General features: G+C 30.1%; 2 pseudogenes across 2 annotated transcripts; both read right to left on the reverse strand.

Annotated features, from left to right (window-relative positions):
- Positions 1-35,182: 35,182 nt before the first annotated feature.
- Positions 35,183-38,185, reverse strand: LOC124361816 (annotated as a pseudogene). The gene has a single exon (XR_006922396.1). The product of XR_006922396.1 is annotated as a cytochrome b-like (transcript).
- Positions 38,186-42,443: 4,258 nt separating this feature from the next.
- On the reverse strand, positions 42,444-44,825 carry LOC124361817 (annotated as a pseudogene). Its single transcript, XR_006922397.1, has one exon. The product of XR_006922397.1 is annotated as a cytochrome c oxidase subunit 2-like (transcript).
- Positions 44,826-72,089: the final 27,264 nt, after the last annotated feature.

A 72,089-nucleotide genomic window follows, 5' to 3' on the forward strand; every position in this document is an offset into this window, starting at 1 on the left:
TAGGAAATTAAAATGCCTCAAAGTTATCAAAAACTCTATGTAACGTTTATGTATTACAATAAACACAAGTGAAAAAATTAACCTTCAATTTGATCAATGTGACAGATATACATGGAATTTTATTCCCAAAACATTAATAATTGCTACGTCGAATATTGCACATATCAATAGCGCTGTCACAACTCGCGGCCTCTCTGGGTTTGATTAATGCCGCTTTGAATCAGCTGTGTTCATTGAGCTGTTACATTCAGCATCATAAATTGCAAGACTTTATGAATAAATTTTACCTTTACACAATCCTTTGCTAAATATTTATTCTTATAAAATAACATTTCCATAAAAGCAAGATTTATTTTACCCATTTACAGTAGTTAGAGTTGTAGTTTAATTATTTTTGTCGTTTTACAAACAATAATGAGAAATAATCAAGACAAATATAAATATACTCTTTCTAAGAACATTAAGGCCGAAACGAAAAAAAAAGAAAAAGGCTAAACATTTTAAACTACACACTCTATTTTTTTATCCCCGCAATTGGTTTATTACTGATAAATAAAACATTTTACATAGCATTTAACAAGATTACTTATTATTGTAGTATCACTAGATAAAGAAATACGACGTTTTTCCCAATATATAATTTTTTTATTTTGTGCAAGGCCTTTCTGAATCAAAGATTCCATCATCAGGCACTTCACAAATTATCATATGTTTACATTTTTGTAATAATAATTAATTTTATAATAACATATGGTAAACAATTTGGATGTATGGTTAGCCCAGTATCAAATATTTAATCAGAATTTAATTTTAATTTTTTTTTTTTTTTTTTTTTTTAAACTCTATGTTCCAATTAGAGATACAATGGAAATAATATTGAATTTGGTTGTCTTCCATAAATTTACAAAAAGAAATAGTTGATGAATATTCCATGTTAATAAACCTGTGTATGAATCATAATACTTTTCAATTTAAAGAATCATACTACACTCAAATTGATGGTACAGCAATGGGAAATCCTCTTTCATGCTTCATTGCAAATATATTTATGAGTTATTTTGAAACTACGGCTAAAACAAAAATGAAATATTTTCCCAAGAAAAGTGGATAAGATATGCTGATGATATCTTCGCAATATTTTAATAAAAATGAAAACCTACAAACTTTATCTCTACCCTAAATTCGTTTTACCCTACCATTAAATTTACATACGAAATTGAGCAAAACAATAGTATACCATTTTTAGATGTGTTAGTTAATTAGAAACCAAATCAAAATTTGAATTTGACATTTACAGGAAACCGACGCATATAAATAGATTTATTGTCAACGAATCTAACCATCCCACCTCAACAAAAAAGAGCTAGTTTCAACTCAATGATTTACAGACTTTTGAATACTCCACATCTATCGATAACTACAACAAAGAGTTAAACTACATCAAAGATATTGCTATTATTAACGGTTTACACCACCACAACTTATTGACAAACATACTTCACAAATCAATCAAGAGAAAATTAAGAAAATCTAGAACAACATTACTACCACTTCAAGATAATAAACAAGAATTCATCTGTACAACATACAGTAACATTTCAAATCAATTGCAGAAAATTTTTAAAAAACAATACTAACAAATCTATCACTTATAAAACAAACAACAAATTATCACAAATATTAGGAAATCCCAAGGACAAAACCACAATTCGAAAACAAATCAGTGAATTATATATGTAAATTAAATCTTGCAACGAACTGTAGGATAAAATTCTTGTTACATTGGCGCCAAACTAAAAAGGAACATTAAACACATACGCATTCAAAGAAACACTTTTTGCACACCACATAAAAAATATGGGAAAGAAAATGACTAAAATCTGCTGTCGGCTGAATCACTGCACTGGTATTGGAACATCTGGACACCAACAATCTTCCTAATAAAAATTTATCGATTATTAAAAGAAGTTACGAAACAACAACACACTTAATATGCTTGGGAAACACATTTTACATTAGTCCATAAAACCCAAGACAAAAAATTATCAAATAATGAAGACAAGGACCCAATTCACAATAATTCACAGTTTTTATTAAACTCTCAGTCTCAATTTATTAAAAAAATTAAGAACATTAAATTCTGATTAAATATTTGATACTGGCTAAACCATCACATCCCCAAATTGTTTACTCATACATGTTACCTTACTAAAATCTAATTATTATTATAAATATAAAAACTACAAAAAATGTTACAACATTTGAGAATAATTTGTGAAGTGCCTAGATGATGGAATCTTTGATTCAGAAAGGCCTTCTGCTACAAAATAAAAATAATTATATATTTAGGAAAAACGACGGTCGTGAGTATTTTTTCCTTTATTCTAGTGATACTAACAAATAACTTAGTTTTTTCCAATGCTCCAAGAATTCTCTACATACATAGATTAACTTAACATGGTTATGAGGGTTTAATAAACATAAATCCTCCAATCATGATCATCTAACCGCAGATGGTATCGCATCAATAATATTGACAACCCCATAAATAAAAACCGTATGTAGATTACTCAATTTTATACTCCATTATAAAAATTTTTAAATAATTATGGAAAATCTATCTTTACCCGGGGAAAGGGGGGGGCGAACTTTCCTTTTGCTTTTTTTTCCCTAAAAACTTTTTCTTGACGCAATTTTTTGGGTTTGAGGGATTATTTTATGGACCTAAGGGAAACACATGAGGTTAATTAAAAATTCCCTTTTCTAACTAAACTATTTTTAAAATATACTTTTTATGACTAATTAAAAATAAAAATAGTTAATCAAGTGTATGGCGTTAGGGATTTTAAAAGCATATTAAATACTTGCCAGTCCCTCAAACCAATCATACGCACAAAGTATGAAAACTGAATAGTGCTAATAAAATATAATAACTATACTGTAACCCCGTAAGGCTGAATAAGGTATTTTAGCCAAATCCCCCGTGTTCCTTCCCATTTTAATTTGGTGTCTAAAATTTTAAAATATTTTTTAACAATATTCTGAAATTTTGTTCTTTAGACAGAGTAAGGAACTTTCTTTGCATTTGCCCTAAAATATTTTTGGGGGCAACTACGGATTGATGGGATATTAGGTTTGGGAAAGGTTTATTTTTATGACCCTTTCCCCCATTGCTTGAAAACCTTTTTGTAACAAGAAGGGAAAAAATTTTTTTCGTAAATTTTTTCCCCTAAAATTTCCCTTTTTCGTGTTCCCGGGAAATTGTTAAAATGTTCAGGATGGGCGAGGCTGGTGGTATGAGAGCTTTCTGCCCAAGATTCCTGTGAGAAGTGATAGCGTTTTGTGTATCTCTGTCATATCATCTTGAAGAACTGAAGGATAGCTTTTTCCCAGCTTCTTTCCAGTCAAATCGGAAAAGGGAAAGTCCCTCCTTTTTTTTAAAGGGGATAGCAAAAAAAATAAAACCCACACTGGAATTTTATTAAAGTTGGATTAGTATTAAGGGGTTTTAAATTAGAGTTATTTTTAAAAATTAAATTTAAACAACTAATTTCCCTAATTTTTTTTTAAAGTGTTACTAGATAAAATTTCCAATATTATGTAAATTCAATAAGTTTTTAAAACCCTCTATATTAAATTTAAACTTTTAGATAAAAGTTTTTAGCTGAGCGTAATTAAAACTCTTAACTGAAAAATTGCGCCCCTTGTTTTTGGATTTCCCCCACTTATCTTGAATATCGGGTTTAAAGTGATAAGCTTTAATTTAAAACTGATAAGAATTTAAAATTTTTACTGTACAAAGGGACTTCCACGGTTTAGTGGCATTCTCATGAAAAAGGGGACGATGTTTTGTTAAACTAGATTTTTACACAACATAAAATTAAAGGTTACTACATATCCATAAAAAATTTAAAATCTTTTTAAATGGGATAATAAAATATTATGCTGAGGGTTTTTTATGCTCTTATAGTCCCGAAAGATGTCGATTCATAATTTTATTGGGAATGCTTCACGATCGTTTATTATAAATTAAAATTTTTTTAAAAAAGGAAAAAATTTTGCAAAAACTTCCAAAAACAATTTGCAATTTTAAATTTTTCGTAATACATTTTTGATAAAATGGGCTTTCTTAGTCTATTTCATTGTCTTATGAAAAATATTAAAATCCTTAAGAATGTTCGTTTGATATTTATTTGAAAACTTGCAAATATTCCAGTGAATAATTTTAAAATCGATTAAGAATAGTAATAATGTCATTATAAAACGAAACTTTACTAGAAGAGCTGCTTGTTAGGTTAATGCTTGGATGCATTTTTGGAATTCCTAAATGAAACAATAAGAAGCACATTCCTGTAACAGCTGTGATATTCATTTTAATACACAATAGGAAATTAAAATGCCTCAAAGTTATCAAAAACTCTATGTAACGTTTATGTATTACAATAAACACAAGTGAAAAATTAACCTTCAATTTGATCAATTGTGACAGATATACATGGAATTTTATTTCCCAAAAATATAATAATTGCTACGTCGAATATTGCACATATCAATAGCGCTGTCACAAACTCGCGGCCTCTCTGGGTTGATTAATGCCGCTTTGAATCAGCTGTGTTTATTGAGCTGTTACATTCAGCATCATAAATTGCAAGACTTTATGAATAAATTTTACCTTTACACAATCCTTGCTAAATATTTATTCTATAAAATAACATTTCCAGAAAAGCAAGATTTATTTTACCCATTTACAGTAGTTAGAGTTGTAGTTTAATATATTTTGTCGTTTTACAAACAATAATGAGAAATAATCAAGACAAATATAAATATACTCTTTCTAAGAACATTAAGGCCGAAACGAAAAAAAAGAAAAAGGCTAAACATTTTAAACTACACACTCTATTTTTTATCCCCGCAATTGGTTTATTATGATAAATAAAACATTTTACATAGCATTTAACAAGATTACTTATGGTTAGTTTATAAACATAAATGCTCCAATATGATCATCTAAGCAGATGGTATCTCATAATATTGACAACATAAATAAACCGTATGTAATACTCAATTTTATACATTATAATTTTAACTAATTATGGAAAACGAATTATTTTTTCAAGGTAATTAGTGATTCGTCGAAATTTAACACAGTCCTTTCGGGTCAGCCATTTGTACAAAAGCTAGTATTCTATAATTAATTTTCTCTAATAGAGTTGTGTTAAATATGATGAAACCTCAATTAGTAAGCATTCTAACATTGTATGTGTTTTGTAATAATAGATAATTTATAGAAGCTGGGAATTAAAATATTTTTACATGGTCCCTGTAAAAGGGTCCCACTTTTGTTTTAACACTAAGCAATCGATGTTAAGGATTGAAATTTAACACAGTCCTTTCGGATGAGCCATTTTTTACAAAAGCTATTGTTGTAAAATTAATTTTCTACAGCTACCTGATAGTTGAGTTGTGATAAATATTATTCAACCTCAATTAGTGAACATTCTAAAGTGTGTTTTGTAATAATAGGTAATTTGATAGAAGCTGACAATTCAAATATTTTTTCAAACTACCTTAAGGCCCCCTTTCATTTCAACACTAAGTATGGAAAATGGACAAAGTAATCGATGGGGGCTCCAGAGATCGTGTCGAAAAACAAAACTTGGTTTTTTTTTTTTTTTTTAAACCCCCCCCCCCCCCCACCCCCCCCCCCCCCCACCCCCCCCCCCCCCCACCCCCCCCCCCCCCCACCCCCCCCCCCCCCCACCCCCCCCCCCCCCCACCCCAATGCTACAGACAACCTTAAAGGTAGATAACTAGATTAACAAACGGTAACCTTCTATTAATAAGAAATCCAAAAGTCTTTTAGCTAGAAGAGCGGGTGAATATTCAGTTAAAGTTAAATTCGTTAAGAAGCTGAAGCATTTATAAAGACTTAACAAAGTTTTTAACAGTAAACTGAGTTAAACTGTTTTTAGCATCTTTGCAAGTTGTAATCTGCGCATTAAAAGTTTTAAAGCTTTAGTTTTATACGATATTATGAGCCCAACTACTATGAACGTTTAATAATTGAGTTCCTTACTAACTCGTTCCTCTTAATATGAAAGTTTTATATAGAAATGATCTAAACAAATAAACTAGAATGAAGAATCAAGATTAATCATAAATTAGATACCATATTATTTTATTACTTAATATGCATAGGAATAAAGATTTCAATAATTAACTGCAATTTACAATTAATACTACGTACAGTATTGCCAACGTTTACTTAACTAGCACAATAAATTGTCTATCAGAATCGCAAGTCAGCTACTCCACGACTCTCAATCTACTCCCTCGCGGGTTTAGGGCTTCTGTAATATTGATCAGAGTTTTAATCCATCGTTTAAATCGGCTAAAGTCGTTTAATTGCTCTATGCTCTCAGTAAGCCTGTTCATCAGCTTGAGTTTCACTAACTGTTAATCTGTTTTCGTGCTCTTCGTTATTATAGTCCTGCCTATAACACAGTACAACACTTACACACTACAGTAACTAGTATTCGCATTTCTGCACTTACTGCAACGCGTCAGACCAAAGTACAATATGACTAAAACAGAAGATACTTTAAGAACATAAACTGTGTGTTTTCTGCGTTGTTTACTTGACAGCACTGTTATACGCTCAGTATTGAAAACATTTGTATTACTTCCATAAAAATTTGTTTATATATTTTTTCAAAAGCTTTTTCGCCAGTTAGAGGCCCATCATCGGTTGGTACAAACAGGAAAAATGTGTATAAAAATAAAACAATATACCAAAGAGTAGGCCAATAAAATAGCCTATACCGAAAATTAATAAAATAAAGTAAACAGGAGCCATTTTGAGCATTTACTTTGAGAATAAAAAAGGTTGAGGTAGATTTTTCAACAGTAAGTTTAATTACTTTAAGTTTTAATTTAGCACTACTTAGTATTAGAAATACGTCTGAAACAGTTGAGTTAAGTAAAATAGTGTTTTTAGCGTAACTTTTCAAAATTTTGACAAGCCGTTATTTTGTACTGGATTTAGATAGAGACCTCTAGCCTGTGGCATTGTTCTTCTATTATAAAGACCTTTAAAAATAAAGTGTCATTTGGTGGGGGTTTGCATTTTTAAATTTTTGACTTGACCCCCCGACCCTCCCATTTTGTGTTGAGGGCTTATTTCTCATGTAGCGCAACAATCATCATTTGTCATTATATAACTACCCCCCAAAGGGTATTGGTTTGTTTAATTCCGTTCAAAATTTAGAAGGGGGGGGGTGTGGGAATTTTGGAACACCTGGTATATACTGTTTTTTATTCAAACCTATGATTAGGTATAAATTATTGATTTATTAATGAATATAAATAGTCATATAACTGTAAGGGATAGAAGAAATTATAAATTATTTTCTTCTTATTATTATTATTACTGATTTATTTTTTTATTTGCGCCCGTATTTGTAAAATACCATATGCACATCCGCAGCGTAGAGATTTTACCTACAAAAAAGAATACGCCATGCGGCGCAGAGCTAAACTTTGTAATCCTGTAAATATGCATTGCAATCTCTTCATCTGTTGCCATCAAGCCCCATTAGAATGAATATTTTTAAAAGATAATTCTTAAGGATACAATGAAATATCTTTCTGAAAAGAGTTCATCACAAGTATAGAAAACTTTGTTAATACAGTAAGCTCCCGCTCGACCTGGATTAAGTGTTTTATTCCACAGAACGGGTTCCTCTGTTTATGGAAGTAATTGTTTCTTTTCTAAACATCACTGTTTGGAAATTGGTTTTTATGTATGGTTTTTTATGTATACATTTAATCCTTAGTAAAACTAAAAGGGATAATGGATTGTTTTACTTTCTATCGCATCCAACCTTATAATTCATTTGTACCAATGTTTATAAATTTATTATGTAACTTTATTGTTTTATATTCCTTTATTATCTCATGTTAATCTGTTATTTTGTTAAAACACGTTAAAATATGTATTACTCATGTAAAGATAATTGCTAACGCTCAGCAGGCCTCATATTCGAAATCGACGTTGTCTGTTTTTGAAAGAAGGGTCATGGAATATTTCAGTTATATTAGTTACCTTGTTCTCGATATGACATCAATCCTATTCTGTCCAAAATAGTGTAATATGAAATAAATACAGTTTTTTTCGCTTTGGATTTCATCACACTACTTAAATATAAATATTTCAAAGTAACTGTCACAAATCCTTTCCTATTTATATACATGAACAATACAACATTTTTTACAAATACATTGGATCTACCTGTAATCAATTTTTACATGATGCACATGCAAAACGATGATATATTGCCGCGAAATACAACATTTAAATTCTCATATGTAAATTATTTCTTGAGTAAATTTTAGGTTCGGGTGTCAAAATGGTTGTATTTAAATTTAAAAACTTCTTTTTAAAAACCTCCAAAATCTTTGGTGTTTTTACCGTATAAAGCTTTGAAACGTTCAACCATCTACTATCTCAAAATGAGACGTGACTATAATATGATAGTAAAATTTATTTTCATTTAAGAATGCAATACAATTATGTTAGCTAAATTTGCTTTTATTCTTTTACTGGTTTATGAAATAAAAAAGTTAATATACAAATACAGAAAAAAGCTGTTAATTAAGAACTTACGGTCCGTTTCGAATAATATATCCCCAAATAAGTGTTAACGATTTCGTAATGTTCCTTGTAAACTATGTGCATTTATATACTTAATTTGCTTATAATCTAAACCCCCAGTGGTCCAAATATCAATAGAGTACAATTACGTAGATAACTGACTTATAAGCTATAGTCAACTATAAAAAATACTTAAAATAACATCTTTCCGTCCTAACTGTATCCTCTTGGTCGTAGTGTATATGGAAGAGAATCAAATATGTAATGCGATAACCGTTAATCTTTATTGATGGAAAAGATTGTGTGGGTTTGCAAATATTTATGGAAATTTAAATTCGTGAGTTTATAAATATATAACTGAAAACATAGCAATTAGCTATTTTGAAATAGGTCTTTCAAAAATAGTTCAACCCCTATTAAAAAAACATGGTAATGCAAAACGAGCAACAGACAAACTTATATCTGTTTTATTGTATAAAAAGTATTTAAATTTACATTGTTTACGTAAAGCAAACCTAGACTCCGAGCACTGGTAGCTCTCCAGACAAGAGGTTCCAGATCCAGGAATCCAGTACTCCAGTATTCATGAGGCTCCTATCAATTGGTTTGTACGCTGCTCACTTGCTAAAACCTCCCAAGGCAATAAGACTTTGTCTCCCAATGTTGTTATACTGGTTTTCATACCTCTTTCAGTTGGAATTATTAATCAAACTTCTCTCCAAAGTTTTTTCCTGTAAACCAATATTTATTATATTACACTTGATTGTACTAAAAGACTTTACTATTTAAATTACGAAAATATAATAATCACCAATACTTATCATCGCAGTATAACATTGCAATTACAATTTCTAAAAATTTATTAAATTATGGCAGTAATAGTAAAACTATTGCAATGAGAAAATAATGTTCAGAGGAATATATAGATTGGTCTTAAGAATAAGGAATGAATAATTGATACCATGGGTTCCCATTTTATTACCTGATATTATAATATGTACATTTAATTTAATAAACAGAATTTTTTAATTTGATTAATGGTAAGATTAATATATCTTCTTATAGAAACAAAATTTTTATATTTGATAAACGAAAATTATTGCACATGAATCAAGTACTGTAGTACCTCTATGAGCTAAACAAAACGTAATGCTTCCATAGCTTGCTTGCCTTACCCGTTTTCATTTTTATAACTCTTGACTTAAACAATAAAAAAGAGAGCATTAAGTTACTAGCAGATTAAATATACGATTTGGTTAGATGACATAATAGAAAGCAGAAACCTTACAAAAAGAAAATTTAAAAGTTAACCAAGTTATGTTGTTTCGACAGGATCTCTGGAGCACGATCGCATACATAGTACAATTTTCTTATACTTAGTGTGGAAATAAAAGAAAGCCTTAAGGACCTTGAAAAAAATATTTGAATTCTCAGCTTCTATCAAATTACCTATTACTACAAAACAAATTTAATGTTAGAATGCCCACTATTTGAGGTTACATCATATTTAAAACAACTCAATTACCAGGTAGCTGTAGAAAATTAGTTTTAGAACAATAGCTTTTGTACAAATGGCTGAGCCGGAATTACTATTTTAAATTTCGAATAATCACTAATTACCTTGAAAACTTAAGCTGTTTTAAAAACCAGTTAAAATTTATAATGCATAAAATTGAATATTAAATATGCTTTATTTATGTTGTCGCTATTATGAGATATTGATATATGATATATATATATATATATATATATATATATATATATATATATGTATATTATTTTTATAACTAAACCATAAGTGATCTTGCTAAATGCTTCATTTATCAATAATAAACCATTGCACGGATTAAAAAGTTTGTGTGTGGTTTGAAATGCGTCGTCTTTTCTCTTTTTCATTTTGGTCTATATGTTCTTATAAGGAGTATATCTGTCTTAATTAGTTTTCATACAAACCATAAGTTTGTAAAACGACTAAAATAATGAAACTACAACTCTAACTACAGTAAATGGGTAAAAATAATTCTTGCTTGTCTGCAAATTTTATTTCACACAATAAATATTAAGTAAGGGTTGTGTGAAGGTAAAAAAAAGTTGTCCATAAAGTCTTGCTTACAATTTATGATGCTGAATGTAACAGTACAATGAACACAGCTGATTCAAAGAGGCATCAATCAACCCAGAGAGACCGTGAGTTGTGACAGCGCTATTGATATGTGCAATATTCGACGTAGCAATAATTAATATTTTGGGAATCACATGCCTCTCACGGTTATTGTATCACTTGTGTTTATTGTAATACATAAACGTTACGTAAAGTTTTTTAAAACTTTGAGGCATTTTAATTTTATATTGTGTATTAAGAGGAATATTACAGCCATACAGAAATGTGCTGCATATTGTATTATTTAGAAATCATGCAAATGCATCCAATCATTAAACCTAACAGGCAGCTCTTCTACTAAAATGTGGTTTTTATAGTGAAATTATTTCCATTCATAATCTATCCTACGATACCTTTTTCAGAGTAAACATAGCTTGGAGATGGCGTAAACGAATTGTAATCTTGATAACTCATCCGCCAATAGAACATTTACCAAACTTACCAATTATTATCACGCTATTTTCTAATCAACACCTGCAACTCAAGCTGGTTCAATTCTATCTGGCTTATACCTTCCAGTCGAACCTATACTGGGCACAGCAAAACTCAATTTGTCATTTACATCTGGGCATCCCAAGAATATCAAGGAGTGGCGTATACCTAACCGCAAATGTCGGTATATAAGTATAAGTCGTCATGTCTAGTCCACTGTGGGGGATGACTGATGGAGAGAGGAAGCTTACAGAGTGTTAATTATTTTTGCTACCCTTAAATAAATTATCACTTTCCCTTATTGATTTGACTGGAAGAAGCTGGGGAAAAGCTATCCTTCCGTTCTTCATGGTGATATGAAAGAGATACAGTATTTGACATCCCTTTCTAACAGGAATCTCGACAGAACGCGTCTCATACCACCAGCGTCGCCCATCCAGAACATCCTTTCAATCCGGAAGGACGCGAAAAGTTAATTTTAGGGCAAACTTCACGAAACGTTTTCTCAGTTTTTTGTGCTTGAAGAATAAATATGTTCTTTTTGTTCCCTAAAAAAGGTATTTTTAGGGATAAATACATGAGAAGTTTCCTGAGCTTCTTAAAGAACAAAATTTCACAATATGTACATATTAGTTATTTCATACACCAAATTTATAAGTGTAAGGGACACGGAGGATTTGGCTAAAATATCTGATTCATCCTTACGGGATTAGAGCACAACTATTATATTCTTATCAGCACTATTCAGTTTAAATACTTAGCGCGTATGATTCGTGTAAGCACTGGCAAGTATTTAAATATGCTTTAAAACCGTAACGCCGCACACTTAATAACCTATTTTCATTTTTATTTAGTTGCAAATGTATAATTTAATACTAGTTTATTTCAAAATGAATTTCAATTAACCTCATGTGTACCGTTAAATACATACAATAATCCACCTGACAAAGATTGCGCCAAGATATGTTTTCAGTGGAAGAAAAGCAATAGGGATGTTCGTCTTTTCTTTCTCGGATAAAGATAGTATTTTGTTCAGTAGAATGTTCAATGCCACTTCACAACCAAAAGTTTACTCTGCCGAGACAGCTCTTTTAAGTTTGTTTCTTGGCTTGAACTTTCTCAAGGATTGTTGAATGTTTTTAAACGAATGTGTTTTATTTTAGATAGAAAGGCGAGGTCTATAAGTACAACATAAAATATGGACTACTTCGTAACAGTGTGTATCTTATTATAATTCAAATAGATCTCAATATTAAATAAGAAGATATTTCAATACAAAATGTATAACAGTAGCTAAAATAAACATTTCTTGAATTGTTGGAAACCAGTAATATCATACGTGCGACACCGAAGGATGGTAAACTAGGTAAGACAGGACGCTATGTAATGTACTCGTATAATGATATCGCTTACATATTCTGACCTGGCAAATCAAATGGCGCACGTTGATAGAGTAATATAAACACTCTGTATAGAATTTGTAGTAAGACATTTGATTACATGTAAATTATTAATCTGATTATATCTAAAATATTTTTCAATATAAAAAACTGGTTAATTTATATATTCGAATGATTAAATTTATAAATATAACTGTAGTGTGGTAAAAATATCATCGCTCTAAAAGTGCTAAAGAATGCTGATGAAGCCAATTAGTTAATCTAACTAGCTAGGATTTGTAAGAATCAAAAAAGTTAGAAAAGTCAGGAGTTATCAGAGACTATATTGCTATTGCTGAAAAATTGAAAGGTTTATTGCTCAAAGGTTTATTTCTTACCACAATTTTATCTATATTTTTATGTGTGTTTATAATAAAGGTTTGTATTGTACATTTTTTCAATACGAAAATAGGTTTTATATTATTTTCGTTAACGCACAGTAACATATTGATGTTAAGAAAATACAAGAGCAGACGCTACTACCATCTTGTCCAGATTGATTGCAGGACCTACACAGATATACTGTAGGAAAAGGTGCACTTTTTGTAACAGCTTGTGTCTTACAAGAAATGTATTCTCTTGCTGAAAAGCTTTTATAATATTTAATATCGTACTTTAATAAAAGGTAAACAAGCATCTTCTTTAATAATTGTAAAATTTTTTATAAGAATTGTGGAAATTTTACTTGGATATGTAGGTGTTACATTATACAGAGCCTTTATTGATTATACATCACCATAGTTCTCTTTTGAATCATAATTTATCTGTAAACAATATTAATTTGTTTTATCGTTAAAAACTTTAAAGATTTCTTGTAAATAACTTAGTTTTATTAATGTGTTTTTCTTCTTTGAAATAATTGTATATTGTCTGTATTATGATGTATAATTTAGTATACATTTAAAGTAATTTTGAATGTCACTATTATTCCTTTTGCTTTACATTAAATACAATCAGCAAAGCAATAAAAACTAGTGGAAGTCATAAAAAAACTCATCACAATAAAGGCAAGTTATACAATAAGCGTCCATTTTACAAATGTGAGAGTTATATACCAAAATTGATTTCCAAGATATTAATTATTGTAACGTCAAATATGACACATATCACACATCAATAGCGCTGTCAAAACTCGCGGTCTCTCTGGGTTGATTAATATCTCTGAATCTGCTGTGTATATTGAAGTTATACTCATGGCTACAAATTGTGAGAATGTCCTTATGAATAATTATTTTGCCCGTGGACAATGCATTTTTGTCAATTATATTTAGACAAACAAAATAAAAATATTACTTTACGATCTGCTCTTATGAATATAATGTCACGATAGAAAATAGACCTAAATCAAATCAAGATAAATATTATCTTCATAAACAAACAATAAACATAATCAATACAGTCCCAAAAACACACACTATCCATACATCTAGCTTATTTAATGCGAAAGAAACGATAAAATGTAAGAAATCTTTCAAGCAATTAGGCATGGATATTAAGATATGAATAATAACCTGATTATAGTTAAAACACAGTTAAAATAATAATAATGATTTATAATACTATCAATTTGCATGCAATTCCCCATCGAACCAATAAGGACGTCACAGAAATATTGGTAAATAATGTACAAGACGATCTAGTTGTAAACTAATGTCGACTGACAAATATACCTATTTACAAACCATAGTCGCATCGTTGGAGTTTGGAAAGTAGTGCTTTGGGTTCAATGAATGACTTGAGGGAAAAAGACTTTATAGACAGCCTAAAAACGTAATACGTAATGGATATTTCTGAAATCCAAGTATTTAATTTAACAGCCAATTTAAAAAACCAATTTAATAGTTTAAACCAATTTGGAGGAATCCTAAATTTTAATTCTGTGGCTTCTTTATAAACTCACTTGTGATGTAATTGCTGTGTTTTTTACGTTCAGGTGACGTTTCTCTTAGTGCAACATCTGGAATCTGACAAGGTCACAAACTTTACTCCTGAAATCTGGAATCATGTTTGTCTAAAGAAACAATAATCTCTTTACATCTTTTCGACATCGGAGACACGTAGACAGCAAAAAATACTGTAAACTAAGTGAAGGGGTATTCTCACATTCTCGCAATTTAGTTTACCACGAGTTTTAGACTCGATGTCTGAACAGATGAAGGAACCGAGTTTTTTTACACATAATAGAGCTATGGTGGGAAGGGTTGATATGTACGATAAATAAATAATACTTTTTTGTCATTACTATACGACAATGCATCACACGATGACAATTGTTCATGCAAAAATGCATGCAAATAAAAGTAACAGGGCATTGCGTGTCCGTGACTCTATAAGCTGTCAAAAATACTGCCTGTTATATATTAGGTACATGTTCTAATTACTTTTGTAAGTAATGTAAGTGAGTGGTATTTTAGATATAAATATCTTTATGTTTTATTTCCACATCTAACGATACACATCTAATATATAAAGGATAACATTTAATTGGTTATAAAAAACCTGTTGACTCAGAGTAGTTCGTGATTCGTAGCGACTTAAATTATTCCTTACGGCTTTTTCTTCTTTCAGCGCAAACTATTATAAAACATAGATTATACTACGGAGATCATATCGATAAAATAAAACTTGGTTAGTGTTTTATACTTTATTCTTGAAAGGTTGTGATTTTCTATTATTTCAGCCAAAAATCGTATGTTTCACTTAGAATTTGATAACATTATCGATTATTAACATATTACAGCATTTGATTTATCTGAAACAATTTTGTTTATTAAATTAAGTGTTTTTAAATTTCTAAGTCGTGTACTAGACCACTTAGCCATTGATTTTAGCAGTATAATAAAAATGTGTATAATTTTTAAAAGTCGAAATTTATTGGGAACTGAACTTTCTTATTTATTTTATGGAAGGGTTAGTCCTCAGCTATTTTTTTTTAACTTGAGGTTTTATAAGTTGTTCATTAAATGTAAAAATAAAAGCCCTTGTTAAAGCTGTATTTTTTTATTTTTAACAACCTGTAAATTTATAGCAAGATAAATATAAAATATTGTTTTAAGGCTCTAAAAATTGTCCACATAAAACAGCTCTACATAATTTATAACTAGTTAAAAATCTATTACAACACGTCTAGTCCTGGTTACGTTGTTTAAGTGGCTTATTCTGTAAAAAGATTCGGCTCAAATTTATAATAAGCATATGATAAATAGGTAATAAGCCTTCTCATAGCCAACATGAGTACATGAGGGTTTTAGATCCTCAGCACAAACCTTGTTTCGCTGCTGAGATCGAACTGGATTTTACAAAGGCTATTGATAGACTTTCTGAACGCTTACTTATTCAAAATCTTAACGCTTACGACTTGCGTAGTCAAATTCTTTAGTGGTTTCGCTCATATCGTAGAGCCTCACTTTCATGGTGAGATTTAAATTTGTTCTCTAGAGGGAATTTCTTTCGATATCAGGTGTGCCGCATGGTTTTCATTTGGGATCAGTGTTATTCAACCTTTTCATTAACGATATCATATTAAAATCTTCCTTTTCAGTGCCTAATCTTCTATCCACGATGCTTTGCTCTTGCGAGATTTTCGAGTGGTTTAATGATGCGGCACAAATACATGTGTGCTCTACAACCTGAAAAAGTACCTACGTGTCCTTTCATCACATAAAATTCCCAATTATGTTCGATTATTCATTTGGTGTAATGGAACTTCCTATAATTAGAAAGGTATTGAACTTTGGTGTGATTGCTGACTCATACCTTGCTTGTAGTTCTCAAGTTTTCATATCCTGCAATAAGGCTTCTTGTAAATTCCGCCTCATCTGGACACATTCCAAACCGCTCAATAACGTTTTGAAGCCTAAAATTTCTTCCTGATGGAACACTGCACCGCCATCTATATTCTCATTAACAATACCTCAAATTGGAGTTGGAGAAGGTGCAAAAACAATTTCTTCGTCCGTCTTGGATACAGGTACCTGGATGTACTAATGGAAAATTGAACTGTCATTTCATGAATATTTTTCATATCTGGTGAGTTATGAATTGTGCTAATCTATTGTATAATTTTGAACTCTTTTAAAGACCCACTATTTCTAGGCGTTTGGTCTTCAAGTCCTATGCTGCCAACAGTACAATGGTAAGAAGTCAATGGCACAATAGTATTATTAATAGATTAGCCTAGGTATATGTTAAAGCACAAACTGGACACTGAAGATATATTCCATTAGATGTATTTGCATATATGATCTATTTCCTGGAGAGACTACCAACAGTCAGGCAGAAACAGTTTTAAGGTTTGTTTGAGCAGTTTTCTTAAGACAACTAAAAAACCGTAAAATTTGATCGAAAATATTTCACGTAGACCTACTTAAAATTTTAATCAACATTTATGCCTTATCCCCTTGTGCAATAATCAAGCAATACATTTAAATTGGTATATAGACAGTACAGGTATGTCAAATTCCAAAAGGAATTTATTCAACCAACTTATTACTCATCTACAATAAGGATTGCTGATTAAAGGTTTGTAAACACCTATTTAAATACTTAGCGATGTATTATTCTTTCAGTATTATTAGTAAACTATGATAATATAAGTAGTATGAATAGTATACAAGACGTATGAATGAAATAAAAATCAGTAGGCACATGGAAGGACACGCTTAATCTTGTTCAGTCAGTCGGCAGTTTTAAACCCAAAATTATCTCACAAATCTTGAAGCTTCTACGGTAAGGTCATTAAAATATCATCAATTATGTCTCTACCTCCTAGAACTAAATGTTTATTAATTGCTTAAAGATTAACATATTGGAAGATATATTACGAAAGAATACCCCTGAACCTAACGAAACGAATCAAAATAAAAACATATTAAAAAAGGTCAATAAAAATTGTGTTAAAGTCAATACGAGGCTGGGACATATAAAATACGCAGATTTGTACCCTACTCGTCTTTAAAGACGGTTTATACAAAGATAAGTGTAATCATTCGCATAATTCGTGTCAAATAAAGGGTAGATGATACATGAAGGTGACAGTATCGCCCATTTAGAGGGTAATCATCCGCTTTAAAACAGGTCATTAATTTGCAATGCCAAATACAATCGCCATCTTGGCCTTCCTCTTTTATGTTTGAACGAGAAATGTTGATACTTTGCAAATGTGTAATTTGTTCGAAACTTCTTTTGATCTAAATATTCTGCATGAGTTGTTCATTCAAAATGTGTGAATTTAGGTCATTGCATTACATTACTTGTATTTCATTAAATTTATTTTTAATTAGATATTTTTACACAGCTCATAAAACATTACTCGTAAAATAATGACTATAATACTAAAATGGGACAGGGCGTTACCAAATGTTCTGACTAAGACGAATGTGGCGTCAATTTCAGCTTACGACCAATCAGAGATCAGAGCATATTAAAACATTAATAATCAATTACGTTTAAGCTGGTATTACCAATTCATTAAATAGTAATTCGTTTAGCTGCAGTAACACGTTCAGTTTTACATATTCACTGAAAACCTGAGAAATAATGACCACCATTAATGAACCTAGTCTGAGTTTACTGTGCAGCACTATACTCTATGATTGTGCTGCTCTATTATACAACAACGCTATAAATGTAACACGTTTCAGTTTACATGTTCACTAAAAAACCTGAGAAATAATGACCACCATTAAAAAACCTAGTCTTAGTTTACTGTGCAGCACTATACTCTATAATTGTGCTACTCTATTATACAATAAATCTGTAACCGTAACACGTTCAGTTTACATATTCACTGAAAACCTGAGAAATAATGACCACCATTAAAAAACCTAGTCTGAGTACAATGTGCAACACTACACTGTATGATTTTGCTACGCTATTATACAATAACGCTGTAATTATTTTATATATATATAGTTTTATATCATATATAGTTATATATAATTTACTCGCCTTCGGCTCGCTGGGGGCTACGCCCCCAGGCCCCCAAAGTAAGTGCCTTAAATTCGGGGATAAGATTGATTTGGTGATTGGTAAAATTCGGACATGATGTCATGCCAGGATATTCCCAGGAGGGGGGGGGGTTAACGTTGCCTGGGGATAAGACGTCAGGGGGTTATCTGGTCTTACCAGGAACTTCCCAGGGGGGGTTAAGAGATTTGGTTATTGGTAAAATTCGGACATGAGGTCATGCCAGGAAATTGCCTAGGAGGGGGTTAACGTTACCGGGGGATAAGACACCAGGGGGTTGTCTGGTCTTACCAGGAACTTGCCAGGGGGGGGGTTAAGAGATTTGGTTATTGGTAAAATTCGGACATGAGGTCATGCCAGGAAATTCCCTAGGGGGGGTTAACGTTACCGGGGGATAAGACACCAGGGGTTGTCTGGTCTTACCAGGAACTTCCCAGGGGGGGGGGTTAAGAGATTTGGTTATTGGTAAATTTCGGACATGAAGTCATGCCAGGAAATTCCCGGGGGGGTTAACACAGGGGGTTTTAATGTACTCAGGAGGTTATCTGGTCATACTAGGAAATCCCGGGGGGGTTAATGTTAGCGGGGGTTAATGACACACCCCAGGCCCCCTTTTGGGGTGTTGGTCAAATTCGGGGATAAGCGGAATTCGAAATAGTATTAGACCTATTTTTTTGAATTTTCCAGTTTTTATCAAAGTTTTGAATCTAAGGCCATTTTGTGGCTTAACCGTTAGAGATACGACAAAAAGTGACTGAACCTTTCTTGTCGGAAATTTAATTTTTTGTTTCGATTGTGCCGTCAGATTTGATCTACGACCTATGGTTTAGTCGGTACAAACGCTTGGCATAAAAGTCTGCACTGGTCAGCTATGGTGTAAACAGATTTAGTGTAAATAAATTAATAACTACCTTTATCAGATTATTAAGTTAAACAGGGGGTTTAATTTAATCAGGAGTTCATCAACCAGGAAATTCCCGGGAGAGGGATTAATGTTCTCGGGAATTATAAGAACGCGTGGTACTTTTCTTGGAAATGTGTGTCTGGGCCACGAGGATATGTGTACAGTATTTTTGATCAAAATAAAACGTTGATCAGGGGGTTTTAAATTACTTCGGAAATCATAATTCCATACCTGATTGTTGATAAGGAATCACTATTTCATTAAATTAATTAAAAATCACTCTGTCCCTATCTACTTTTGAAGCTTCACTAACGCTCAGCCAACTTCCGATGTGGAGGGGGGGATATAGTCACTCGTTACCGTAGTAATACAAGGTCAATCTGGAACCAGCATGAATAGTACTAATTATAGTTGCAAAATTTAAAACACCTAAAATTGACGACAAAGAATTAGCCATTTATAGCATTTATGAGGCTTACGGAAAGATAAACGACAGAAAGCTGCTGAACCTTTTCTTTAGATCCTATGAATAGCTAATTATAAAACATTATATATTTAAGCTAGGGCCAACGGTTCGCCCAATATCGAGCCCGAAAGGTAAGTTCTTAAGTGAAATTTTTAACATAATCAGGTTTTACGGCTACACCATGGAAGATAGAGTCAAACGTCACTGGACCTTTTTTGTAGACCGCATTATTTAGTATTAAAATAAAATTTTGAATTTGGCCTAAAACAAAGGTTCTGTCTGCAACCTAGCCCAGAAAACAAAATCTCACGGAAAACTTAAAAAATCAATATTTTAAAACACGTGTTGTGGCCAAACCATTGGGTATAGGGCAAAATGTCACTGGACCTTTTTTGTAGACCGCGCTGTTTTCTAAATCCTAGTGAAAATTTGTTTTGAGCAACGACCAACCGTTTAGGTGCCGCTATTGAGCCCGAAAGGTAATTTTTTAGGCGAAAATTTCAAAATATTTTAACTTAGTCGCATTTTGCGGCCAAACTAATGGATATAGAGTAAAAAGTTACTGAAGGTTTTTTGTAGATCACTTCATTCCCTATATCTATCTTTTGATTTATTTTGCCCTCCGACCAATGGTTTCGCCGCTATCGACCTCAAAAACAAACTTTTCACGTAAATATTACAAAAAAATTGTACATAATCACGTTTCTCGGCCAAACCAATGGAGATAGGGCAAAAAGTCACTTGACCTTTTCTGTAGATCGCGCGATTTGCTAATTTGATGGGTCAATCAGATTTGAGCTACGACCAACGGTTCGGCCGCTATCAGGCTCGAAACATTATTTTTACCGAAAAAATCTCTGGAATGTCAAATATTCGAGCGTTTTGTCGCTTAACCATGGAAGATACAGCAAAAAATCACTGGACCTTTTTTGTAGTTCACTTCATTCCTGACCATGAATTTTTCGTCAGATCCGAGCTAGCTTCAACGGTTCGCCCGCTATCGGGCTTACAAAAAAAGCCTGCAAGGGTAAAAAATGCGTGTTTTTTGGGGAATTTTTTTGAGGGGCTTAAAACTCAAAATTCCCGGTTTTCAGACTTTTCCTGTTGGTTACACGGCAAAAGGTACCTGCGTGCCAAATTTCAAGTTTCTAGCACTTCTAGAAGTAGGTTAGAATTTGTATACATCCATCAGTGAGTGAGTTACACATGCGGCTGTATAGTATATTAGACTCGCCTTCGGCTCGCTGGGGGCTACGCCCCCAGGCCCCCATTTGGGTGTTGGCTAAATTCGGGGATAAGCGTAGTTCTGTGATTGGTTAAATTCAGACGTAAAGTTTCCAAATTTTATGTATCCGTTCTCGAGAATCTTACGGATCGTAATGCTTCGCTAACGATCAGCCAAAAGATGTGTGGTGTATAATATTAATCAATTGATGTGGTAGAAGAGTTAAGTTATGTGTTCGTGAAATTTGGAGACAAGAAGAATTTGGTTTTAACCAAAGTCAGAGGACGTATGTATACCATAGTTTAATTTTCCGGATTTACCCAAACTTATGACTTTGAGGGCGTTTTGCGGCTTAACCGTTAGAGATACGTGAAAAAGTGACTGGACCTTTCTTGTCGTAAATTTAATTTTATCTTTCGATTCCGTCGTCAGATTTTAGCTGCGACCTTTGGTTTAGCCAGGAATGAGCTCGGGAGAAAAGTCTGCACTGGTCAGCTATCGTGAAGTGTTTAGTACAAACATAATAAAAACCGACCTTAAGGCAGTATTTTAAGTTGAACAGTTGGTTTAATATCATCAGGAGATTATCTAGTCAAGCCAGGAAATTCCCTGGGGGGGGGGGGGGTTAACACATCAGGGGGTTTAATTTATTCAGGAGGTTATCTGGTCATACCAGGAAATCCCCCGGGGGGGGGGTTAATGTTACCGGGGGTTAATTACACAGTTCGGCCTATTTTTTGAGGGTGTTGTGTCTGTGAACATAATAAAAAACACTCTGTCCCTATCTACTATTGAAGCTTCACTAACGCTCAGCCAACTCCCGACGTGGAGGGGGGTTTTAGTCACTCGGTAACGTAGTAATACAAGGTCAATCTGGAACCAGCACGAATCGCACTAATTATAGTTGCAAGATTTAAAACCCCTAAAATTGACGACAAAGAATTTGCCTTTTAGAGCATTTACCAGGCTTACGGAAAGATAAACGACAGAAAGCTACTGGACCTTTTTTGTTGATTTTATCAATAGCTAGTTATAAAAAGTTTTACATTTAGGCTACGGCCAACGGTTCGGCCACTATCGAGCCCGAAATGTAAGTTTTTAAGTGAAATTTTCGACATAATCACGTTTTACGGCTAAACCATGGAAGATAGAGTAAAAAGTCACTGAAAAATTTGTGTAAATCGCATTATTTTGTATTAAAATCAAATTTTTATTCTCGCCTAGAACTAAGATTTTGTCTGAAATAGAGCCCAGAAAACAATATTTCACGTAAAACTAAAAAAATCTATACTTTAAAACGCGTAATGCGGCCAAACCGTTGATGATAGGGCAAAATGTTATTTACCCTTTTTTGTAGATCACGCAATTTGCTAAATCCCATTGAAAATTTGTTTTGAGCTACGACGAACCGTTTAGCCGCTATCGAGCCCGAAAGGAAAATTTTTGGGCGAAAATTTCTAAATATTTTAATCCAATCTCGTTTTGCGGCCAAACCGATGGAGATATAGCAAAAAGTCACTGGACCTTTTTTGTAGATCACTTCATTCCTGACCATGAATTTTCCGTCAGATTGAAGCTAGCTCAAACGGTTCACCCGCTATCGGGCTTCAAAGGGAAGCCTGCAAGGGCAAAACATGGGTCCATTCGGGAATTTTTTTGAGGGGTTCAAAAGTAAAAAAAATCCGGTTTTCAGACTTTTCCCGGTGGTTTGAAGATACTTGCGACGTGCGTGCAAAATTTCACGTTTCCAGCACTTCTGGAACTATGTTAGAATTAGTATGATTATATGTCAGTGAGTGAGTGAGTTACACATGCGGCTGTATATATATAGGACTCGCCTTCGGCTCGCTGGGGGCTACGCCCCCAGGCCCCCATTTGGGTGTTGGCTAAATTCGGGGATAAGCGTAGTTCGGTGATTGGTTAAATTCAGACGTGAAGTTTCCAAATTTTATGTATCCGTTCTCGAGAATCTTACGGGTCGTAATGCTTCGCTAACGCTCAGCCAAAAGATGTGTGGTGTATAATATTAATCAATTGATGTGGTAGAAGAGTTAAGTTATGTGTTCGTGAAATTTGGAGACAAGAAGAATTTGATTTTAACCAAAGTCAGAGGACGTATGTATACCATAGTTTAATTTTCCGGATTTACCCAAACTTTTGACTTTGAGGGCGTTTTGCGGCTTAACCGTTAGAGATACGTGAAAAAGTGACTGGACCTTTCTTGTCGGAAATTTAATTCTGTTTTTCGATTGTGCCCTCAGATTTGATCTACGACCTATGGTTTAGCCAGGAATGAGCTCGGGAGAAAAGTCTGCACGGGTCAGCTATCTTGAATTGTTTAGTATAAACATAATAAAAACCGACCTTAAGGCAGTATTTTAAGTGGAACAGGGGGTTTAATGTCACCAGGAGACTATCTAGTCAAGGCGAGAAATTCCCGGGGGGGGGTGATTAATGTTAAGGGAGTTAGACATCAGGGGGTTTAAATTCGTCAGGATATTGTCTGGTCATTTGAACAAATTCCCAGGGGGGTTAACGTTACCGGGGAATAAGACTCCGGGGGGTTATCTGGTCATACCAGGAACTTCCCAGGGGGGTTAAGAGATTTGGTGACTGGTCAAATTCGGACATGAGGTCATGCCAGGAAATTCCCTGGAGGGGTTTAATGTTACCAGGGGGGTTAACACATCAGGGGGTTGAATGTACTCAGGAGGTTATCAGGTCATACCAGGAAATCCCCGGGGGGGGGTTAATATTACCGGGGGTTAATGACACACTTGGGCCTATTTTAGAGTTTGTTGTGGCTGTGAACATAATAAAATCTTTTCTCTGTCCCTATCTACTATTGACGCTTAACTAACGCTCAGCCAGTTTCTAATGTGGAGTTGTATTCACTCGTTAACGTAGCAAAGCAAGTGCAAACTGAATCTGGAATGAATTACACAAATATTAGTCACATAATAATTTAAAAACTCCAAAAATTGCCAATCTACGACAAATATTTAGCTATTTATAGCGTTTTTCTGGCTTATTAAAGGACATACAACAAATAGTTACATTACCTTTTTTGTAGATCCCATCAATTTATAGCCATAAAAGTTTTTAGATTTAAGGTAGAACTAACCGTTTGGCCGCTATCGACTCTAGAAACAAAGTTATTAAAAAGAAATTACGAAATATTTACATTTATTAGCCGAACCAATGGAGATAGAGCAAAATGTCACTGGACCATTTTTGTAGATCGCATTAATTAGTAATAAAATCGAATTTTTATTCTGTGATACAATAAGTAGTTTGGCCGGAATAAAACCCAGAAAACAATATTTCACGTAAAACTAAAAAAATCGATACTTTAAAACGCGTAATGCGGCCAAACCGTTGATGATAGGGCAAAATGTTATTTAATCTTTTTTGTAGATCACGCAATTTGCTAAATCCTGTTGAAAATTTGTTTTGAGCTACGACCAACCGTTTAGCCGCTATCGAGCCCGAAAGGTAAATTTTTGGGCGAAAATTTCTAAATATTTTAATCCAATCTCGTTTTGGCGGCCAAACCGATGGAGATATAGCAAAAAGTCACTGGACCTTTTTTGTAGTTCACTTCATTCCTGATTATGAATTTTTCGTCAGATCGAAGCTAGCTCCAACGGTTCGCCCGCTATCGGGTTTTAAAGAAAAGCCTGCAAGGGCAAAAAGGGGTCACTTCGCGAATTTTTTTGAGGGGTTCAAAATTAAAAAATTCCGGTTTTCAGACTTTTCCCGGTGGTTTGAAGACTCCAGCTAGGTGTGTGCAAAATTCGGTGTTTCCAGCACTTCTAGAAGTGGGTTAGAATTTGTATACCCTATCAGTGAGTCAGTCAGTCAGTTACATATGCGGCTGTATAATATATGGGACTCGCCTTCGGCTCGCTGGGGGCTACGCCCCCAGGCCCCCAAAGTAAGTGCCCTAAAATTCGGGGATAAGCGGTATTCGGGGGAAAGGTTATGTCCGAGCTTAAGATTAGGGATTTGGGAGTTAAAAGTTGACCCATTTTATCGAATTTTCCAGATTAATTTAAAGTTTTGACTTCAAAGGCCTTTTGTGGCTTAACCGTTAGAGATACGAGAAAAAGTGACTGCACATTTCTTGTCGAAAATTTAATTTTCTCTTTCGATTGTGCCCTCAGATTTGATCTACGACCTATGGTTTAGCCAGGAATGAGCTCGGGAGAAAAGTCTGCACGGGTCAGCTATCTTGAATTGTTTAGTATAAACATAATAAAAACCGACCTTAAGGCAGTATTTTAAGTGGAACAGGGGGTTTAATGTCACCAGGAGACTATCTAGTCAAGGCGAGAAATTCCCGGGGGGGGGGTGATTAATGTTAAGGGAGTTAGACATCAGGGGGTTTAAATTCGTCAGGATATTGTCTGGTCATTTGAACAAATTCCCAGGGGGGGTTAACGTTACCGGGGAATAAGACTCCGGGGGTTATCTGGTCATACCAGGAACTTCCCAGGGGGGGTTAAGAGATTTGGTGACTGGTCAAATTCGGACATGAGGTCATGCCAGGAAATTCCCTGGAGGGGTTTAATGTTACCAGGGGGTTAACACATCAGGGGGTTGAATGTACTCAGGAGGTTATCAGGTCATACCAGGAAATCCCCGGGGGGGGGTTAATATTACCGGGGGTTAATGACACACTTGGGCCTATTTTAGAGTTTGTTGTGGCTGTGAACATAATAAAAATCTTTCTCTGTCCCTATCTACTATTGACGCTTAACTAACGCTCAGCCAGTTTCTAATGTGGAGTTGTATTCACTCGTTAACGTAGCAAAGCAAGTGCAAACTGAATCTGGAATGAATTACACAAATATTAGTCACATAATAATTTAAAAACTCCAAAAATTGCCAATCTACGACAAATATTTAGCTATTTATAGCGTTTTTTCTGGCTTATTAAAGGACATACAACAAATAGTTACATTACCTTTTTTTGTAGATCCCTATATAGCAATTTATAGCCATAAAAGTTTTTAGATTTAAGGTAGAACTAACCGTTTGGCCGCTATCGACTCTAGAAACAAAGTTATTAAAAAGAAATTACGAAATATTTACATTTATTAGCCGAACCAATGGAGATAGAGCAAAATGTCACTGGACCATTTTTGTAGATCGCATTAATTAGTAATAAAATCGAATTTTTATTCTGTGATACAATAAGTAGTTTGGCCGGAATAAAACCCAGAAAACAATATTTCACGTAAAACTAAAAAAATCGATACTTTAAAACGCGTAATGCGGCCAAACCGTTGATGATAGGGCAAAATGTTATTTAATCTTTTTTGTAGATCACGCAATTTGCTAAATCCTGTTGAAAATTTGTTTTGAGCTACGACCAACCGTTTAGCCGCTATCGAGCCCGAAAGGTAAATTTTTGGGCGAAAATTTCTAAATATTTTAATCCAATCTCGTTTTGCGGCCAAACCGATGGAGATATAGCAAAAAGTCACTGGACCTTTTTTGTAGTTCACTTCATTCCTGATTATGAATTTTTCGTCAGATCGAAGCTAGCTCCAACGGTTCGCCCGCTATCGGGTTTTAAAGAAAAGCCTGCAAGGGCAAAAAGGGGTCACTTCGCGAATTTTTTTGAGGGGTTCAAAATTAAAAAATTCCGGTTTTCAGACTTTTCCCGGTGGTTTGAAGACTCCAGCTAGGTGTGTGCAAAATTCGGTGTTTCCAGCACTTCTAGAAGTGGGTTAGAATTTGTATACCCTATCAGTGAGTCAGTCAGTCAGTTACATATGCGGCTGTATATATATGGGACTCGCCTTCGGCTCGCTGGGGGCTACGCCCCCAGGCCCCCAAAGTAAGTGCCCTAAAATTTCGGGGATAAGCGGTATTCGGGGAAAGGTTATGTCCGAGCTTAAGATTAGGGATTTGGGAGTTAAAAGTTGACCCATTTTATCGAATTTTCCAGATTAATTTAAAGTTTTGACTTCAAAGGCCTTTTGTGGCTTAACCGTTAGAGATACGAGAAAAAGTGACTGCACATTTCTTGTCGAAAATTTAATTTTCTCTTTCGATTATGCCATCAGATTTAAGCTACGACCTATAATTTAGGCAGTACAGAGCTTAGGACAAAAGACTGCACTGGCAGTTTAAAAATATCACGTAAAACTTAAAAAATCAACACTTTAAAACGCGTTATGCGGCCAAACCGTTGAGGATAGGGCAAAATGTTACTGAACATTATTTGTAGATCACGCAATTTCATAAATCCTTTTCAATATTTGTTTTGAGCTACGACCAACAGTTTAGCCGCTATCGATCCCGAAAGGTGAATTTTTAGGCGAAAATTTCCAAATACTTTCACTAAATCACGTTTTGCGGCCAAACCAATGGAGATAGAGTAAAGAGTTACTGGGACATTTTTGTAGATCACCTCATTTCCTAACTCCAACGTTCGTCTTATTTCGACCTCAGACCAATGGTTTCGCCGCTATCAAGCCCGAAAACAAAAGTTTCGCGTAAAAATTACAAAAAAATTGCACATAATCACGTTTTTTCGGCCGAACCACTGGATGTAGAGCAAAAAGTCACTGGACCTTTTCTGTAGATCGCGCAATTTGCTAATTTGATGGGTCAATCAGATTTGAGCTACGACCTACGGTTCGGCCACTATCAGGCTCGAAACTTTATTTTAAGCAAAAAAATCTCTGGAATGTCAAACATTCCCGCGTTTTGTCGGCTTAACCACACGAGATAGGAAAAAAAGTCACTAGACCTTTTTTGTAGTTCACTTCATTCCTGACTAAACGATTTTCCGTCAGATCGAAGCTAGCTCCAACGGTTCACCCGCTATCAGGCTTACAAGAAATGCCTGCAGGGGTAAAGAATGCGCGATTTTTTAAGAATTTTTTTGAGGGCTTTAAAAGTAAAAAAAGTCCCGTTTTCAGACTTTTCCTCCGGGTCATATTGTGAAAGGTACCTGCGTGCCAAATTTCAAGTTTCCAGCACTTCTAGAACTATGTTAGAATTTGTATCTATATATCAGTCAGTCAGTTACACATGCGGCTGTATAAGTATTTAGACTCGCCTTCGGCTCGCTGGGGGCTACGCCCCCAGGCCCCCATTTGGGTGTTGGCTAAATTCGGGGATAAGCGTAGTTCTGTGATTGGTTAAATTCAGACGTAAAGTTTCCAAATTTTATGTATCCGTTCTCGAGAATCTTACGGATCGTAATGCTTCGCTAACGATCAGCCAAAAGATGTGTGGTGTATAATATTAATCAATTGATGTGGTAGAAGAGTTTAAAGTTATGTTGTTCGTGAAATTTGGAGACAAGAAGAATTTGGTTTTAACCAAAGTCAGAGGACGTATGTATAACCATAGTTTAATTTTCCGGATTTACCCAAACTTATGACTTTGAGGGCGTTTTGCGGCTTAACCGTTAGAGATACGTGAAAAAGTGACTGGACCTTTCTTGTCGTAAATTTAATTTTATCTTTCGATTCCGTCGTCAGATTTTAGCTGCGACCTTTGGTTTAGCCAGGAATGAGCTCGGGAGAAAAGTCTGCACTGGTCAGCTATCGTGAAGTGTTTAGTACAAACATAATAAAAAACCGACCTTAAGGCAGTATTTTAAGTTGAACAGTTGGTTTAATATCATCAGGAGATTATCTAGTCAAGCCAGGAAATTCCCTGGGGGGGGGGTTAACACATCAGGGGTTTAATTTATTCAGGAGGTTATCTGGTCATACCAGGAAATCCCCGGGAGGGGGTGTTACCGGGGGTTAATTACACAGTTCGGCCTATTTTTTGAGGGTGTTGTGTCTGTGAACATAATAAAAAAACACTCTGTCCCTATCTACTATTGAAGCTTCACTAACGCTCAGCCAACTCCCGACGTGGAGGGGGGTTTTAGTCACTCGGTAACGTAGTAATACAAGGTCAATCTGGAACCAGCCACGAATCGCACTAATTATAGTTGCAAGATTTAAAACCCCTAAAATTGACGACAAAGAATTTGCCTTTTAGAGCATTTACCAGGCTTACGGAAAGATAAACGACAGAAAGCTACTGGACCTTTTTTGTTGATTTTATCAATAGCTAGTTATAAAAAGTTTTACATTTAGACTACGGCCAACGGTTCGGCCACTATCGAGCCCGAAATGTAAGTTTTTAAGTGAAATTTTCGACATAATCACGTTTTACGGCTAAACCATGGAAGATAGAGTAAAAAGTCACTGAAAAATTTGTGTAAATCGCATTATTTTGTATTAAAATCAAATTTTTATTCTCGCCTAGAACTAAGATTTTGTCTGAAATAGAGCCCAGAAAACAATATTTCACGTAAAACTAAAAAAATCTATACTTTAAAACGCGTAATGCGGCCAAACCGTTGATGATAGGGCAAAATGTTATTTACCCTTTTTTGTAGATCACGCAATTTGCTAAATCCCATTGAAAATTTGTTTTGAGCTACGACGAACCGTTTAGCCGCTATCGAGCCCGAAAGGAAAATTTTTGGGCGAAAATTTCTAAATATTTTAATCCAATCTCGTTTTTGCGGCCAAACCGATGGAGATATAGCAAAAAGTCACTGACCTTTTTTGTAGATCACTTCATTCCTGACCATGAATTTTCCGTCAGATTGAAGCTAGCTCAAACGGTTCACCCGCTATCGGGCTTCAAAGGGAAGCCTGCAAGGGCAAAACATGGGTCCATTCGGGAATTTTTTTTGAGGGGTTCAAAAGTAAAAAAATCCGGTTTTCAGACTTTTCCCGGTGGTTTGAAGATACTTGCGACGTGCGTGCAAAATTTCACGTTTCCAGCACTTCTGGAACTATGTTAGAATTAGTATGATTATATGTCAGTGAGTGAGTGAGTTACACATGCGGCTGTATATATATAGGACTCGCCTTCGGCTCGCTGGGGCTACGCCCCCAGGCCCCCAAAGTAGGTGCCTTAAATTCGGGGATATGATTGATTTGGTGATAGGTAAAATTCGGACATGATGTCATGCCAGGAAAATTCGCAGGGAGGGGGTTAACGTTACCTGGGGATAAGACGTCAGGGGGTTATCTGGTCATACCAGGAACTTCCCAGGGGGGGGTTAAGAGATTTGGTGATTGGTAAAATTCGGACATGAGGTCATGCCAGGAAATTCCCTGGTGGGGGGGGGGTTAATGCTACCGGGGAGTAATACATCAGGGGGTTTAATTTACTCAGTTGGTTATTTGGTCATAACAGGAAATTGCGCGGGGGGGGTTAATGTTACCGGGGGTTAATGACACACTTGGACCTATTTTAGAGGGTGTTGTGTCTGTGAACATAATACAAATTCACTCTGTCCCTATCTACTACTGACGCTTAGCTAACCCTCAGCCAGTTTCCAATATGGAGTGTTATTCACTCGTTAACGTGGCAAAGCAAGTGCAAACTGAATCTGGAATGAATTACACAAATATTAGTCACATAATAATTTAAGAACTCCAAAAATTGCCAATCTACGACAAATATTTAGCTATTTATAGCGTTTTCTGGCTTATTAAAAGACATACATCAAAAAGTTATATTACCTTTTTTGTAGATCCCATCAATTTTTAGTCATAAAAACTTTTACATTTAAGCTAGAACTAACCGTTTCGCCGCTATCGACTCTAGAAACAAAGTTATTAAAAAGAAATTACGAAATATTTACATTTATAAGCCGAACCAATGGAGATAGAGCAAAATTTCACTGGACCTTTTTTGTAGATCGCATTAATTACTAATAAAATAAAATTTTTATTGTGGGCTACAAATAATAGTTTGGCCGCAATAAAACCCAGAATACAAATTCTCACGTAAAACTTAGAAAATGAATACTTTTAAACGCGCTGTGCGCCCAAACCATTGAGGGTAGGGAAAAAAGTTACATGACCTTTTTTGTAGATCACGCCATTTACTAAATCCCATTGAAAATTTCGGGTGTTGGCCAAATTCGGGGATAAGCGGAATTCGGAAGTTTTAATCAAAGTTTTGACTTTAATGGCGTTTTTACGGGTTAACCGTTAGAGATACGAGAAAAAGTGACTGGACCTTTCTTGTCGAAAATTTAATTTTCTCTTTCGATTATGCCATCAGATTTAAGCTACGACCTATAATTTAGGCAGTACAGCGCTTAGGACAAAAGACTGCACTGGGCTGTTCTAAAAAAATTCACTTAATCGCGTTTTGCGGCCCAAACCAATCGAGGTAGAGTAAAAAGTCACTAGACCTTTTTTGTAGAACACTTCATTCCAATATTATCGCACTTATTATCCAACATTAATAATATTGAAATTTAATATTAAGTTGGGATTAATATAAATTTCTTAATTATTTAAACTATATTACTCATATTTATGCATATGGAATATTCAATATTGAATTAAAATTTAATTGAATATAATTATTAGCTTTGTCACTTATAATCATAATTTTAAATTGATTTTAACATTTATTTAATTCTAAAATGTTTTATTAGTTCATACTATAGATTAATTCTATTAATATTCATTATTACTTACTGTATGTCATAATTGTTAATTCAACCTTCTTTCTTTCTCTTATTAGAAAGAAGGTTGATATATTTAATAATTATATGAAATTTAATATTAAGTTGGGATTAATATAAATTTCTTAATTATTTAAACTATATTACTCATATTTATGCATATGGAATATTCAATATTGAATTAAAATTTAATTGAATATAATTATTAGCTTTGTCACTTATAATCATAATTTTAAATTGATTTTAACATTTATTTAATTCTAAAATGTTTTATTAGTTCATACTATAGATTAATTCTATTAATATTCATTATTACTTACTGTATGTCATAATTGTTAATTCAACCTTCTTTCTTTCTCTTATTAGAAAGAAGGTTGATATATTTAATAATTATATGAAATTTAATATTAAGTTGGGATTAATATAAATTTCTTAATTATTTAAACTATATTACTCATATTTATGCATATGGAATATTCAATATTGAATTAAAATTTAATTGAATATAATTATTAGCTTTGTCACTTATAATCATAATTTTAAATTGATTTTAACATTTATTTAATTCTAAAATGTTTTATTAGTTCATACTATAGATTAATTCTATTAATATTCATTATTACTTACTGTATGTCATAATTGTTAATTCAACCTTCTTTCTTTCTCTTATTAGAAAGAAGGTTGATATATTTAATAATTATATGAAATTTAATATTAAGTTGGGATTAATATAAATTTCTTAATTATTTAAACTATATTACTCATATTTATGCATATGGAATATTCAATATTGAATTAAAATTTAATTGAATATAATTATTAGCTTTGTCACTTATAATCATAATTTTAAATTGATTTTAACATTTATTTAATTCTAAAATGTTTTATTAGTTTCATACTATAGATTAATTCTATTAATATTCATTATTACTTACTGTATGTCATAATTGTTAATTCAACCTTCTTTCTTTCTCTTATTAGAAAGAAGGTTGATATATTTAATAATTATATGAAATTTAATATTAAGTTGGGATTAATATAAATTTCTTAATTATTTAAACTATATTACTCATATTTATGCATATGGAATATTCAATATTGAATTAAAATTTAATTGAATATAATTATTAGCTTTGTCACTTATAATCATAATTTTAAATTGATTTTAACATTTATTTAATTCTAAAATGTTTTATTAGTTCATACTATAGATTAATTCTATTAATATTCATTATTACTTACTGTATGTCATAATTGTTAATTCAACCTTCTTTCTTTCTCTTATTAGAAAGAAGGTTGATATATTTAATAATTATATGAAATTTAATATTAAGTTGGGATTAATATAAATTTCTTAATTATTTAAACTATATTACTCATATTTATGCATATGGAATATTCAATATTGAATTAAAATTTAATTGAATATAATTATTAGCTTTGTCACTTATAATCATAATTTTAAATTGATTTTAACATTTATTTAATTCTAAAATGTTTTATTAGTTCATACTATAGATTAATTCTATTAATATTCATTATTACTTACTGTATGTCATAATTGTTAATTCAACCTTCTTTCTTTCTCTTATTAGAAAGAAGGTTGATATATTTAATAATTATATGAAATTTAATATTAAGTTGGGATTAATATAAATTTCTTAATTATTTGATTAATTTTTTTCTTGGTCTTATTTTTATAACTTGTATTTATTTTTATTTCCTATTTTCTTTTATTGCCTTAATAAAGTTTGATTCTTTCTTTTTTATTAGTTTGTTAAATTGATTATATGAATAACTATTAAATTAATTTTTATTCAGTAATTAGTATTAATTTTAATTTTATTTTTGATTTAGATATTTAATTAGGTTTGGTTAAATTTGTGCCAGCATTCGCGGTTAGACAATTAATCCAAGTTAATATTTTAGGTTAAGTATTTTATTTGAATTTAATTTTTTTTTGCTTAGGTGGAATTTGTATTTAAATTAATTTCTATTTTTTTGTAATGCGAAATTTATTTTTTAAACTAGGATTAGATACCCTATTATTGTAAATTTAAATTTTATTCCTGAATAGTATTAGTTATGTTCTTTTAAACTCGAAGAATTTGGCGGTAAATTAATCTTACTAGAGGAACCTGTTTTTTAATTGATAAACCACGATTTTTTATACTTAAATTAAATTTGTATATCTCTATAATTTGGAGTGTGTTTTAAGATTTATTCTCTTTTACTTTTAAAGATTTATATTAGGTCAAGGTGCAGTTTTATTTAAGTAAACATGGGTTACTTTAATTATAAATTATTAGGATAATAATTTTTATAATTATTTTGAATAAGGATTTAGTAGTAATTTCGAATAAATATTCGTTTTGAATTTTGTTCTAATTTATGTACATATCGCCCGTCACTCTCAATAATATGGGATAAGTCGTAACAAAGTAGTTTTACCGGAAGGTGAAGCTAGAAAGTCAGATAGTAGCTTATATTAAAGCTTATTATTTACATTAATACAAAAATTTATTAATTTTATCTGATAATATTTTCTTATTTTTATTTATTTTTATTATAATATTATTTTATTTTTTTTTAGTAATATTATTAAAATAATTTTTATTTTTAACTGATTAGGTTTTTATTATTATTATTTTTAATTCATTTTTAGTACCTTTTGTATCATGGTTGATTTAATATTTTATTTATAATTTTTTTCCCGAAAATTAGATATTTATTTTTATATTTTTTTAATGTTTTATATTTATTTATAATTTAAAAATGGTAATTAAAAGTTAATCGTTCTTTTTATATCTGGTTACTTTAGAAATTAATTTAATTAAGGATTGATGGTTGATTTTTATTTAAAATTTGTTTTTCTTAAATTTCTTAGGATAAGCTAAGTTTTTTATTTAAAATTTTTTTTTTATTCAATTTTACAGCTTTAATATTATGCATTTTTAGTTTTTAATATATTAATTTATTTAAATTTAATTTTTTTATATTTATTTTTTTATAAGGTTTATTTATTGAATAAAATTTTATTTAAAATACTGATTAAATTAGTATAATTTTAATTTATATTTTATGAACTCGACATATTTAATTTTCAACTGTTTATCAAAAACATTTCTTTTAGTAAAATTTTAAAAGTAAATTCTGCCCTATGATTATTTAAATGGCTGCAGTATTCTGACTGTGCAAAGGTAGCATAATAATTAGTCTTTTAATTGAAGGCTGGTATGAATGAATAGATGAGGGATTAATTTTATTTTTTTTAATTTTATAATTTGATTTTTAGGTAAAAAAGCCTAATTTTTTTTTTGGGACGATAAGACCCTATAGAACTTTAATTTTAATAAGTTTTATGTATTTTTTAGTAAATTTATCTTTTAATTTTATTAATTTTTTTTCTGGGGCGGAAGATAAATTTGACTTTATTTTTTTAATTCATTTAATTTATGTAATTTAGATCCAATAATGATTTTAAGATTAAGTTACCTTAGGGATAACAGCGTTATTTTAATGAGGAGTTCTTATCTATATTAAAGTTTGCGACCTCGATGTTGAATTAAGATTAGATTGAGGGGCAGGTTTTTCATTTCTAAGTCTGTTCGACTTTTAAATTCTTACATGATTTGAGTTCAAACCGGTGTAAGCCAGGTTGGTTTCTATCTAGAAATATTAAGATTTTTTTAGTACGAAAGGACCATTAAATCCAATTTATATTGTGTTGAAATAATGCTAGATTGGCAGATTTTAGTGCAATAAATTTAGAATTTATAAAAATGATTAATTCATATCTAGTAATTTTTTTTATTACATCTTTAATTTTAATTATTTTAGTAATAGTTTCTGTCGGTTTTTTTCACTTTATTAGAACGCAAGGTTCTAAGTTATATACAGATTCGCAAAGGCCCAAATAAAGTAGGTTTTATGGGCTTACTGCAACCTTTTAGAGATGGTATTAAGCTTTTTTTAAAGGAGCAGGTTTGACCAATTAATTCTAATTCATTAATTTATTATTTATGCCCTTTATTTAGTTTGATTCAATCTTTATTTATTTGGTGTTTATTTCCTTTTTATTGAAATTGTATTAGATTTTGTTTTTGGTATGTTATTTTTTTTATGTTGTTCTAGACTTAGAATTTATGGTCTTATTATTTGTGGCTGATCTTCAAATAGAAGTTATTCTATGTTAGGATGTATTCGTAGAATTTCACAGGCTATTTCTTATGAGGTTTCATTATCTTTAATTATATTATGTTTTTTTTTAATAATTAATGGTTACAATTTTATTAATTTTTTTGTTTTTCAGATTAGTAGATGATTTTTTTTTTGTTCAGTTCCTATATTTTTATGCTGATTTTCTTGTTGTTTAGCTGAGAGAAATCGTACACCATTTGATTTTTCTGAGGGGGAAAGTGAATTAGTTTCTGGATTTAATATTGAGTATGGTTCTGGCGGATTTGCTTTATTATTTATTTCTGAATATGCTAGTATTATTTTTATTTCTAGTTTAACTGTTATTATTTTTTTTGGGGGTGATTTTTATAGATTTATTTTTTTTATTAAGTTAATTTTTTTTTGTTTTTTATTTATTTGAGTTCGTTGTTCTTTTCCTCGGTTTCGTTATGATAAACTTATATATTTAGCATGGAAGTGTTATCTTCCTATTTCTTTAAGTTTTATTATTTTTTTTGTTTTTATTAAGGTTTTAGTCTTTTATCATTTTTTTTTGTAAAGTTATTAAATTTCTCTTTCCTATATTTTCAAAATATAAACTTTATATAAGCTAAATAACTATTTAATAATTTTATCTCATATTTTTGAAATTAATGGATCTCTGATAAAGTAAATAAAATATATAACTGTTAATATTATTCCTGTTTCTGTATAGGGTAGTTCTACAGGCCGTGCTCCAATTCATGTTAGAAGAATTACTGTTGAAGAAAATATTCAAAAGTTGATTTGATTAATTGGATAAAATTCAATTCCTTTAAATTTTATTTTTATGGAGAATGGTAAAATTATTAAAATTAAAATTGATAAAAACAATGCCATCACCCCCCCTAATTTATTAGGAATTGACCGTAGAATTGCATATGCAAATAAGAAGTATCATTCAGGTTGAATGTGAATTGGGGTTACCATAGGGTTTGCAGGAGTAAAATTATCTGGGTCTGATAATATGTAAGGTTCAGTTATATTTAAAATTAGAAGTATAGTGATGATAATTGAAAATCCTATTAAGTCTTTAATTGAGAAATATGGGTGAAATGGAATTTTGTCAATGTTTGAGTTAATCCCAATTGGGTTATTTGAACCTGTTATATGAAGAAAAAATAGATGAATAATTGTTATTATTATAATAATAAATGGTAAAAGAAAATGAAGTCTAAAAAATCGTGATAGTGTTGCATTATCTACAGCGAATCCTCCTCAAATTCAGTTAACTAATATTCTTCCAATGTAAGGGAGCGCTGACAATAAATTTGTAATAACAGTTGCTCCTCAAAAAGATATTTGACCTCATGGTAAAACGTACCCTAAGAATGCTGTAGCTATTGTTAATAATATAATTATTACTCCTACTATTCATGTCTTAATAAACTTGTATGATCCATAATATATACCTCGTCGTCCTGTATGTAAATATATGCAGATAAAAAATATTGATGCACCATTTGAATGGATTGTTCGCATTAATCAACCATAATTTACATCTCGAGTAATGTGATTTACTCTATTAAATGCTATTTCAATATTTGATGTATAATGTATTGATAATAAAATACCTGTAATTAGTTGAATAGTTAAGCATAAACCTAAAATTGATCCAAAATTTCATCATGATGATAAATTTAAAGGGGCTGGTAAATCAATTAATGAGTAATTAATAATTTTAATAATTGGGTTATTTTTTCGTATTGGCTTATTCATAAGTTTTTTTTCGTAAAGGTCCTTCGTGTAATTTGACAATTTTTGTTGTGGAAATTATAGTTAATAGTAAAAATATTACTATAATTATAGTAATGATTATTGATTTTTCATTGTATAATTTGATTATTGAAATTTTTTCTATTGGGTTATTTTCTGATAATTCTAGTTTATCTATTACTTGGTTTTCATTTATTATTTCGTCACTGATAATAATAAAAATAATTATTGTTAATGTTATATTTATATTTAATTTAAATTTTTCATTTGATGCAATTCTTCTTATATATATAAATAGAATCATTAATCCACCAATTATTATTAAAAATGTAATTATTATAAATCATGTTGTAATTATTATTTTATTTATTAACATACATATAAATAATGTTTGTACAATAAGTATTATTCCTATGGACATAGGGTTTTTTAATAAAATAAGTATTATTGGGATAATAATTATAATTTTTAATAGTGTAATTTTAATTACAGCAAATAGTTTATTAAAATATTAATTTTGGAGATTAAAGATGTAAATTCTACTTTGCTGATGTTTTAAAGATAGAAATCTAAATTTAGTTTACAAGACTAATATTTTATATTAAATTATTAAAACTAATGAATTTTTTATTTTTTTTATTTATGTTTGTATTTAGTTTAATTTCTATAATCTATATTCGTAATCATATTCTTTTATGTTTATTAAGATTGGAATTTTTAGTTTTATCACTGCTTTGTATAATTATATTGATTTGTTTAATATCTAATTATACATTTTATCTTTATATTTATTTTATAACTTTTTATGTTTGTGAGGGTGTTTTAGGCTTAAGAATTTTAGTTTCTTTAATTCGAAGTCATGGAAATGATTATTTAAATTCTATTATATTATGATAAAATTTATTTTATTTGTTTTTTTTTTAACCCCCCTTTTATTTATTAATTATTGATTTTTAATTCAGTTTTTTTTTATTTTTTTAATATTGTTATTTTTAGTAAATAGTTGTTATGGGTTTTTTGGTTCAGTTAGTTATTTTTTTGGTATTGATAACATTTCTTATGGTTTAATTATTTTAAGAATTATAATTAGTAGTTTAATAATTTTATCTAGATCATCTATTTTTGGTTCATTAATATCTTCATTCTTTTTATTTTGTTGTTATCTATTAATAATTAGTTTAATTTTAATTTTTTGTGTTATAAAGATAATTATTATATATTTTTTTTTTGAGTTTAGACTTATTCCCCTTTTTTTAATTATTATAGGTTGAGGGTATCAGCCAGAACGTTTAATTTCAGGTTTATACTTGTTTTTTTATACTTTGTTAGCCTCTTTACCTTTATTATTAGTAATTATTTATTTATATATAAGTTTTGGTAGTATAAGTTTTGATTATAATTTTGGTGTCTCATTAAGTTTCATAATACATTTTATAATATTAATTGCTTTTATAGTTAAATTGCCATTGTATATATTTCATTTATGATTACCTAAAGCTCATGTTCAAGCTCCTGTAAGAGGTAGAATAATTTTAGCTGGCCTACTATTGAAAATTGGTGGTTATGGTATTCTTCGTTTTATATTTATTTATGAATATTTGTTTATTAATTTTAGATGATTTTGATATTCTTTATCATTAGTTGGTTCTTGTTTAGTTAGATTAGTATGTCTAATTCAAGGTGATGTAAAATGTTTAATTGCTTATTCTTCTATTGCTCATATATGTATATGTTTAATAGGAATGTTATCAATAACTAAATTTGGTTTAATTGGTTCTTATTTAATAATAATTGGTCATGGGCTTTGTTCGTCGGGTTTATTTTGTTTAGCTAATATTTCTTATGAACGTTTTTTGAGCCGTAGTTTTTTTATTAATAAGGGTTTAATATTATTTATACCTAGAATAAGAATAATGTGATTTATATTTTGTTCTTTTAATATAAGTTGCCCCCCTAGAATTAATTTTATTAGTGAAATTATAATTATAAATAGAATAATTATGTATTGATCTGGTTCATTAATTTTTATTATTTTTATATCTTTTTTTACTGCTTGTTTCAGATTTTATTTATTTAGTTTTACACAACATGGTAAATATCATAATTTGTATTGTTATAGTCTTGGCAATGTTCGTGAATACCTTCTTATAATTGTTCATTTAATACCATTATTTTTAATTATTTTATTTATAGATTGTATTTTTTGATAATTTAAGTAGTTTAAAAAAAATAAAGAGTTGTGGTTTCTTAGATGTATATTACCTTAAATTTTGTTAAAATTAAATGTTTACTTATATTGATTTTTGATTTTATTTATTTTTTCTGTTTTCTTATTTATTTCTTCTTTATATTTTATATATAATGGAATTTTTTTAATATTGGAGTGGAATATTATATTAATTAATTCTTTAAGAATTAATTATTTAATAATTTTTGATTGAGTATCTATTTCTTTTTCATCAGTTGTTATATTAATTTCTTCAATGGTTGTTTTTTACAGTTCTGATTATATAGGTTTTGGTTATTATAATAGAAATCGTTTTTTGTTTTTAGTTATTTTATTTGTTTTTAGTATAATTTTAATAATTATCAGACCTAATTTAATTAGAATTCTTTTAGGTTGAGATGGGTTAGGTCTTGTATCTTATTGTTTAGTTATTTACTATAATTCAATGAAAAGATATTTAGCTGGAATAATTACTTGTTTAACTAATCGAATTGGTGATATTGGTTTATTAATTTCTGCTTGTTGAATTATATCTTATGGGGGATGGCATTTTATGTATTACTTAGATTATTATAATGAATATATTTTTTATTTAATAACTATTTCTTGTTTTACAAAGAGAGCTCAAATTCCTTTTTCTTGTTGACTACCTGCTGCCATAGCAGCTCCAACACCTGTTTCTTCATTAGTTCATTCGTCTACTTTAGTTACAGCCGGAGTTTATTTATTAATTCGTTTTTATAATAGTTTCAATTTTAATAATTATATATTTTTATTTATTAGTTTGGTAACTATAACTTTTTCTTCTATTTGTGCAATTTATGAATTTGATTTAAAAAAAATTATTGCTTTATCTACTCTAAGTCAGTTAGGTTTAATGATAAGTTCTTTATTCTTAGGTCTTCTTGATTTATCATTTTTTCATTTATTAAGACATGCTATATTTAAATCTCTATTATTTCTTTGTTCAGGTATTTTTATTTTTTATATAAATGATAATCAAGATATTCGATTAATAGGATCAGTATGTATATTAATACCTTTTACAACTTCTTGTTTTAATATTGCTAATTTAACTTTATGTGGAATTCCATTTTTATCTGGGTTTTATTCTAAGGATATAATTATTGAATATATAGTAAGAAATCAATTAAATTACTTAGTTTTTGTAATTTTTTATTTTTCTCTAGGTTTAACCGCTTTTTATAGATTTCGTTTATTTTATTATTCAATGATTCATAATAATAAGTTTATTAGTATAAATTTTATTTATGATGAATATTTATATATAAAATTAAGAATTTTTATTCTAACTTTATTTTCGATTTTCACTGGGTGTATAATGCTTTGATTAATAAATTTTGATTTCTATTTTATTTTACTTCCAATAAAGCTTAAAATAGCTTCTTTACTATTAGTTTTAATAGGTATTTGATTAGGTATAGAATCTTGTAAATTTAATTATTATTTTAATATGTCTTATTATTTATTTAATGGAAATATGTGATTTATATCTAGATATTTAAATTTTTTTATATAAAAATGTTTATTTATTTTCTGAAAATTCAAAATCTAATTCTTTAATATGAAGTGAATATTATGGTCCTATAGGTATTTCTTATTATTTACTAAATCTATCAAATTTTATTCAATTTTATTCTATAAATAATTTAAAGGTTTTTTTATTAACATTTTTAATCTGATTTATAATTTTAATTTGTTACTATAGCTTAATTAGAGCATGATATTGAAGATATTAAGGTGATTATATTTCTAGTAACAATCCATAGGAATTAAATTCCTTTTTTTTAATGAAAATAAAATGTTTTTTTAAACTATATGGATAAGAGGTAAACGGAATTGAACCGCTTAAGAAATTAGTTAGCAGCTATTTCTTTAACTTAACCTCTTTTAGTTAGAAAAAATTCATTATTCTTATTAACAATAAGATGCCTCTAATTTTGGCTTTAACTAAAACATGGGAAATTTATTCCTAATTTTAGGTCGAAACTAAATGTAAATTTTTTACTTCTATGCTAAGATTAGCTTATTAAGCACCTTTTGAATGCAAATCAAATATTATAATTAAATATAATCCTATTTAGCTCAATTTAATATTCCATTATATCATTCATGGTATAAACCAATTATTAAAATTAAAATGAATATAATTGAAGTTAATAGTCATGTTATTATATTTACATTATATATAGTTAAAATTATAGGTAAAATGATGATGATTTCAATGTCAAAAATTAAAAATAAAACAGCAATTAAGAAAAAATGAATGGAAAATGGTAATCGTTTATGAGAAATTGGATTAAACCCACATTCAAATGGAGTTGATTTTTGGTATTCAATAATACTTTTTTTACCAATTATAATAATTAATATTATAATAATTAATATAAGAATTATAGTAATAAAAAAAAAAATTATAGTTAAATTTATTACTCATTTTAATTAATAAACCTTCAAGTTGGAAGCCTGATATACTTTTTATAATAAATGAATTATCTACCTCATCAGTAAATTGAAATATATAAAAATAGTCAAACAACATCAACAAAATGTCAATATCAAGCTGATGCTTCAAATCCCACGTGGTGAGTTCTTGAAAAATGTAATTTTAATATTCGCAGTAATGATACAATAATAAAAATTGTTCCAATAATTACATGAATTCCGTGAAATCCTGTTCTTATAAAAAATGTGCTACCATAAATTGAATCAGAAATACAGAAAGGAGATTCAATATATTCATATGTTTGTAAAGCAGTAAAATATATTCCTATAATTACTGTAACAATTATTCTTTGAACTACTTGTGTATAATTTTTATTAATTAATGCATTATGAGCTCATGTTATTGTAATACCAGAATATAATAAAATTATAGTATTTAATAAAGGAATATTTATAGGATTAAATGTTTTAATTCCAACTGGGGGTCACTGTAACCCAATTTCAATTGTTGGTGATAATCTTCTATGAAAAAATGATCAAAAAAATGAAGAAAAAAATAATACTTCAGATACAATGAATAATACTATCCCTCATTTTATTCTTAATGAAACTTTTTTGGTATGTAATCCTTGAAATGTGGCTTCCCGTGTTACATCACGTCATCATTGGATTATTGTTAAAATTACAATAATAAATCCTAGGATAAATAATATTATATTAAATTTGTGGAATCATATTACTATTCCTGAAGTAATAGTTATGACTCCAATTGATCCAATAATAGGTCATGGACTATTATCAACTAAATGAAATGGGTGGTTATTCATTTTAAATTTCTCTAGAATATAGGTTTATAAGTGTTATAAATACATATGATTGAATAATAGCTACTGCAAGTTCAAATGTTATTAAAATTATAAATATAATTATTAATATTAAAATTATATAAAAATTTGTTGCATTGTTTCCCAAAAGTGACATTAATAAATGCCCTGCAATTATATTTGCTGTTAATCGCACTGCTAATGAACCAGGTCGGATTAAATTTCTAATTGTTTCAATAAGAACTATAAATGGCATTAAAATTCCTGGTGTTCCAGTAGGCACTAAATGAATAAATATATGATTTGTCTTATTAATTCAACCATAAATTATAAGTGAAAGTCATAATGGTAGTGCCAATGATAAACAAAATAATAAATGAGAAGATGATGTAAAGATATAAGGAAGTAATCCTATTAAATTATTAAATAAAATTAAAATAAATAATCTTATTATGATTAATCTTGTTCCTTTTAATTTTATTAATGATTTATTTTCATTATGTAAAATACTAAGTAATGAATTGAATAATAATGAAATTTTATTGGGTATAAGTCAAAATTTTAATGGAATTAAAAACATAAAAATAAATGTTCTCATTCAATTTATTGAAGAATACCCTGTACATGGGTCAAATACAGAAAATAAATTAGCTATCATTTTCAATTATATTGAACAACTTTATATTCTTTTTTACTTGATGATATTAAATTAAAATTAAAGTATACTATGGCTATAATTAATATTAGTGTTATAATAAATATGAACATTAATGTTATTCATCATATAGGGGATATTTGTGGCAACGAAAACTATAATACATACTTCTTTAACTTGACAAATTAATATTTTAATTAAACTAAGTTTTCCATTAGAAGTATTCGTTAATATACTATAATTTGATTTAAGAGATCAACACTTACATTTAAGTTATCTAATGAATAAGAATTTAATCAATTAATAAATCTTTTAAGGTTAACTCTTTCAATTACAATAGGTATAAAACTATGATTAGATCCACAAATTTCTGAACATTGACCAAAAAATAACCCAGGTCGATTTATTAAAATTGATCCTTGATTAATCCGACCAGGTGATGCATCAATTTTAACACCAATAGATGGAATTGTTCATGAATGAATAACATCTGTTGATGTAACTAAAATACGAATTTGGATATTATAAGGCAATACAATTCGATTATCTGTATCTAATAATCGAAATTCACTTGATTCTAAATTAATAGTTGGCTTTATATATGAGTCAAATTCAATTTTCTTAAAATCTGAATATTCATAAGATCAATATCATTGGTGCCCAATTGCTTTAATTGTAATTAATGGGTTATTAATTTCTTCAATTATATATAAAATTCGCAATGAAGGTAAAGCAATAAAAATTAATAATACAGCTGGTAAAATAGTTCAAATTAGTTCAATTAATTGTCCTTCAAGTAAAAATCGATTAATATATTTGTTTATAAAAAGTATAACTATTATATATCTAACTACTGTAGTAATTATAATTAAAATTATTATAGTGTGATCATGAAATATAATTAGTTGTTCTATAATTGGGGATACTGCATCTTGAAAGGATAATATTTTTCAATTACAAATTTCTAGAAAAATAATTATATTTATATATGAATCTTAAATTCATTGCACTAATCTGCCATACTAGAAATTAGTTAATATAGGTAATTCTCTATATGAATGTTCCTCTGGGGGTAATTTTTGTAATCATTCAATTGAATTTGTATTGTTATTTGATGAAATAACTATTCGTTTTGAAATTATTCTTTCTCAAATAATAAACATTATAATTATGATTCTGATTAATGAAATTAATCTACCTAATGATGAGACTAAATTTCATGTTAAATAAGTGTCAGGGTAATCTGAGTAACGTCGAGGCAATCCTCTTAAGCCTAAGAAATGTTGAGGGAAAAATGTTAAGTTGACTCCAATAAATATAGTAAAAAATTGAATTTTTAATCATTTTGGGTTTATAGTTATACCAGTAAATAATGGGTATCATTGAATGAACCCTGCTATAATTGCAAATACTGCTCCTATAGATAAAACATAATGGAAGTGAGCAACTACATAGTAAGTGTCATGTAAAATAACATCGATAGAAGAATTAGATAATACAATACCTGTTAGACCCCCTATTGTAAATAAAAAAACAAATCCAGCTGATCATATTATTGAAATTGATATATCATTTGATATACCATGTATTGTTGCTAATCATCTAAAAATTTTAATACCTGTAGGTACTGCAATAATTATAGTTTGCGGAAGTAAAATAAGCACGGGTATCCACATCTATTCCAACAGTAAATATATGATGAGCTCATACTACAAATCCTAATAAACCAATTGACATTATAGCGTATACTATACCAATATATCCAAATGATTCATTTTTTCCTCTTTCCTGAGTAATAATATGTGAAATTAATCCAAATCCTGGTAAAATTAAAATATAAACTTCAGGATGACCAAAAAATCAAAATAAATGTTGATATAAAATTGGGTCCCCACCACCTGAGGGGTCAAAAAATGATGTATTAATATTTCGGTCAGTTAATAATATAGTAATTGCCCCTGCTAATACAGGTAATGATAATAAAAGTAAAATCGCAGTAATTAAAACTGATCAAACAAATAAAGGTGTTCGGTCAAAATTTATTCCAATTGTTCGTATATTAATAACTGTGGTAATAAAATTTACGGCCCCTAAAATTGAAGAAATACCTGCCAGATGTAATGAGAAAATTGCCAAATCAACTCTTGGTCCTGAATGAGCTACATTTGATGAAAGAGGGGGGTATACAGTTCAACCTGTACCAACCCCTATTTCAACTATTGATCTTACTATTAATAAGGATAATGAAGGAGGTAATAATCAAAATCTTATATTATTTATTCGTGGAAATGCTATGTCAGGTGCACCAATTATTAATGGAAGAAGTCAATTTCCGAATCCTCCAATTATAATAGGTATAACCATGAAAAAAATTATAATAAAGGCATGAGAAGTGACAATTACATTATATAATTGATCATTTATTAGAAATGGTCCAGGTTGAGCTAGTTCAATTCGAATAATTATTCTTAATATTATTCCAACTATTCCAGATCAAATCCCAAATAAAAAGTATAGAGTTCCAATGTCCTTATGATTTGTAGAAAATAATCATTTATTTTTTATAATAATCATTTTACAATAATCATTTTCTTTCTTTCTCTTATTAGAAAGAAGGTTGATATATTTAATAATTATATGAAATTTAATATTAAGTTGGGATTAATATAAATTTCTTAATTATTTAAACTATATTACTCATATTTATGCATATGGAAATATTCAATATTGAATTAAAATTTAATTGAATATAATTATTAGCTTTGTCACTTATAATCATAATTTTAAATTGATTTTAACATTTATTTAATTCTAAAATGTTTTATTAGTTCATACTATAGATTAATTCTATTAATATTCATTATTACTTACTGTATGTCATAATTGTTAATTCAACCTTCTTTCTTTCTCTTATTAGAAAGAAGGTTGATATATTTAATAATTATATGAAATTTAATATTAAGTTGGGATTAATATAAATTTCTTAATTATTAAATTTTCAATTAGATATTACTAATAAAATTAAATCATTAATTTAGTTTAATATTAATTAAAAAAAAATAGGAAATAATATTAATTATATATTATTAATTTTAATATAGTTTAAATTAATTTAAGAATTTAAATTAAATATAAATATTATACTTAATATCAATTAAATCTACCCTCTTATATAGTATAGAGGGTAGATTTATTTATAAAATATAATATTTAATATTAATTATTTATATATATATAATATATTTAATATACATATATATAATACTTATTATTAATTAAATCTACCCTCTTATATAGTATAGAGGGTAGATTTATTTATAAAATATAATATTTAATATTAATTATTTATATATATATAATATATTTAATATACATATATATAATACTTATTATTAATTAAATCTACCCTCTTATATAGTATAGAGGGTAGATTTATTTATAAAATATAATATTTAATATTAATTATTTATATATATATAATATATTTAATATACATATATATAAATACTTATTATTAATTTAAATCTACCCTCTTATATAGTATAGAGGGTAGATTTATTTATAAAATATAATATTTAATATTAATTATTTATATATATATATAATATATTTAATATACATATATATAATACTTATTATTAATTAAATCTACCCTCTTATATAGTATAGAGGGTAGATTTATTTATAAAATATAATATTTAATATTAATTTATTTATATATATATAATATATTTAATATACATATATATAATACTTATTATTAATTAAATCTACCCTCTTATATAGTATAGAGGGTAGATTTATTTATAAAATATAATATTTAATATTAATTATTTATATATATATAATATATTTAATATACATATATATAATACTTATTATTAATTAAATCTACCCTCTTATATAGTATAGAGGGTAGATTTATTTATAAAATATAATATTTAATATTAATTATTTATATATATATAATATATTTAATATACATATATATAATACTTATTATTAATTAAATCTACCCTCTTATATAGTATAGAGGGTAGATTTATTTATAAAATATAATATTTAATATTAATTATTTATAAATGTTTTAGTCAAATTTAGAAGTAATATATTTAATTAATCTTTTTCAAATAATTGATCATTTGTATTATACTAAAAATCAATTAATATTAATTCTTATTTTTAATTATTATTGTTATTTAAACTTAATTTTATTAATCAATCAAATTATCCTTTAAAGTAAATAATACCCTATTTTTTATTTTATCACTATATAAAGTAAAGTGCCTGAATAAAGGATTATTTTGATAGAATAAATTATGTAATTTAATTACCTTTATTGTAAATTTAAGAATTAAACTTATCTTTAAATATCAAAAATTTATGTGCATCATACACTAATTTACAGTTTAGAAAGATAAGCTAATAAAGCTATTAGGTTCATACCCTAAATATAGAGATAAAATTCTCTTCTTTTTAATTTTTATTAATTCAAATAAATTATTATTTGCAAATACTATAATTGTTGGGGTTATAGTATCAATTTGCTCAAATAATTGATTTATAATTTGATCAGGGATAGAAATCAGCTTAATATGCTTAATCCCCTTAATATCAGGGTATAATATAATTACATCAGAATGTATAATGAAATACTTTATTGTGCAAGGGGTAAGATCATCAATTTTAATTTTAGGGTTGGTTATAAGATTATTATATTTTAATTATAGAAACAATTTAGTTTTAATTAGAGTATTAATTAAATTAGGTATAGCACCATTTCATAACTGAGTATTAGTAGTAGTTGAAGGACTTAGATATTGAGTGAATTTTATATTATTAACTTTAATTAAAAATTGCCCCATTGACTTTAATGAGATACATTAATTTAAATACTAATTTTTACGTAATTTTATCTTTTAATTGTAGGTTCTTTATTTGCACTAAATCAATCATCTATTCGAAAAATTATAGCTTATTCATCCATTTTCAATTTAGGCTTTATATCTATTTCTTCAATAAATAATTCTATTTGAGTAATTACCAAATTACCTTGAAATCATAAGCCGTATTCAAAAATCAGTTAAAATTTATAATTTATAAAATTGAGTATTAAATATGGTTTATTTATGTTTTTAATATTATGAGATGCCATCAGCTCAGATGATTAGATTAGAGATTTATGTTTATAACTAATTATATGTAATCATGTTAAATGTTTTGTAAAATGTTTTTTATTTACGAGTAATAAACCAATTGCACGGTTTAAAAAAAATCTTGTGTGTGGTTTGTAATGCGTCGCCTTTTTTTGTTTTCGTTTTGGTTATATGTGCTTAGAAAGAGTATATTTATCTTTATTATATTTCATACAATTCATAAGTTTGTAAAATGACTAAAATAATGAAACTACAACTATAACCACAGTAAAAGGGTAAAATAAATCTTGCTTGTCTGCAAATTGTATTTCATACAATAAATATTTATTATGGGTTATTTAAAGGTGGAAAAACGTTATTCATACAGTCCTGCTCACAATTTGTGATGCTGAATGTTACAGTTCAATGAACACAGCTGATTCAAAAAGGCTTTAATCAACCCAGAGAGACCGCGAGTTGTGACAGCGCTATTGATATGTGCAATATTCGACGTAGCAATAATTAATATTTTGGGAATTAAGTTCCATGTATATCTCTCACATTGATCAAATTGGACTGTTAATTTTTCGCTTGTGTTTATTGTAGTACATACACTTTAAGTAGAACTATTAATAACTTAAGTCATTTTAATTTTCTATTGTGTATTAAAACGAATATCACAGCTATACAGAAATGTGGTGCATATTTTTTTTATTTGGGAATTCCACAAATGCATCCAAGCATTAAACCTAACAGCTCTTCTACTAAAATGTGGTTTTATAATGACATTATTACGACTGTTAATAGATTTTAAAATTAAACATGAGACTATTTGCAAGGTATCAAATAAATACCAAACGACACTTACCGAAAGATTTAAATATTTTTCAGGATAAGGTTGTACGGTTATACGACTAAGTATGTACATTTATCAAAAATGTATTACGGCCATTTTTGCTGATTGCTAAAATATTTTGCCAAATGTTCCCTTAGAGTATCAAAGGATAGTTAATATATAAACGGTTGTGAACATTGCAGTGACAAATATGACGACGAAAACTTTCAGACTATAAGAGCATAATAAAATCTCAGCCTAATATTCAATTATAACATTTGAGGGACTTTGACTATTATTGGTGTTTTATCAATACTCTTTTCTGTGTAATAACCTAGATAAAAGAGCATCGTCCAGTTTTAATAAGAGAATTCCAATAAGAAATGGAAGTCTTCGTACAGTAAAATTATAAATGCTCACCATGTTTTAATATTCTAGCTGATAAGTTGATAAGTGTAGTAATCCATACAAGAGGACGCATTTTTTTCTGATATTAGTTTTACTTACGCTTAGCTAATACATTTTTATAAGTGTAATTGAATATGTAAGATTACATATTTATGTGATTAACGATAGTATAGAATCTGTTCTAATAACTCTTAAATAAAAATTAGGGAACATAATTTCTATTACTACAAAACTAACTCTGATTTAAAACCTCTTAACTGCTAATCCAACTTTAGATAAAACTCCAATGTGGGTCGGTCTTTTCCTTGTTAAATTCAATACAGAGAATATCCTAAATTATATAAACTTTCCGTAAGAAAGTGTTTAGTTTAGTATGTAGAATTAAAGTTTAGTTGTCCTTTAGTTAAAACACTTCATTGTCTTCTTTGTCTGCAGTTTGGTTTTATGTTTCGAATTTGAAAATCCAAAATTATATCAAAATGTATTTACTCGTCACCTCCTATTATTTATTAATTTTTAGTAAGTTATAAATGTCCTATTAATAAGTTTGCCTGGAAAAGAAAACATTAAAATTCGTTGGGGTTGAGAGACTTATATTGACCACAAAAATATACATTGTTGTTAAAGCTCTCCATTGGATGTAGACATAGTTTCAACTTATTGGAATTTCTCATTCTCTGTTAATCTGGATAAATTAGCCTACTAACCTAATCTGAGAAAAGTCACTATGTGTTTATTTAATATATCAGTTCAGAGATTTTTTTACTGAAGCATAACTTTGTTTTATATTTTATGGCTACTATGACATGGAAGTAAAGTTTTCATAACTTTTAGTGACTATACTCGGTTTTAATTGATTTTGTTTCGAATAATGAAAAGCAGCAATTTTTATTTTAAGCCTTTAATGTTAAAATTTCCTTATATCATATTCTCTCGAACAATATGTATACTGAAGTGGATTTTTAGGCTATTTTTTTAAACATGGTGTCGTTATTGTATTAATAGATGCAACAATTATTTTTTACATTTGTAGAGAGATTATCGTAATCTATGTTTAACATATTATTAAAAATGTGTAATGTTAAAGTGAAGTGAGTAAATGGTTTGCCTTTTTATTAAAGATTAATTTAAAATTTTTACAAAAAGCAAACACTTTCTTGTACCTTCACGTCATCTCCATGTTTTTTTAAGTTCGAGAAACGTGTCGGAGATTTGAGCACAGATATCTTTGATCGAAACCTACCCATTTTGTTTCGAATAATGAAAAGCAGCAATTTTGATTTTAAGCCTTTAATGTTAAAATTTCCTTATATCATATTCTCTCGAACAATATGTATACTGAAGAGGATTTATTAGGCTATTTTTTCCAAACATGGTGTCGTTATTGTATTAATAGATGCAACAATTATTTTTTACATTTGTAGAGAGATTATCGAAATCTATGTTTAACACAGATATCTTTGATCGAAACCTACCAGACAAGATCCAGTATGGTACAGTGGTGTGGAAGTACCTTAAACCTAAGCACCGACTGGCTTAATGGTAATGGTTAGGAACAATTTGTCCCATTTCAAGACTGTTTTATCACTTGTACTCCGTCACTCGATGTTACTGGATTCCCTCACATGGTTGTCGATCACAGAGTTCACTGATCTATTCTACGACACAGTTTTCAGAGTAAACAAAACTTTGTGATGGCCTAAAGCAATTTAAACCTTGGTAACTAATCAGCCAATAAAACATTTACCAAACTTACCAATTTTTATCACGCTATTTGTCATCAAGACCTGCACCTCAAATAGGTTCAATTCTGTCTGGCTTATACCTTCCAGTCGAAACTATACGGGGCACAGCAACACCCAATGTGTCATTTACATGTGGGCAGCCCCTTGTATATCAAGGAGCGGCGTATAACTAACCGCAAATGTCGATATATCGTCGATATAAAGTCGACATGTCTAGTCCACTGTGGGGGATGACTGATGGAGAGTGTGGAGCTTCCAGAGTGTTAATGATTGTTGCTTTCCATAACATGAGTGAGTACTTTCCCTTACCCGATTTGACAGGAAGAAACTGGGAAAGAGCTATCCTTTTGTTTTTCAAGGTGATATCACTGAGATACAGTATTCAATATCCCTTCTCACATTAAATTTCGACAGAAAGCTTCTCATACCACCACCCTCGCCCATCCTGAATATCCTTTCAATCCGGAAGCACGCGAACAGTTATTTTAGGGCGAAATTCACGAAAAATTTTTCTCAGTTCTTGTGCTTGAAGAACAAAAATGTCGTTGAAGCAGATGGGCAAGGCTCATATAACCAGCCTTAACCATCCTGAATATCCTATCAATCTGGAAGTATGCGCAAAGGTACTTTTATGGCTTCATGCGTGAGAAGTTTCCTCAGCTTCTAGTGCTTAAAGAACAAAAGTTCAGAATGTATACATTTTTGTTATTTCAGACACCAAATATATAAGTGTAAGGGAGGACGGTTGATTTCGCTAAAAATACCTGATTTAGATTTACGGGATTAGACTATAATTAATATATTATTATTAGCACTATTCAGTTTTAATACTTAGTGCGTATGATTGTTGTTAGCACTAGTAAGTATTGTAATATGCTTTAAACCCGTAACGCCATATACTTGTAATTTATAACTATTATTATGAGTATATATAACTATTTTCATTTTTATTTAGTCGTAAATATATAATTAAATACTAATTTAGTTCAGAAGGTATTTCAATTAACTTCATGTGACAGGTTTTGAGTTGTAACTAATAAAAGTTCGTAGCTTTCCTCAGTAAGATGACTCTTATGAAAATTTTTTAATAGTATTTGCAAAATAACATTAAAATAAGTATTTAACATTCATTCAATATTTTTATTTGGTCACAACCATAGGGAATCTTTCTCTTTATTATCTACATTACGCTACAAATCAAGCACTTACATTATTCAATTAACATGTTAACAATAATGTTTTTAGTTTCGTAGACATACTTTAGCTGAAACGTAAAAGAAAGTTTAAACATGTCAAAAACAGTTTAGAGTCAGTAAAGTTGTCATTTTGAAATATAAATATTCTCATTATAATGGTGGCTAAATAATTTATGGTTGTGCAAAACAACGTGCACGCAAAAAGGTGATTATATTTAACAGGACCTTTCAAGTAACATTATTTAACTTTAGAGACCAAGATGAACTTCTTCGCTAAATTAAAGACCAACAGGGCGTAGCATAGAAGAATGGTATAAAGAGAACAGGCTTGTATTTATACCTAGGGCCATAAGAATATACGCGTAAAATTTCACTATAATCGATTAAATAGTTTACGTGTGAAATCAAAGCAAACAAACAAAACCTCTCTCGCACGTATAATATTGTGAGGATTTCAGAAAATAAATTTTTAACTGTCAGACGATGTAAAAATGTTTAATAACACACTGATATTACTAAAAGTCTATTACTTTAGTGTAGGAATTAATATAAAGGACCCACGTTTTCTCACGGAATTTCCTTTTTAATAAAGTGACACCATGATCATATTTCTTTAAAAAGGCATTCCAAAATATCCGAGATAAGTTACACTACCTGAAAGATATTGATCAATTTAAATACTTCATCAATATTAGATTTAATATTAATGATAAAACCCTAAAGTTAGAGAGTAAGTACCTCTGAAATTTCTCAAACATTTCATAATATCTTATTGAATAGCTCCAACGATTTCAGCAACAATTGAACTATTGTAGATACTATGGAGATGTCCTGAGTTTAAAGGAAGACTAAATACAATACCACTTTGACGCAGTAACTGGTCTGAATATGTCTCACATACTAACATGGCAAAAGCAGTTATTGATATTCTCAGGACTTTGCAATAGGCTTCGGTCAGACAAAACAAAATTTAATAAAATGTTAATAGTGGTTGTTGCCTCTTTTAATAACATTTTTTATGATTTTTTGTCCTGAATTCTTGCTTAGACTTCCTATTTAAAGATGTTGTCTCTCCAAAATATCCCATTGGGATGGGAGTAAAACATTTTCATACTTGAAAAACTTCTCAGTTGGTCATATAAACAACCCCTAAAGTAAATCCCTCCATGTATATTCTTAATAAAGTTAATGGGGGGGACTTTTAAAACACGCGTTATAGGTTAAAAAAATCCTTACATTATTAACGTGTATCTTACTGTGGTATAGGAGATACATCTCGCTTATGACAGAACAGTTTTTTTTTGTTTTAAAGCGTAGTAAAATCGTTAAGAAAAATTGTAGTTTAATAAGTAAAGATTAAATATTCCTTTATTTGCTTATGTTACAAAGCGTGAATTGCCACCTTAACTTAGGTAGACAAAGTTGAACTTGGTAAATCAAATTAAGATGCAATATAAAGTTTCCAGCTCCATATTATTCGTACTTCCAGACCTATAAAGAGAGGTGGCGTTCCGTAAAGTAAGGAAACTTTGACAATCTGCTTGCAATTATCGGTTTATATAATTTAAGGATTGCGCATTTATTTCTACTGCTAATTCAATGTTATACGTGTGTTTTCCTCATTATGTACGTGATTGTGTATTGAGTATTTAAATTATCTTATAGCCTTGTTAGAATATTTTCTTCGAGTAATTCGATACAGTTTACTCATAACTATAACTTATTTATGGTGAAATCTCATGTTATAACTAGCTGAGTGTTGAAAAAGGCTCAAGTGTTACTCAGGGGATTGGCAAATTTGATCTTCTCTCTGACCACCTGTCCACACGATGTCTTGACCTATACAACAATTCCATCTTTTGACTTTAAATTAGCATGACACAACATGTCTACATAAAGTTTGAGTTTGATGGTTGTGTACCGTGGGATTCGGGTAGGAGTATTTGAACCCTTTCACTCAGCGGGCTAGCGAAATTTCTCTTCTGTCTGTCTAGTGGCCTGGAAAAAATTATGTTTTCTATTTGATTGCTTCTCTGTCAGTCGGACAGAGATGCAATAAGATGTAATGGGTATGTAATGAGCCAAAGACTTCATATAAAATTCATTAAGCCTATTACGTTACACATGGTCTGACGTACTCGTAAATATTTGTTTGACATATAAATAAATTCCCTGCCAAAAGTGGGATTCAAAACATGTAACGATTTGGAATAGAACATTGACTAAAGCAACAAATTATATACACTTGCACGATAATGTGAAAAATTACCGATTGTTCACAGAGTTGGCTAATGTCGTCAATATGCAATTACGTCGAAACCAAGCAATATATTTCTCAAGTGTTTTTGTTTTGAAAGCTGGTGCACAATCAAAGTACTGTAATAGTTAAGAAAATTATTAAGTTATATTCAAATGGCATGCTGATGGTGATAATAAAGTTGTAATTAGATGATATTTCTGTACATACACGTTTATAATTAGGCTCTATAACAGGCAATAGGTTGCAGTCGGTAGAGAATTTGCCATGAATCAAAATCGACTTACCTGTACATCTTTAGTTAAAATATGGATCAAAGATCCAGAAATTGTAAAGACATTTTTCATTACTTAGGTTCCCTTCCACAGCATCAGACGAAAATCTTTAAAAGAGCCAAACGCGTCAGGGGAACATTTTCTCTCAGGAGTACTCGGTTGTGTGGGTGTGGGGGCGTTCTTTCTCTTTTGATATTTTAGTTCTTTAGAGGAAAGGTTCTACTTCTTGTTCTTTCCTCTCTGTAGGTCTTAAAAGGTAGTTAGAATGTATATAATGTAATTAATAATATATATTGTAATATAATGTACTCGTAATTTTACGTACCCTGTCGTGCTTCCAATCCTGAAATATCTTCTATGCAACATATTTAATTTTCTACTAATTTATAATTAACTTTATAAGAGCCTGCTAGTATTAGTATATGTCAAGTATAATAGAATAGCTTTATAAATTCTAGTAAGTTTTTAACTACATTATACCTTACTGGTAAGGTTCTGGGTAGGGGCTGCCTCCTTCGAGATCCCTTGAGAATAGATAAAGGACACTCTTCAGTCATATCGCTTTAGAAGGAGGAGAGAATATTCCAGCCTCTTTCAGTCAAAGCTGGGCACGGAAAGCATAATTCATCATGTTTTGGGTTTGAAAAGTCTTTAAGAACTGTGTGTGATTTAGGACAGCCATATTAAATACGCCATCTTCCGGTATTACTGTGTTGTATATTTGTTGTGTTAAGGCATGATTATGATGTCACTTTTTGTTACTATATTGTTTTCAAAGGAAAAAATAATCATCAGGTTTATTTTCCGTACATTCAAGTTCAAATTCATTTACTGTCATGAGACACAACTGTGTATGAGAAAGAAAGTCAATGCTAAAATTATGTATAAACTATGTGGGCGTATATGACTAATTATATTGTATAACTCGACATTAATGTTAATAAATATTTGCGAAATTAAGTTGTGTGTGAGAAATTTATCGTACAAATTTATAATAGTACATTACGGAAATTTGAAAAAAAACACTACGTTTTAACTATCCTCTTCTATCAAGTGAGGAATGTATCCTCTTATTCAAGTGTCACAAAATGTTAAAGCCCATATTGGTGTTTCTCAATTCTAGTCAGTTACTTACGTGTTATTTTAAAAATGTGCAATAGTGTTCTGTACAGTGATATAGTGATGCTTGCTCCAGTCACTTTTGATCCTTTGATTTGTGTTTCAGGTTTTTACGTACACATTTTTCATCATCCACTACTTCGGTGAGTTCATTGCAATATATTCAATATATTTTTGTGCATGTGAGACAAAATGTCCGAAATCCTATTATATGTTTTCTATTATCTATCCGAATAAACCGTCAATATCAAACTTTAAACATAGCAATTTAATTTGTTTGTATTTTATCCACTCAAACTTCGCGGACGAGAGAAAAAATTTCAAACTTTTAAATGAAACTGAAAGAAAGTGCATTGTTCAGTTTAAGAGATTGCATTCTAAGGCGAAATTTACTTAAAATTGTAATTAATTTGATTAGTTTTAAATTATATAGCACAATATTTTATAGTTACATTGGAAATAAAGGGTAACCTAGCCATAAATGTTGACAGATCGTCCTGAAACTGGTTTTCATTTTTCTATAAGATAGCTTAATAGATTTAAAAAATGCTGCATCCTTCAGTGGCCTGGCTACCTCATGCCCGACTACTCTTTGTTGTCATTCGTAGCTTGAGTCAGACAATCCAATGTTTATGAGCAGAACACTTTTGCTTAAGCAAAGAGTCTACTGCATGAAGAATCTGATCCTTACGAAAAGAAGCTGTTGTCCAATTGTACCACCAAGCGTTAAAGTCACCCGTCATAATGACACTATATTTTGTGACATAATTGAAGAAGTTAAACAATTTTTCCTCCATTTAGTTACACGAACTACGAATTAAACTCTTTAGAGAACTTAAATATCAGGTAACCTGAAAGTAGATAGCTCTTTGGAGAGCTGAAACAAGATACCACCTTCGTGATTACGAGGAATGTTTCCTGACAGCTCTGTAAAGTTTTTTAACTACTTGGATTGAGAAGGATACTGATAAATTTTTAGATGACAGGCACGTTTATACAGAACAACAATGCTACAGATAGTATAACTCAAGGATGGACATATCCCATCGGATTCAATCCGCAGACCACGGACTTTCTGGTACTGAAGAGTTAGTGAAGTCCATCACTTACAACTTACCCATGTGTTTAGTTGCCTCCTCTGATGATTCCAAAGATCCATATTTATAGCTACAGTATTACTGAGTAAACCTATTAAAACACACACACTCTCTATCTCCCTCCCTCTCTCTCCCTCCCTCTCTCTCCCCTCTCTCCCTCTCTTAGAATATAATAGGTTATACATATTCTAACCCACTTTTGGACGTGCAGGAAATACTTTAATTGACACCCTCGTACATTTTACCTTCAAACAACCGGGAAAATTCTGCAAACCGGAAATTTTACATTTAAACCACTAATAAACCACTAAACAAATCGGGAAATTTTACACTTTATCTATATACATGAAGATAAAGTCTTTCATCTAAAATCTACTCAAAAAAGATGTAGGATGTGTCAAACACTGCATGAAGCAACTTTGTGTGGGATTGTATAGGTTGCGTGTTTACATAAGACATAGTATTATTAAATATTCTAATATAAAAAGGATATTTCCAACTGTCAAGGTACCGACTTCGCAAAATGTTGTATTAACTTGATATTTTTATTAACTTAAAACTATATTTTATAAAATTTAGATAAGATTGTTTGTGGGATGCACGTATGTAGGATGTATAACTTTGCTATTATAAATTGCGATCATTTAAGTAGCATTTAATCGCTAATAATGATGAATACATTAAATTTCGTTGAATCGTGTTTTTTTTTTTTAGTATTTTCCCGTTAAAACTTTTGTGATGTCTTCATGAATTCAATGGATGAGAATATGAATCCATGATTTACTAACTCTTACCTGCGCCTGTAAATATAAAATACATGTCTCTTACCAGGAACTGTATCATATAATTTCTGGAAGAAAGAGCCGTGCAGAGTTTAACTTTGTTGTCAGATCAGTATTCATTGCAATAATCTTATGTTCACAAGGAAGAAAATTATTTTAATAAATAGCCCTTTGGAATAAAATGAAATATCTTTCTGAACAGAGTTCCTCACAATTAAATAAAACTTTGTTAATACAGCGAAAGCTCCCGCTCGACCTGGATTAAGTGCTTATTCCACAGAACGAGTTCCTCTGTTTCTCAAAGTAATTGTTTCTTTTCTAAACATCTCTGACAGAAACATGGGAATTGGACAGGCTATACAGCTGGTGTAGTTTACATAACCTGCTAAATTCTTAAGGTGTATTTTTTATTTTACTATAATAATGATATATTTATTTAACAATACAAATATAATTAAATTACCACGTCGTAACGGACACAAAATATTTTCTCCATGAGCTTTCCATTGTCTTATCAACAAAAGCAATAATTCTTATTTTATTTTATAATTTATAAACATATCAGAGAAACACAGTTCTGCTTGTGGGCAGTCTTCCCTATGATATTTGTAGAGGAGTCATGAGAACGTAGGTTTAATTTATTATTATTATTAAAAATAATGAATGTTAAAGTGAAGTGGATGATTTCCTCAGTCCTTAGAGCTAAGTGAACTCAAAATCAGGATCTACACATACTGGTTATTTCAGACACCGAATGTGTGAGGGTAGTTGTCACGGACGTTGTAGCAGAAAGAATATACGGAGGTAAACATACCTGATTCAGTCTTTCAGTGTTAGTGTACAGGGTTCTGTGTGAAACAACGCTTTTGATGTACCTCACAAGAAAAAAATCTCAAGGTGTTCGGTATGGGCTCCTTGGGAGCCACACCATAGGTCCTTGCCGGCTTATCTATCGATCTCCAGATTTTTCGTTCAAAGCGACCGTGACCAATGCACTGAAGTGTTGTGGCGCACCATCGTGTTAGAAAAGAAGGTGATGAATTTTTTCAAGTTCATCTATAACTGAGAAAACCTATGATTCGTTAACATGTCAAGACCACAACTCCATAAATTTTTTTTAGCAATGGAGAAAGGCCATATTACGTGATTTTTCATCACACCACCAAACATTAATTTTAGGCGAATCACGTTGTTTCCCAACAATTAAGTGTGGGTTTTTAGAGCCCCATATTTGTGAGTTGTGTTTGTTAATATATCGATATCGATACATGGAAAGTAACTTCGTCTGTAAAAATTATAATATATAAAAATGAATTTTTTTCATTTATTATGTCCAACATTACAACAGCAAAATTGTAACGGTTCACACAATCAGTTTTTTATGTAAACCTTTGGGAACTGTTATTTTTGGAATACCCTATTCAACACTTCGACGAGGGAAGGACTTCTACAGTAATTGCCTATTGTCTAATTAGTTCAGCTGTTTCGTCTGGTACATCTTGTCTTGTAGTGGATTTCTGTTTCTAAACTGATCCAGATTCTTCACATTTTTTAACCTAGATGTAATTGATATTTACATTGAATTTATATATATATATATATACATATATATATAAATTCAAGCCGCAATCGTAAAATTAATTAAAAAAAAGAAAGGCATTATTTTCAGACAATGAAAGTTTTTAAAATCTAATGTTCGCTATACTTCTAAAATATTTTCGACCTAACTTTCACTGATAGGAAAAACAATGCATGTATCAAACGTCAGTTGTTACAGTTGTAAAACTTGTAACGGTCTGTACGATTAAGAGCCAACTCTAGACGCAGCATTTGACACGTACACAGGGACACTGTTACTGCTCTTGGCTGAGTAATTGACTGAGGCCTTAATACTTTATGGCCGGCCTTTAACGTGACCTGAACATTAAGTGCAGTTCTACGTAAGGTTAGGGTGCACCAAACTCTTATTGGCTCCTGAAATAAAATTGGATTTAAATAATATGAATACAACATAAATACTGCTTCATCAAGGTCAGAGGATTTCATTCTTTAACTGTGATTGTGGAATAATAGGACGTATTTGTTTATCTTCGTGCATAAATCTTTTCTCAATTGTATACAATTCCTTGGGATAGTGGATTGGTAATTCTCAGTGATCAAGAAACACTTTGGAGACTTTTGCTTGGTAAGATGCCTTTCTCATCAGCATTCGAAATTTCCAATTTCTTTTAGCTGTAATAGCATCCCGAATTTTCTTTTGGATAACAATACAAATATTTGTTAAAGCTTCTATCCGTTTTCAACTATTTCACATTTAAATCAAAACACTATATTGTTCATCGTCGTGCAAATGAATAAGCTAGTTGTTCACTTATTATATAAAGCATTTCACTAGGTGAACTGCTAAGTAATCGTTTTAAATGTAACAATTACAAATCAATTATATTTAATTTGCTCAACATATATCACTATTCTACACTGTACTCTTATAAGAGCTACACTTTTGGAAAAAGGTTTTGTACCTCATCTTTCGATTGCCTTTCTTTAGCAAAATAATTTTTTTTTGTGTCAGAGATCGGTTACCAATACGAGAAATGTTTTGGAATTTATTACTTTCGTACCAATAATATTATTTCAACCTGCGTTATCGACTTTCTGGAAAGGTTACATCACGTATAACTCGTTTACAGGATATTCTATGTGTTTTAATTTAAGATTTAGAATAATAACTTCTGAGACCTTATCTGAAATAGATTAATCATTTACATAAACAACTGTAATGAAATAAAATTTCTTATTTAATTATTTAAATAAGTGCATTCATGGCATTATACCTACATTAAATCGTTTTATACAAAAATAAAAGTATCATATTCCCCTAAAAATAACAGATATATTAACATCCAAGCACAACAAATCAGCACTCAGTGCACTGTTATAACACTGTCGTTAGTAACAAAACCGTCCAACTCAATATTTCAATTTTAGTTTTCTCCATTCAAACCAAAGTAAAAGTAGTTTTCATTATCAACTTTTATACTTTAGAAATTAAAGTAAAACAGTAGATGTCCCCTAATGCATTGTCAACATTTGCGATTTATCAATAAATAAGACTCTACAAATTGAACATGTAACATAAAGATAGATAATATACTACAAAAAAAACTACTTCACAGCATATATTTATAACTAACCAGTTTGTATTTTTAGAAGATAACAATCATTAAAGTATAACAGTTATTTTCTTCTTTACCCCCAACTCTGCATCTCATTCTTATCTCATTTCCGGCTCTGTTATAGCGTTCCAAATATACGATGAACATTATAAGATAAAAAGAATTGGCAGCCAATATCAATAATAACAACTAACCAGCTGACAATACTTGGTCAATAGTTTTTGTCCGTTCTTCCTGTTACTATGACAACTACCTATACTAATTCAGCCCTAATGAACAATTGCACTGCTGTAGTAGGCAATAGTTTAAAGTTTTAGTAACGTCTTATCCGCAACAAAATAAATTAAAACAGTTATTAGATGTATAATTATAACAAAATAAATTATAATCCATGTAATAAAACTGATTGTAATATGTTGGTGTATTTAGTACTAGATGAATGTCAATATCATTAGTTTTACGTACGGTACTTTCGTACTTACAACTGTTCCCAGCTTAATTAATAATGGTCAGATTGGAGTTGAGACTTGAGATTAGGGTCGCATTGTCTAAACACCAACAATGGTGCCGCCAAACCAGAACAAGACGGCATCATCTAGCTGGCTTAATCAGTCCTCCATCCTTGAGTTTGACATCGATTGATATCACTATTGCTTAGTATTCCATTATTAATTTCTTATGTCCTTAAAAATATATTTTTGCTGAAATGACATACCGTATGTTATAAACAACTAAAATGAGCCTACATGACATAGTATAACAATAAAAGTACATAAATAACAATACTGTTAATTATTTATAGGAAAGAAAATAATTGTAGATCCAATAAAAATATCAAACAAACAAACGGCATAATGTGACATTAATACAGTTGTATTTCAGATTCAAACTATTATCATTATATAAATTTCTTAAGTTATGTAATATTGGTAATTAAATTTACAAGATATTATTTTGTGAAAGCAAAACAAATGTTAATTTTAATAATACAAGTATTCGCCAATATAAATAGGTAAAGTCTATAAATTATCATCACCACGTTGGTCGTAATCTGTGTGCAAGTATCGACAAATTATTTACTAGTTTACTAATATGAACTATAGAAAATATAACGAACCCATTGGACAGTAATGCTGCTTCTTCAGAAAAAATTAATAATAAATACATAATGCAAAAACATACGAAATTCTTCTCTCAAATTAATTCAACTGTATGACCTCCATCAGGCACAACTCACCTGGCATTAGATTATTACTTACGATCTACACATTCCTCAAACTCTGGAATGGCTTAAGAGTGTTTAATGTATTAGTTTACATTTCAGGGACTAGGGTTTGAATCCTAATTCAGGCATTTCATTCTCGAACGCTAACGAATATTATCTTTTTATCACACACCTTGCGTCACAGATTAACACTAAATTTGAGATAATAATCAAGGACCTCCACTTTTGGAACATTCTGTACTTAAAATTTAAAGACAAGGCTGTACTGGTGGTCCTCTTGGTTTTAGCACCATGACAACAATGTTAAACTTCAATCACTTTAAAGACCGTCTTTCACGTAGAGTTATAGTAGTTATCTCCTAAATTTTGTTTAAAAATCTTTTGATATTTTATTTAGAGTTACGGGAAAAAACCTCAAAAATTTTAATAATCTGTCAATTACAGGACATACTCAAAAGGTAAAAAACTTATACGCAAGAAACCCAACCTATTATTACACATAAGAAATACATCTAATGAGCCGGTATTCTTGGTACACATTACAATTCAATACAATACCGACCCCTCACGTATAGTTCATAAATTATTGCGTGTTTTTTGTTTCAGTCACATATTTGTTTTATATACCACTCTTTATAATATTTATATTGCAAAATACTAAACATTTTACTAGTCAAAGGACCAAATACTAGTAAAATGATTTTTAATATCCATGAAAATTGTAAATGTGTAGGAAAACGTCGAAGTCTTTGGGGATTTCGGTGTTAATATGCTTATTGTCCCTGTGATATATGTTTTTCTTCTCCTCGCTGTTCCAAAATTGTTATGTTTTTGGTACATTCTTTGCTTTGCTGGGTCTGTCTACATTTAATATTAAGTTTCAACATCAGCCAGTTATTTCTCAACTTCATCACAATAATTCAGGTTTTGAATTCAATTCAGTTACCCTTATCTGCCGGTAGTATTATTATATTGTTATTGTTTTTGAGCGATTTAATAGCTTTTTATTTCTTGTTTAATTATATTATTACTAATTTTTTAACGAATGGAAATATGACCTTGACAGATTTGAACAACATTGATAAATTGTTTAACGAGATGAGTAGGTGATAAAAGGTGGAGGCTCCTAGTCACTTTATTCTTTGAATTTTTCCAAAAACAGGTAATTTTGAAGGTAGGGATACATGAATTGAAAAATAATGTTTCATTCGAACATTGACTACACACATATTTCATCACTAGAAAAGGTTACAATTAGATAGGCTTTCAATGTTAGCATGATTTTCTTCATCGTTATTGATTATGTCGCATGAATCACCAGATAATCACATGTTTTATTTACGGATATATTATCTGATGAAAGGAATGGCTTGAGGTAATTCTAAAATTAGTTGATGCCTAGTATCAAAGTTAATGTTGGCTTTTTTGTCTTTTGCCAAAACCCCGTAAGCTTTTTTGCAGGTTGACTATTTTCTTGTTCATTACATTATACATTTTGGCCAAGAATTGGTTTGTTTCTAAGACAGGGATTTCACAGTTGAATCTTTTAATTAATTATAGGTGAATGCTTCTAAGAGTTATTCAATATATTCTTTGTAATATGTCTTAAAAGATTGCAACAGCAAATGTGAGAGCTGAAATCCTGTTTTTAAAACAAGTAAGTTTATACTTGTCGGTGAAGTGTAGATGGCAATATAGATGTAGGTAATGTGACGTTAAATCCTTTCAGACAAATTCCTCCAATACAAAATATGACAATTTAGCTTGGCATCTTTCATTGAAATAGACTATATCGTATATATATATATATATATATATATATATATATATATATACGTGTGTGTATGTGTGTGTGTGTGTGTGTGTGTGTGTGTGTGTGTGTGTGTGTGTGTGTGTGTGTGTGTGTGTGTGTGCTTGTGTGCGTGCGGCGTGTGATATATTGAAAGCGTTTTGATAAGATTATACCAACTATAATCGATATGAGTCTTAAGGTTTGAAACCTTTTAAAGGTTTCAGTGTGAAAGTCTTAACAAAATATCAATTCAATTATTAAATCAAATTCGGTTATGAGTTATATATTATATCACTTGTAGCATTAATATACATCGTTAAGAACGAGTTGCGTGGTTTCGGGTAGAGACGTCACCCAAATTTATAAGGGGATATTTTACCGTTGGTCGGCATCCAAAAACGATTAAAGCACCGTTGGATGTTTGCCTTTTACCGAACATTGGAGATGAGATATATCACATATTTATACACTAAGGCTTTGCCGCTTATACCTGGTATTTGAGGATACACTACGGTGTTACGCGTTAGCTTTCTATTATTATTTTTGTACTATTCAGGAAAGTAAAAGTTTAGTTTTCTACAGTGAAATTTTAATGGATTTTAGACGGGTTTTTATTTACAACGCTTTGTTTAATATTATCCTCATGTTTTCAACCTCATATGAGACGTCAACAGCTAATTAGGGTAGACTTCTACGTCAGTGGGAAGTTAGAGAACACAATCTGAATGTTCTTATCCTTAGAAAAAACAGGACCCTATGCCTCATTCCGAAAACGCATTTGACAAAAAACAAACTTCTTACATTCTTGCAAGAGCTGGTTCCCTCAGTATTGGCGTTGGGAAGAATTTTCAATGGTTGCTAAATGCAATCTCATTCCATCCAAACACATTTCCTTGTATTTTTCCATAAATTTAGATTAGGGTTAGATTACTTGGGTAGTCCGTTACACACTCAAGAGAGATGGGTTGTAGGTGATATCGGTGCGCACTTAATAGGAAGTTACGTGCTGCTCTCTGTTTTACTTTACTTTTTTTGGAAGGAATGGTAATTTTGATTTATTTCTTTCCCCTCATGTCCCCTCAAAACAATTTTCTTTATTGGGGATAGTACCATGGCAACAGTTATTAAAAACCTTAATTGTGCTATTGTCTAATGTCTAGGCAGTACATTAACTAGTTTGAATAATACAATATTCTTATTTCAAACTACCTTTATTGTAGTTCATTCGGAAATTAAAGAACTTGAAAATCTCAACAGGACATTTTGTAACATTAATTTCTTTGTTCTTAAATGATAGTTAAATATATATTTTTTGATAGTTTTATTACCATAATTAACACATGAAATTGTATCTTTTTAAAATATTATGGTTTTATTTTAAAAAGTAGTAACAAAAAGAGAAGTTGTATTAAAAACTTTTAAAATACAATTAAAAACCATATCGAATTAGATCTTGAACTAAAAATGTATACAAAGGAAATTTAATTGTTGCTAAAATTGTATTCACTCTTAAAAGAATCATTTACATAATAAAGTCAATTTTTAATAATTTTTAAAATAATCATACTAATCATTATAAGGAAATAAATTTAAATTTACAATCTCACTAAAATTGTTGAAATCATAGCAGACAAATCAGCACATGTTACGTTATCTATTTACTCTCTAACTTTAAAAACAATTATGTAAGTTTTTACTACACATTTGTATTCATAAAATAACTTTATATGTTTCCACATCGAAAATATAATCTATGAAGTAACATATAAACTAGAATTTTTAAGATAAGTGGGTAGCGGTGCTGTGATAATACTCTGTTGCTGAGGTGAGTTTTCTACATTAGCCGCTACAGTACTCACACAAAATTCAATCTGTCAGAATTTTGCCCGTATACATGGAATTAAATGCTACCTGCTGTACATTACGTCACCTGGGAATTCTTTTATTACTCCAGAGAGGACAGAGGACTTAGTGTTCTTAGTTTAAAAATCCAAGTAAATATTTCTCGTTGTCTGGTTTAAAGTGAAATGTGCAGCATATAAAAATGAGGTCAATTATATCAAAGTCTTATTTATAGGTATTAAGAAGCCTTAAAAACGTAACTTTGTGTTTTAAATAAAGCAGTTTTATATTTAAAATGAATGTTTTTTAGGAATCTGAATGTTTTGCTGCAGAACAATGGCATTTGTAAACAGTGTTCGTAGATAACATTATTATCCTTCTGGATTAAAATGTTTGAATTGTAAGCATCTATCACGTAATGAAATTAACGATGTATAATTAACATTATTGAATTATAGTTCATGTTATAGTATATAATTTACTGAGTCTTTGAAGCACCGTCATTGAACTCTTAATTGCCTAAATAGAAGTTAAGCTTGATGCAAAATTATATGCCTGTAAGTTAATTCATTCTCCAATTATCGTGCGGACAGGCAGACAGACATACTGACTGAAAAGACTTTACTAACGCTCAGCCTACCAGTGTAATTTTTATGCGTATTCAAGAAATAATCTGTATTTTAGAAATAAATTTGTGGGTAATCATTTAGAATTTGAATAGTTTCTTATAAAGACATAATCTGTTCTTTAATATTAAAATATATATTAAATTATTACAACATTCAATATTTGGTAAACTTCTATCAGTAGTTTCTTAAATTGTTTTCATTTTAGGATGTGAAAGAACCTGAGATCTATTCCAACAACGAGGTACAAGATAAATTCTCCCTGTAGCAATAATAGACCATCAGTCCTTTATAAACCCACAGTCACGTCTGAGATATATAAGCTTGCTCAAGCCAACTAATCTTACCCTTGTTAATTTGCTAGGCAACCACTGGGGGTTTGCTTACGCGTTAATATCTGTACAACGCTTAGTGATCTGGTGCTGTGTTAATAGAATTAAGATTTGGTCTATGATACATTAATCATCTTGAACAACTTGGTATTAAACGAATCCCTTTGACAAGTTTAATATCATGTATTTAAAATTGTTCTCAACATATATTTACCTTCAGTAAGTATTCTTCATAGCTGCCAGTTTCCTTTATTTCAGAGCTAATACTAAATAACTCAACGCTAAGAAAGTATTGTAATTTGTTGGAAAATGTAATAAAAGGTAACCAATTGACGTTTTTGCACTTTTTAAATATTACAAATGATTGCAAGCAAAGCCTCAAAAGTACTACTTTAAATTTGAATACCTAAATTACACTATTTCCAGTTATAGAGTACTAGCTGGTACTCGCTTCCCAGGCAGTTTATGAAATCAAAGGTAAGTAGGCATAATGTCAGGTACATATTATTTCATTGGTCATGGTTAGACAATCAGAGGTTGAGGGACTAGCTATGATATTACGTTTTGAGTGTATAGGATAATCTATGGTTTAAATTAGTTATATTTTCGATGCCACCGCTGAATTGCCTTGTTGCCCCGATAAAGAAAATATACTCGTATACCTAGGTTTCACAAACCTATGAAAAAACCTTGGTGAAAAAACGCTTAATTCCAGCTCTTGTGATTTGCTTTTGGTCAATAATATTTCCAGTGCTATAGTTGAGCCTAATTATTTGTGATATCAAAAAAAGGAAATACACTACTGAGAAGCCTAAAACCGTCTGCGTCTTGTAAATTTACTTCTGATCTAAAATATTTACAGAGCCAAATATGAGTTTTCTTTATTTACCTGACCAATAAAATATATACACATGTAGGTCTCAGAAACCTACGTCTATCAAAAAGCGTCTACTTATGTCTCTTGTGATCTTCTTTAGGTCTAAGATATTTGCAGTGCCATAGTTGAGTTTGCCTTGTTTTAACGATGAACAAAATATACATAAATACCTATGACTTCCAAGGATAGAAAATACTAAGAAATAACATTTTAAAGTGTCAAAACCTGTTTAGTTTCACTTAAATTTGGACTTTTAAACATCAATATCGTTAATAAAATGGTGGCTAAATTAATTATGGTTATGCATAACAATGTGTTCACATAACAGTTGATTATATCTACCAGTGTCTTTCAATTAATATTATATAACTTTAGAGACCAATACGTGCTTTTTCGCTAATTTAAAGACCAAGGGGCGTATTATAGAAGGATTTTATAAATGAGGACATGCTTATATTTATACCTAGCACTCTAAGAATATACGTGTAAAATTTCAGTACAATCGGTTGAATAGATTACATGTGAAACCAAAACAAACAAAACTAAGTCACTCTTGTACTTCTACTATTATTACAGTATAGGATGAAAAATAAATGAATTGGAAATGTTATCTATTCTTTACATTTATTAATATTTATTATTAGGGTGTTAGAAAATAAATGATTAACTGTTAAACGAGGCAAAAATGTTAATAATATACTAATATTACTAAAAGTCTAGTATTTTAGTGTAGGATTTAATATGAAAGACCCACAACTTCACACGCAATGTCATTTTGAAAAGAGGGACACCATGAGCATATTCCTTTTAGATGGTATTCAAAAACATCCCGAGAAAAGTTGCACTAACTAAAAGGTATTCAAACTTCTTGATAAATTATAGATTTAAGATTAATGATGGAGCCCTGAAGTTGAAAAATAAAACTGTTTTTCATAAGTTCCTATGAAATATCTCAAATTTATCCTTAATATGTCATGACATCTTATTGAATAGCTCTATCAATGTCAGTAAAAAGTATAGAATAGTGTAGACTACTGTGGAGATATTCTAAGATTGAGGGATGACTAAAGTCAAGACCACTTTGCCTTAGTAACTGGACTAAATTTGTATCACATATTAAGTTGTAAATAATACAAGATGATACGGCAAAACCAACTATTGGTATGCCCAGGACTTCCTAATGGACTTCGGTCAGACATAGGCAAACCTAATAAAATCAATGTTATTCATTGTTGTTGATGTTTATTGATTTTTGTAATAAATTGTCTTATGATTTTGTGTCCTAAGTTCTTTAAATATCTGGTGAGTGAATGTTTTTTGTGCCGTACAATAACTTTAAATACAATTTAAATTGTAGGGTTTTTATTAAAAATGTAAAATTTAATTAGCCACCAAATTTGATAGAGTAACAGTAGAGACTCTAGTTTGCGCCATTACTATGGTAATACCTATAAAATAAAGTGTCATTTGCTCGGGTTTCTTATTTAAAAATTTTTACTCACACTCAGAATATTCCATTTCGTGGAATGAGTAAAAATTGTTCATACGTCAAAAAGCTCATTAGTTGATAATAAACCACCTTCTAAAGTAAATCAATCCGTCTCTTTATTCATGAAAAATTTAACAGGGAGGGTGAACTTTTAAGACACCCGGTATAGGTTAACAAAAATCCTAAAATTGTTAATGTGTATCTTATTGTAGTATAGGAGATTCATCTCGGTTATGTACTAGCACTGTTTATTTTGGAAAGCGTATTAAAATCGTTTAGATAAATTATAGTTTAATTAGTAAAAATCAAATATTCCGTTATTTGCTTACGTTACAAGGCGCGTATTACCAACTTAACTTAAGTAGACAAAGTTGAACTTGGTAAATCAAATTAAGAAGCAATATTTCCAACTCCATATTATTCGTACTTCCAGACCTATGAGAGAGGTGGCGTTCCGTAAAGTAAGGAAACTTTGACAATCTGCTTGCAATTATCGGTTTATATAATTTAAGGATTGCGCATTTATTTCTACTGCTTGTTCAATGCTATATGTGTGTTTTCCTCATTATTTACGTGATTGTGTATTGAGTATTTAAATGGCCTTATATACCTTGTTAGAATATTTTCTTCATGCAATTCAATAAAAATTACTCCTAATTATAACTTATTTATTGTATATGAAATATCATGTTATAATTAGCTGAGTGTTGACAAAGCTTCAAGTGTCACTCAGAGGATTGGCGAATTTGATCTTCTCTCTGATAACCTGTCTGCACGATGTCTTGACCTATAAATTTGAATGTTGATTTTAGCTCCAGTTCAGATACCAGACACTGCAATAAAAAAGAAGGTGAACTGGAGCTAAACTCAACATTCAAATTGAATTAACCCTTCCTACCACAGCTACGTTATGTTTAGGAAACTCGGTTGCTCCACCGTGCTTAGAGATCGTACTCACTTGTGCACCTGATGAGACAATGAGACCTATTTCATATGTAATGTTTTGAGCTTCTTCGTCACCGACTTTCTGTGATATCTGCAGACGAACATGACTCCAGACTCGAGGAGTTAAGTCTGAGGCAGCCTCAGACACCAGACTCTGCAATAAAAAGGAAGGTGAACTTCAACTAAACTCAACATTCATATCGACTTTAAATTAGCATGATACTTAATTTCTACATAAACAATTTTGATTTCGATGGTAGTGTAAGATCCTTCATGGGATTTGGGTGAGAGTCATTGAACCCTATCATTCAGCGAATGAATGAATGAATTGATATATTTCCCAAATATATGTACAATATTACAATACAATCTGTACAATTAACTTCTAAATTTTTACAATACCGAACGAAGTTTGAAATGTGAACAAAGAATAAGAAATAATCATCATAGAATAAGCAACATAAAATAAACATCATAAAAATAACATCATGTATAAAACATTGTCCTCGGGAAATGAGCCTGCATGGGCTATGATGCCTGTGCGCAGACTCGAGTTGCTCACGCCTGAAGAAATAACGGACTGGATATAATTTAAAATAAATGAATATAAATATAGTACAAAATAATACACCATTACACACCCACACATACATACATACACACTCACATACATATATACAAATATGCATGCACATACACTTGCGAATATGCAATGAATATTTTAAAAGGAAAAAAACCGCGTAATTTTGATTTGTACCTGTTTTAAAGCATTGAATTTTATTAATTTTAAAACATATACATATTAGCAACAATGGTAATTAAGCAGGGTCACCGCAGATTGTAATAGGTTTAGTGATAATGAATGATGATGGGATAGGAGTGGTGGCTGTTTACATGTCAAGCTGTCCGCCCGTAGTTTGTAGACAGCATTGCCTCGGCCTCCTCAATAGACAATTATAATAACCACTGGTTAACTTTCCTTTTGAAAATAATTGTAGAAATTTCATTGAAAAAAACTAAAATTTGGAAACTGTTTACTCATATTTATAAAAAGCACGTGA

Source organism: Homalodisca vitripennis, chromosome 5 (assembly GCF_021130785.1).
Source record: "Homalodisca vitripennis isolate AUS2020 chromosome 5, UT_GWSS_2.1, whole genome shotgun sequence".
NCBI lineage: Eukaryota > Metazoa > Arthropoda > Insecta > Hemiptera > Cicadellidae > Homalodisca > Homalodisca vitripennis.